Genomic DNA, 72,089 nt, shown 5'->3' with positions numbered 1-72,089 from the left:
GTTGGGCTTAGATCGGTCACCACTTTGGCTTAGCGGCCGCACTCAGTTGCTGGAAACAATTTTAATGAGTGTCGAATGGGCGAAACGAGCGGTGTTTTATGATGTTGTCAGTGCGGAAAACTGCCTAGGGAGGTGACTTGGCCGATCGAAAGTGAAAGAGAACAAGATGCAGATAAGTCTGGCGCTTTGAAGGGGCTTTAGTAAATTGGCTTTGAAAATTAATTAAACGGTTCGCAGTTCCTTTTTATGGTAGCGAGCAGTTGTTGGATCATTTGAAATATGGAACCAATCGTGTTTTAAAGAATTTTGAGATTTTTTATTCTAAATTTCTGTTTAAATAAGATGATCGCATAGACATATTTTCATCAAACCTGAATTAATACAAACTAAGTTTATAAATTTTGTTCATCATTATTTCTATCCCACTGCACCAGATCGATCAATCAATGCAGAAAAAAGTGCCGAGTCTCCCCGCTCAATTATTCAATCACTCAACAGATCATAAATCAACAGAATCTATGTAATAAACTCCCTTTTGGTTAGCGGCAGCAACAACCCCGTAGTACCTTGTACTTACTTCATTGGGCAAAAACCCACAGACCCTTTGAGCAAACAAATTATGTAAGAGAAATTGTCAGTCTCTCCGCGTTTATTTGCATAAGGAAAAATCGATTTGTTCCTTCTTGTCTCTGCCCCCCTCCTCACACAGTCTTCAATTCTGACAGCACTTTGAAAGCAGCCCCCCCCTTCCAATCATCGCGCATAGTTAATCGGGTATGCGCGAGCGCGTGCCTCAGGAAAGCGCAAGTAAGTCTCGCGCGCGCGCGCGCCAACGTTACGTTACGTGACCACCACTTTCCTGACCGGTGAGTGAAAACCCAAACCAGGACGAATTCCGCGACGAGTCTCACTCACATGTTCAGGAGTTGTGAATATTTTAGCACAGGAAATTGAGAGTGCACCAGAGTGATTGGGCGAGAGTGCACTATTCAGGGCGATTCGTGTTCGTAACCGCTTCCCGATTGAACGTTTGACCGTCAAAGGAAAGCTAAGCTGGTTTGCTTGAATTTATTGTTTTTAGCTGAAAAATTCAATTTTAAAAAGTATCACTCGAACAATTTTATTTTAATAGCTTACTAAAAACAAATAAGCTTGTTTTATTTTTAAAAATTTTATCGATTAAACCCAACAACAGCGATTAAAAATATTTCTTTGTTTGATTTTGTTTTTGGGGTTTTGGGAATTTTTTCGTCTTCTATAAAGTTATTGGGCTTGCCAATCCAAGTAACTTTGTCGAAGTCACCAAAATTTTATCTCATAATCTACGCCTTCTATGACCAAATTTATAGAAAACATCTGAGCAAACCTTCAAAAATCAGTTTCTTGAACGTGGTTACTCAGGGTTACGTTTTAGAGAAAGGTGATGATCGGGGTACTTTTAGAGCTCTAAAAACAAACATTTTTATTTTTTGACAAGTCAATTAAGACTTAAGGATTAAAAGTTACAGCCATTTTAAGGTAAAAAAGATGCATTTTTAAAGCATAAACATTTCGAAAAGGCGCCAGGTTGCATTCAAAAGAAGAGATCCAGCACTACAAACGCTTAAAAAATCTCAGAGGTGTTTTTCTTTAAATTCGAGATACCTTCATTTGAAAAAGTCTAATTTTCAAGGAAAACCCATATGGGACCACCCTAACGAAGTTCGAAAATTGTCCAAATACATGTTTTTCCATGTAATTTTGCCAGTTTAATCTGAATCTGCTCTTAGAATTGAGCCAAAGTGTCAAACATCGAATTTTAGTCATATTTTGGGTTTCCATGTAAAAGTATCCTATATACCTAAAATATATCGATAGCGGTGTGCTCTCTTATACTAACTGACATTTTGATAGTTGCGAGAAAATCGATTTTTAAACTTTGAATTACTGTTTCTGGAAAACTATTCGACAAACAATTGTTCTAACAATTTTAAAGTATGCACCTGACATTACTTAAAGACATTGTGAAATATAAAAACTTTTGAAATGCTAGTAAAATTTTGGCAGAGAAAATACGAAAAAAAATCATGCTTGCAATTGGCACAAGTGTGTTTTGGGAGGTAATTTGTATGAGTTAGCACAAACGTGCACAGGGCTTTGATACAAAAACGTGCAAAGTAATTTTATTGTTAAAATAGTTCAAATTAGTTGTTTCAATGTTATTTTTTCACGAGTTGGTTAATTTAAGCGTAAGAAAAACATTTTATATCAAAACTTTTTTCAAACACTTATTTTAGTTTGAATTTGGTAGGAAAATTAACCTTTTGAAAAAAATAGCATTTAAATCAAAATTTTTGTATGAAAAAATTAGTGAAATAATATTTTTTATGAATATAATTGTAAAACCATCCATAATACATCAACTATGACGAATACTAGGTTGATGTATTCCTAAAAACATAAGAAAATGATGTTGTAAAAACTTTTAGCTAGTTTATTTTATTTCAATTATATCATACGACCTTTCAAAAACGAATGGTATCCAAGGCACAAACCGTTATTTAGATTTATGGTGAATTGCAGTTGGAACAAGTGTGTCTCATGCAATGGAATCGATGAATGTATTGAATAGAACAAATGTGCCCTAAATAAATTAAATACGTAATATTTTTAAGTATGGACGACCCATACAGTTGTGCCAAGTGTGCACATCAACTATGGGAGATGTTGTTACGTAGTTTTTTGCATGGACGACCCCTACACTTGAGCTAGGAGTGCACAACGACTTGAAGAATGTTAAAATTTGACTTTTAGGTTGGGCTAAGTGGGTAATGAGTTGGGGAAAAATGTTGTTACGTCGTTTTTTTTTTGCATGGACGACCCCTGCAGTTGAGCTAGGAGTGCACAACGACTTGAATAATATTAAATTGGACTTTTGGGTTGGGCTAAGTGGGTAATGGGTTGGGGAAAAATGTTGTTACGTCGTTTTTTTGCCTGGACGACCCCTACAGTTGAGCTAGGAGTGCACAACGACTTGAAGAATGTTAAAATTTGACTTTTAGGTTGGGCTAAGCGGGTAATGGGTTGGGGAAAAATGTTGTTACGCCATTTTTTTGCATGGACGACCCCTGCAGTTGAGCTAGGAGTGCACAACGACTTGAAGAATGTTAAAATTTGACTTTTAGGTTGGGCTTAGTGGGTAATGAGTTGAGGAAAAATGTTGTTACGTCGTTTTTTTTTTGCATGGACGACCCCTGCAGTTGAGCTAGGAGTGCACAACGACTTGAATAATATTAAATTGGACTTTTGGGTTGGGCTAAGTGGGTAATGGGTTGGGGAAAAATGTTGTTACGTCGTTTTTTTGCCTGGACGACCCCTACAGTTGAGCTAGGAGTGCACAACGACTTGAAGAATGTTAAAATTTGACTTTTAGGTTGGGCTTAGTGGGTAATGGGTTGGGGAAAAATGTTGTTACGCCATTTTTTTGCATGGACGACCCCTGCAGTTGAGCTAGGAGTGCACAACGACTTGAAGAATGTTAAAATTTGACTTTTAGGTTGGGCTTAGTGGGTAATGAGTTGAGGAAAAATGTTGTTACGTCGTTTTTTTTTGCATGGATGACCCCTGCAGTTGAGCTAGGAGTGCACAACGACTTGAATAATATTAAATTGGACTTTTGGGTTGGGCTAAGTGGGTAATGGGTTGGGGAAAAATGTTGTTACGTCGTTTTTTTGCCTGGACGACCCCTACAGTTGAGCTAGGAGTGCACAACGACTTGAAGAATGTTAAAATTTGACTTTTAGGTTGGGCTAAGTGGGTAATGGGTTGGGGAAAAATGTTGTTACGTCATTTTTTTTTGCATGGACGACCCCTGCAGTTGAGCTAGGAGTGCACAACGACTTGAATAATATTAAATTGGACTTTTGGGTTGGGCTAAGTGGGTAATGGGTTGAGGAAAAATGTTGCTACGTCGTTTTTTTGCCTGGACGACCCCTACAGTTGAGCTAGGATAGCACAACGACTTGAAGAATGTTAAAATTTGACTTTTAGTTTGGGCTAAGTGGGTAATGGGTTGAGGAAAAATGTTGTTACGTCGTTTTTTTTTGCATGGACGACCCCTGCAGTTGAGCTAGGAGTGCACAACGACTTGAAGAATGTTAAAATTTGACTTTTAGGTTGGGCTAAGTGGGTAATGGGTTGGGGAAAAATGTTGTTACGTCATTTTTTTTTGCATGGACGACCCCTGCAGTTGAGCTAGGAGTGCACAACGACTTGAATAATATTAAATTGGACTTTTGGGTTGGGCTAAGTGGGTAATGGGTTGAGGAAAAATGTTGTTACGTCGTTTTTTTTTGCATGGACGACCCCTGCAGTTGAGCTAGGAGTGCACAACGACTTGAAGAATGTTAAAATTTGACTTTTAGGTTGGGCTAAGTGGGTAATGGGTTGAGGAAAAATGTTGTTACGTCGTTTTTTTTTGCATGGACGACCCCTGCAGTTGAGCTAGGAGTGCACAACGACTTGAAGAATGTTTCAAACTGGACTTTTGGGTTGGGCCAAGTGGGAAATGGGTTGGGGAAAATTGTTGTTACGTTGTTTTTTTTTGCCTGGACGACCCCTTCTGTTGAACTAAGAGTGCACAACGACTTGAAGAATATTGAATTGGATTTTGGGTTGGGCTCAGTGGGTCGTGAGTTTTTTTAAATCTTTTTAAGTACTTTGTATGGGATTTTGTATGAGCTTTATTGTGCAGGAAACATGTAAGCAAAGTTTCGGCTACGTAACAACATTTTACAAGTGAGTTCCAACCCAAAAGACCAAATTGAAAACATTCTTTAAGTCGTTGTCACTCTTAGCTTAACTGCAGGGTTCGATTATGCAAAAAATACTACGTACCATTAGTGGGGGTGACACTGGGTCTGGGGGTGAGATTGAGTCAAAGTATTTTTTACGGATTTTACCATTTCTCAGGTGCGTCTCTATGACTCTAAATTCTGTTAAAATGGTATAATATGGTATAGTAGCCCAACTCAAAAGTCCAATTTGCACGTGCACGCTTACCTCAACTGTAGGGGTCGTCCATGCAAAAAAAACGACGAAACAACAATTTTCCCCAACTCATTGTCCGCTTAGCCCAACCCAAAAGTCCAATTTGAAACATTCTTCATGTCGTTGTGCACTCCTAGCTCATCTACAGGGGTCATCCATGCAAAAAAAAAACGACGTAACAACATTTTCCTTCAACCCATTACCCTCTTAGCCCAACCCAAAAGCCCAATTTTATATTCTTCAAGTCGTTGTGCACTCTTAGCACAACTGTAGGGGTCGTCCAGGTAAAAAAACGACGTAATAACATTTTTCCCCAACCCATTACTCTCTTAGCCCAACCTAAAAGTCAAATTTTAACATTCTTCAAGTCGTTGTGCACTCCTAGCACAACTGAAGGGGTCGTCCAGGTAAAAAAAACGACGTAACAACATTTTTCCCTAACCCATTACCCACTTAGCCTAACCCAAAAGTCTAATTTGAAACATTTTTCAAATCGTTGTGCACTCCTACCTCACGTACAGGGGTCGTCCATGCAAAAAAAACGACGTAACAATAATTTTCCCCAACCCATTTCCCACTTACCCTAACTCAAAAGTCCAATTTGAAACATTCTTCAAGTCGTTGTGCACTCTTAGCACAACTGTAGGGGTCGTCCAGGTAAAAAAAAACGACGTAACAACATTTTTCCCCAACCCATTTCCCACTTACCCTAGCTCAAAAGTCCAATTTGAAACATTCTTCAAGTCGTTGTGCACTCTTAGCACAACTGTAGGGGTCGTCCAGGTAAAAAACGACGTAATAACATTTTCCCCAACCCATTACTCTCTTAGCCCAACCTAAAAGTCAAATTTTAACATTCTTCAAGTCGTTGTGCACTCCTAGCACAACTGAAGGGGTCGTCCAGGTAAAAAAAAACGACGTAACAACATTTTTCCCTAACCCATTACCCACTTAGCCTAACCCAAAAGTCTAATTTGAAACATTTTTCAAATCGTTGTGCACTCCTACCTCACGTACAGGGGTCGTCCATGCAAAAAAAACGACGTAACAATAATTTTCCCCAACCCATTTCCCACTTAGCCCAACCCAAAAGTCCAGTTTGAAACATTCTTCAAGTCGTTGTGCACTCTTAGCACAACTGTAGGGGTCGTCCATGAAAAAAAACGACGTAACAACATTTTTCCCCAACCCATTTCCAACTTAGCCTAACCCAAAAGTCCAATTTGAAACATTCTTCAAGTCGTTGTGCACTCTTAGCACAACTGTAGGGGTCGTCCAGGTAAAAAAAACGACGTAACAACATTTTTCCCCAACCCATTTCCCACTTACCCTAACTCAAAAGTCCAATTTGAAACATTCTTCAAGTCGTTGTGCACTCTTAGCACAACTGTAGGGGTCGTCCAGGTAAAAAAAAACGACGTAACAACATTTTTCCCCAACCCATTTCCCACTTAGCCTAGCTCAAAAGTCCAATTTGAAACATTCTTCAAGTCGTTGTGCACTCTTAGCACAACTGTAGGGGTCGTCCAGGTAAAAAACGACGTAATAACATTTTCCCCAACCCATTACTCTCTTAGCCCAACCTAAAAGTCAAATTTTAACATTCTTCAAGTCGTTGTGCACTCCTAGCACAACTGAAGGTCGTCCAGGTAAAAAAACGACGTAACAACATTTTTCCCTAACCCATTACCCACTTAGCCTAACCCAAAAGTCTAATTTGAAACATTTTTCAAATCGTTGTGCACTCCTACCTCACGTACAGGGGTCGTCCATGCAAAAAACGACGTAACAATAATTTTCCCCAACCCATTTCCCACTTAGCCCAACCCAAAGGCCAATTTGAAACATTCTTCAAGTCGTTGTGCACTCTTAGTACAACTGCAGGGGTCGTCCATGCAAAGAAAACTACGTAACAACATTTTAAACTAACCTACAGAATCTAAATACACTAATCCTAATCAATGGGTCGTCCAAACAAAAAAAACTACTCCACTAAACCATTTTAACACACTTCACCTAACTGATAATTCCTTCTCGCTTCCAAATGTGCACACTTGTGCTATTTGCCTTCCAAAATAGTGCTCCATAATATTGCTCAAACTAGTAAGGACACCTGGCAATTTACCATAATATTATAGTGTAATCGTATTTTTATGGATTTGCGTGTTTTCAAAAGGTCAAGCCATGATGGAAAATAAGAGAGCACATCCATGATGCGTTCGAAAATGTCAGTTAGTACAAATGGTTGCAAGGCGATATCTCCGCGTAGGAAACGAATTTTTCAGATCTCTTAGAAGCGTTTTGTAGGGAATTTAATTAGCTAAAAGATGGCATCATTAACTCATTTTGGCCCAATTTTCAGTTAGAACATTAGAGCACACCGCTATCGATATATATTTTAAGCGTGCAGTTGCAAAATAAGGAAATTGTTAGCAAATAATAAACTGAATTATTAGGTAATCACAATTTCTATGAATGTTGGCTCTTATTTTGATATGTTTATGCTAATTTTATTGGGATGTGTTTATTTTATTATTTTATAGTTTTTAATTCGAAGTATTTTTAATTGGCTGTACGCGTCTAAAATAATTAGCTGGGTGCTGAAAAGACAGAATGCGTAACGTGATTTCCAAATGATCCCCACTGCTCCTCACTAATACAACTGCACTACAGCTGTAAATATAAACAAAGTAGAAGGCTATGTTCAAACTCAAGCGTGACATATTTTTTGCTGCTGAAGTGACTCGATTTGAAACATTTTGGATCCGATGATATGAAATTTTTCGCTGAAAAATTTAATTCCTCGTGTTTTTTATTGGTAAACTAAACGATGGGCGGCCAAAAGAGTCCTTCTTTGTTTTCAACGTGATGAAAAATTGCTTCAGAAGTGGGGAATTTTGTGAATCAGAGGAGCAACCGGATGGAAGTTACGAGATTATGTATTAGGGTGGGTACGTTTTTCAAAAAGTTCTCGGATCAAGTTTTAGTATGGTTCCCCTTGTAGGGCATGCCCATAGGAACTTTCATGCCAAATATCAGCTCATTTGGTTGTAAACTGGCTGCGCGCATCAGGGTTAAAGTTTACATGGGAATTACTATGGGAAATTGGAACTTTTTGTTCAAACGCTCCTACAGGTCTGGGAAAATCACGCGCCAACTTCTGGTATGGTCAGGCCTATGGGGAATGGTCTGGAGAACACTTTTCCCGAAGAGAGTATATGGATTCGTTGTTCCTAAACCTGGCGCATCGGCAAACAATCCGATGTCTCCGGAATCAACGGTTTTCCCTCAAAAAGCATCAAATTTTCCTTAGCATGCTATGAAAGCTCGATGAACACCGCGACGCCATACGTCAGGCAGCTACCACGTGGATTTTCCCAGACCTGTAGAAGCGTTTGAACAAAAAGTTCCTATTTCCCATAGTAATTCCCATGTAAACTTTAACCCAGATGCGCGCAGCCAGTTTACAACCAAATGAGCTGATATTTGGCATGAAAGTTCCTATGGGCATGCCCTACAAGGGGAACCATACTAAAACTTGATCTGAGAAAAACGTAACCACCCTATTATGTATCTTTGAAGCGCAGTGATAATTGGTCGAATCGGCATTGAATTTTGTAAGCTTTTCTCCAACAACTTACTATTTTTTTTTCAATTCCTTGTAAGATCAATTTGACTATCATTTTCAATTTGACAATTTTGCAGACGGAAAAACAAAACAAATCATTAGTTGCAAACTTGGGTTATTAAAACTTATGTTAAATATGTCTGTTAAAATTATTTTTGATATAAACAATTCAAGATATTTAAGAGTTTCAAAAATTTCGTTTGCTTTTCATATTTCTTTAATTAAGACTAATGTTTTTTTTTAATAGTTGTTTGAGCAACAAGTTGCAAAAACATGATTTTTTCAGCCCGAGTCGTAACGAGGTTTACCGAGTTAGATAAATATGACGAGTACTAAAAAATCAGGTTTTGCAACAAGTTCCATAAATTTTTTTTTGTAATTCCGTGAAACACCCTTTGAATGTAATTTTTAGTCGATTGTTAATTTGTTTAGTCAATTCACTGATAAAATCAAAACAATATTGAAAAGTATACCTTTTTAACACAAGTGCTGATCAGTTCAACTTGATACAGGTGCTGAAATGTAGACCTCAAAAAGTATCACTTTTAGAAACTTTTATTTTGAGTAGAGAAAAGTATGCCTTCTCGTCATGAAAATGTCATCAAAATGACAGGAAAAGTAATTAGTTTCACAACGGAATTTCAAACATATTTTTTTTTTATTAATTGAAAATGATTTTTGCATTGGTCATTTCGTTTTTTTTTGTTTTTTGACGTTTGGCTGCTTTTCAACTGGACTACGGTCCAGTTATCGAGCGCTCAGGTAATCAACGCCCGGTTACCGAACAAGTACTGCATAGAGTTTATTGAAGATTCACTGATCGGCGGTTGGACTCACAATCCAAAAGTTGTCAGTTCGAATTCTGGGATGGAAGGTTTCATTTGAATAAAAAGAGGTTTGGGTGGTTCTTCCCATTCAAGCCTTTGGACTCCTTGTTTCAAGCAGAAACTGGCAACAGAGACTACAAAAGACCTGTGGGTCATTGAAGCAGATGTTTTTTTTTCTTTGTGTGTGAAAAAATCACTGTGCTTAGCTAAAAATTTTATCCAACAATAATCCATCCACAAAAAGCTCAATAATCCATCCACAAAAACATTCATATAAATCAGAATCGAAAACTGAGCAAATATCTATCCATGTCTGTGTCTATGTATGTGACCAACATTTTTAGTAAATTTTCTATATCGTTTCCGATTTTTGTCAAAAAGGTTTCATTCGGCTTGGTTTATTTAAGCTTTTGAAGTTCAAAGAAATGTAATGTATAAAATTGTGTTAGAAATATATTTGTTCCAACAAAAACAAAAATCCTCACATATTTATTTAATTACCGTCTTTCATGAAACGTTAAGTGACAGAACTGTTTTCTTTAATTTGAGATCTTTACAGTTTGATTTAAATTTGACACATTTGGAAATCACCCAGATTTTCATTGAAAATTTTGTGAAAATCGCGGTATCACGGTTGTTTTGAAAAACTTAGTTCAATATTTTGAAACATTAGGTCTCATACGTTCAATTTGTCTGTATAGACCTTGCAAGACGTTTGTTTCATCAGACACTGCAATCTGCTCGGGATCGTTCCCCAAACCATTCAAAGGAGTAAGAGTCTGTCCGCACCTGGGAGGTGCACACGAGCCGCGCGCTCCTTAGAATTAGCCTCAAACATGTGAAATTCAACGTAGGACGGCGTTACGACGCTAGTTGACGAGAATCGACCTAAAGTTGGCACAAACACACACTGTTCGGTATCAGCATACGGTTGAAATCGAAAACGAGCTGACAGCATCATTGGGAGGAAATGTGGGACAAACTCGACGACTGGGTCGGCGAGGTTCGATGCCCCCCTTCGCGAAAGAAACAACACAGCCCGGGATGTGGTGAAGTGGCGAAAGTGCACTCCCCATATTGGAAATTCTCGGATCTCGCTCTCTGCTGTCTCGTAACGGTGCAGTGCATATCGATTAGTGCATTTTGCCGCGTGCAACTGCATTTGTTTGGCGTGTATGCAATTCTACTTTTGTTGTTATTGTGGCCGGCTTCTTTTTGCCCCCGGGGTAATGTATGGGGAAGGTTTTGCGCTCCAGAAGTGTTCAATTGATAGTTATGAATTCAGACCTATTTAAATGGAACACTTCCGTCGGAGAACTAGAGCACCGGGACCAATAAGTGGCATTTGAAATGAATGGCAAAAACTTTTTGACCAGTTTTCATCATAAGGATTCATTTTCGCACATATTCAATAAATTTATTTGTGCCAAATTTATTTTTAATAACTGACCAATAAATAATTTAAAATAACTTGGAATTTTAGTTGATTCATAGATTCGTAGAATTTGAAAATTTTTGTCATAATGTTTCACAAATTATTTTTGATTAACAAATACGTAAAATTTAAATTTTCTAGAAAAAGTTGCAATATGTTTTCTTTGTGGTAAATTGTTTTTCGTCTTAAATTTTTTTCTCAAAATAATTACTGCAGTGCACAGATGTTGTATCTACTTCTTAATAAACCTTGTTAAAATATTTGCTATATATAAATTTGCTGTCATCGGGCTTCCTGAATTCCTATAATAAATGTCCCATATGAGCAATTCTAGCTCATATCAGGATTTTTCTGGTACTCTTTCTGATTTCAATGAAACTTTTTTTTTGAGCCAATTGTACACAAAAAAAGAACTTTTGAAAAGGGCGTTTGTTATTTAAATTTTTTTTATCTTATAATTTTAAAATTACTGTATCTCGAAGCCGTGGTCAAGCCGGTGTCAAAGACAAGCTAGTAGGAAAATGAACGGGCTTTCTAAAAAAAACAATGATAGAAAAATATACGCCATTGAGATTCATTGAGATTTAAATATTTTTTAGTTTGAAAGTTAAATTTTAAGGTTTTTTTGTTCAACATTTTTGAGGAAATAGAATAAGATGTTACAAAAAGAATGACAATAAATGCAGGATGCTTTGCCTCTACTAAAAAAAAAATACAAAAATAATTACCTAACACTGTTTTTTTTTTAAGTGGTCTATATGTCATTATTTTTCAAAACCTAATAGGCTGAATTACATTGCTCATAATTGAAAATGGGTAATTCTCTACCAACTCACACGAAATCGGGAAAAGTTGCCCCGACCCCTCTTCGATTTGCGTGAAACTTTGTCCTAAGGGGTAACTTTTGTCCCTGATCACGAATCCGAGGTCCGTTTTTTGATATCTCGTGACGGAGGGGCGGTACGACCCCTTCCATTTTTGAACATGCGAAAAAGAGGTGTTTTTCAACCATTTGCAGCCTGAAACGGTGATGAGATAGAAATTTGGTGTCAAAGGACTTTTATGTAAAATTAGACAATTTGATGGCGTACTCAGAATTCCGAAAAACGTATTTTCATCGAAAAAACACTAAAAAGTTTTAAAAATTCTCCCATTTTACGTTACTCGACTGTAAAAATTTTGGAACATGTCATTTTATGGGAAATTTAATGTACTTTTCGAATCTACATTGTCCCAGAAGGGTCATTTTTTCATTTAGAACAAAAATTTTCATTTTAAAATTTCGTGTTTTTTCTTACTTTGCAGGGTTGTTTTTTAGAGTGTAACAATGTTCTACAAAGTTGTAGAGCAGACAATTACAAAAATTTTGATATATAGACTTAAGGAGTTTGCTTAGAAACATCACGAGTTATCGCGATTTTACGAAAAAAAGTTTTGAAAAAGTTACTTTTTGCGTTTCTCTTTGTTTCGTCGTCCGTGTCTGTCGCGGGTGACCATGAATGGCCATGATCGATGACGACCAACTTTTTCAAAACTTTTTTTCGTAAAATCGCGATAACTTGTGATGTTTATAAGCAAACCCCTTATGTCTATATATCAAAATTTTTGTAATTGTCTGCTCTACAACTTTGTAGAACATTGTTACACTCTAAAAAATAACCCTGCAAAGTTAGAAAAACACGAAATTTTAAAATGAAAAATTTTGTTCTAAATGAAAATTCTGGCCAATTCGAAAGTACATTAAATTTCCCATAAAATGACATGTTCCAAAATTTTACAGTCGAGTAACGGAAAATGGGAGAATTTTTAAAACAGTGTTTTTTCGATGAAAATACGTTCGGAATGAGTACGCCATCAAATCGGGCGTCTAATTTTACAAAAAGTCCCTTTGACACCAAATTTCTATCTCATCAAAAAGACCTCACATGTTCGTGATCAGGGACAAAAGTTACCCCTTAGGACAAAGTTTCACGCAAATCGAAGAGGGGTCGGGGCAACTGCTGTGTGAGTTGGCGGAGAATTACCCAAATAGTTTATTTTTTCAGTGTGCCTGTATGGTATGGTAAATATGCTTACGTTAATATTAAAACGAGTCAAATTAAAAAAATTGTCAATGGCTAAATTAAAGGAAATTAGACGAGTTTTTTTAAACCTTTTTGATTCTGAAAAATTAAGTCTGACATTCAGAAATTGCCAAAAACTATCAAAAAATCTATTTTCCACATTTTTCTTTTTAAAACCGCTGCATCTTTACAAGGATTGAACATAGGACAATAGAAAATATGGAGACTTTATGTAAAATTGTCTGGGGAATCGATGCCCACTGTCGATCTTCAAAAATTTTGACGTTTACGTCACTAAAAAAACAGTTTTAGTTTATGATTTTTGTATTTTTTAGGAGAGACACACTGCCCATAATTGAAAATTCGGCTATTATGCCAAATCAAGTATTCCGAGAAAAACGCGTTTTAGTGTTTGACACAAAATCTCCGTCAAGGTAATTTCCCATAAGAGTGGCATATTAGCCGTTTGGTTTTTCGCATTGGCAGCCAAGTCTAGACACTATTTCAGTAAAATTCAAGTTCCAGAAGATGCGTTGGAACGTCCTCTACCACCTGGTGCTAATATCTCGTTTTTGCCAAAAGTGGATATTAGCCGTTTTTTCAATTGTGGGCAGCATACCGCCCTGCATTTTTCATCAGGCTTATTGAAACATATCAGACTATTTTCTCAAAAGTTTTTAACGAAATAATCGTCACATCACCTTAAAATTAAACTTTTAAGCTTAAAAAATTAAAATCTCTTAGAAGTGGCGTGTATTTTTTTCAGTGTATTTTATTCAGAAAGCCCGTCCAATTTCCTACATGTTTGTCTGAAACCACTTTTTGATACGATGAAACGGCTTTGAGTAACAGTAATGTTTAAATGACAAAATGCAAACATATTTAAATAACTTACGCCCTTCTCAAATGTCACTTTTGAGTACAATTGGCTCAATAAACACAAAAATGGCATTTTATAATATGAATTTGCTGTCATCAGTTTTTTTTTTAAGTTGAATTCATATAATAAATGTCCCATAAGCAAAATTAGAAAGCTGAGAAAAACCTACTCCAATTTTCTAGAGCAAAGTACTGCTTTTTTTCTAAAAAGTGCACCCGATTTTGAATTAAACTGAATAAATAACTCAATAGTGATGAAAACAGGTAGTCAATCTATTTTTAAGTATGATTTTTAGAATCATTGTTTGTTCAACAAAAAAGTTTTTAATTAAATATTTCAAACCTTTAAGAATATACTATTTGCAACTGAGAATTGGTAGCCTTACTTCCAAAAAAAATAATCCAAGTAAAAAAATTGCAAATTAAAATGTTAGTTTTCGGGGAGAATCACTCTTTTCTGTAATATTTCTTCTTTCTACAATTACAATAAATTACCTTTGAAAAAAATACCATTTTAATCTAAATCTATATTATAAAATCTCTAACATGCTTGTTTTTAGAGTTATAACTTCAACAATTTTCGGCTGTGGAGCATATTCCTAAATAAAACTATTCTATACAATTTAACATGTAAATGCAAAATGAAACATGACAAGCCACTGGAATGCAAATCAATAACTCAGGTTGCTACTATTCATGTAAAGAACTGCTAGGTACCAACAGCTTAGAACACTGACTTGTCTTTTGTTTCAGGTTCACTACCCTCCGTTTAACTGACCAGCCCTATAGCTGACTTACCGCTTGTGGTTTATGACCTTTAATTATTTCCAGCTCCTGATACGAGTTGCGAACGACTTTAGTTTAGTTTTCAGAGCTACTTCGCGAGAGAGGTGCGAGCTAATGGTGCCAATAAACTACGGTATCACTTTGACAACGAGCGCCCGGCCAACGACCAGCACAAATAGTTCAAATGATTGCGAAAACGCGAGCTTTTTCGTGTCTTGTTTGGTCGTAATTTTTTTTTCTCTCTCTACTTCAACTGTTTGTTAGCACAAGACCTCTAAATTGGCTGTTAACAACAACGCCGGGACCGCCACGCCACGCCACCGGTAGCTGGCCTGGGTTGACGCCAAGGGAGCCTAAAAAATGGCCCAATAAAAAGTTGTCCCTTTGATCGAAAGACTTCGTCGCGGTGGTTGCCTAACGCCAAATTGGGCCTTTGTACGGAACAATCAGAACGCGGGCTTTAAAAGGACTATAAATTAGGGTTTTTTTTGGGTTCAAGTACTGTGCTGTTGATGGTGCAGTAAGTACTGTATTCGGTGCCAGCTTCAAATGGTGCCAATTTGGGATAATTGAGTGGTAATGAAGTGGTGTGGCCAACTCGTTGACATAATTCTTCTAGGGCTTAAAGTTCAAAACTTTGAAGATTTTTTCCGAAAAAAAGCAATTGATCAAATTCAACAATTTATCACATTCGCCAAACTTCATGCAGAACCTAAATGTGAACTATTTCCCTCCAGGTGCTACCTTAAACGACGTAGCAATTGTCCACCTCCCTCCTATTCGAACTGATACTGGAACCTGGGAGGGGGGGGGGAGGGGGTGAGAAAATGGACACCATCGTGGTATCGATCTTTCTGGTTTTGTGCCTGGAGCGGTTCGCAAAAGCCACACTCATGGTTAGTGGTCGTTCAATGGGTTTTAAATGTTGATAAAAAAAACAACCAAATCCCGGTGTCGCACACACTAAAGTCCGCAAAGGGACTTGCTGATCGTTTTGCGCCGATTTGGCGCATAATATGCGTATTTGTTGCGGTTGAGGAATAAATTAAGGTTTTTTTTTCTAGCGGTGAAGTCAAGTGGATTGACGTTGGGAATGAATAGATATGAAATAGTATTTTAAAATGTTTTTAATGGTTAAATTTTAAAGTTATTTTTTACTAACGGAACAGCATCCAATTCCATCGTGTCTCTAATGTTACCATATCAGCACTTTGACGTTCATTTATAGTAATACAATTATTATACAATCATGGATAACTGTTACGATAAGAGCTTAACGCGATCTGCTTAGAGTGTTATTTGAAAAGGTCCTATTCACATAGGAAATCTCATAGTTAAATGACCTTTTAAATTAAGTCATGTAATGGAATTGATTTGCTTATTGGATCGAAAGGCATGGTTTTCGCTTTATTAATTTAAACAGATACCCGATAAGCTGTATAAAAAACCATATTAAATATTAAAAATAGAACCAATCCCCAGATTAAATAATAAAGCTTTCAAAATGTCACAAACTCTAAATCAAACTAGAATTGAATCAGTAAAAACGATAAAGAGAAGTTCTTTACAATTTCGCAAATTCATGTGTGATTTTCAATTTTGTTTTTTTTTTATTTGGTTGAAACTTTTTTTTTATGTCACAGAAGCAATTTTTCATCATTGGTTAGTCCATATATATTATATAAAAATGGTATGTGAAAATTAGAAAATCTTTACCTTAATTAGGAATTTTCTGATCGATTTGATGTCATTAGCAAAGTTTTGGGTTATAATTTGGACTTATCAGAAAAAAATAGATTTTTATCTTTTCTTTTTATTGTGAAAGTGGAATTCCCAAAATATTTAATTTTGAATTTTCGATTTTTATATATGTTTCAGGAGACCCAAAAGTATTTTTAAAATTTGAGCTAAAGATAATAATAATAACATTTAACAAACACAAGTTTAAAAATCATTTTTAAATGCACAATGGGTAATTCTCTACCAACTCACACGAAATCGGGAAAAGGTGCCCCGACCCCTCTTCGATTTGCGTGAAACTTTGTCCTTAGGGGTAACTTTTGTCCCTGATCACGAATCCGAGGTCCGTTTTTTGATATCTCGTGACGGAGGGGCGGTACGACCCCTTCCATTTTTAAACATGCAAAAAAGAGGTGTTTTTCAATAATTAGCAGCCTGAAACGGTGCTGAGATAGAAATTTGGTGTCAAAGGGACTTTTATGTAAAGTTGTAGAACAGACAATTAAAAATTTTTTGATATATAGACATAAGGGGTTTGCTCATAAACATCACGAGTTATCGCGATTTTACGAAAAAAAGTTTTGATAAAGTTACTTTTTGTAATTGTCTGCTCTACAACTTTGTAGAACATTGTTTTACTCTAAAAAATAACCCTGCAAAGTTAGAAAAAACACGAAATTTTAAAATGAAAAATTTTGTTCTAAATGAAAAAATGACCCCTCTGAGTCAATGTAGATTCGGAAAGTACATTAAATTTCCCATTAAATGACATGTTCCAAAAATTTTTACAGTCGAGTAACGGAAAATGGGAGAATTTTTAAAACTTTTTTAGTGTTTTTTTCGATGAAAAATACGTTTTTCGGAATTCTGAGTACGCCATTAAATCGGGCGTATAATTTTGCATAAAAGTCCCTTTAACACCAAATTTCTATCTCATCACCGTTTCAGGCTGCAAATTATTGAAAAACACCTCGAAGGGGTCGTACCGCCCCTCCGTCACGAGAAATCAAAAAATGGACCTCAGATTCGTGATCAGGGACAAAAGTTACCCCTTTGGACAAAGTTTCACGCAAATCGAAGAGGGGTCGGGGCAACTGCTGTGTGAGTTGGCGGAGAATTACCCCAATTAAATTTCAATTTCAATTTATTGAAAACGAATAGGTTTCGTTAATTATGACAATTTTGCAAGCAACGTAAAATTCGTGAAGTTCAGCAATTTCCCCGGTATTCCGTGAAATTTAAGAATTTTAAAGAATCAGTGTAGTAAAGCTTACCAAAACTATGTCGACGAAGCTCTTTTATGGAAATTTAATAAGTTTTCATTTTTTCAAATGCTTTTGGAATCCTTGCATGTATTTACATCATTTCAATTGAATTAATTGTTAAAACATTGAGTAGAAAATGATTGTGAGCCAATGGCCAGTGGGAAGTGCTTTTGTTCAAATGTTTATTTTGTTTCGTGTAATAATGATTTAAAAATTTGACTGTATTCAAGGTCTAAAAAATGATAATTAAAATAAAATGAATCTCAAAATAAAAAACTATTTCAGTAATATTTAAGATTTCCATTGAAATCCTCCAAATATTTGAAAAAAAATTATACAACGGTTTTCAGCTTGAAAAATTATTATGCCCTATAATAACTAATTGCCGATTGATGATTTATTTGAAATTTGGTGTTTAAAATAAAATTTGAAAATTGCACTTTTTAGCATAGAAAAAATCACTAAGCCTTTTTTGTTGTATTTTATGTGCAACGTTTGCAAATTATACAGTCCAGACTCGATTATTTGAAGCCTCGATTATCTGAAGTTTCCATTATACGAAGTATGGGACTTTGGATAATCGAATCATGAACAAAATAATTATTTTTTATTTTCTTGCAAAATAATTATTTTGTGCTTTTCTGCACATCCAATTCGAGTTCTGCGACCCCAATTGAAATTCAAAAATCAAATTGAAAAATGCATTTTTTTCAAGATTTCATCACCGCCATTTTAACTACCATTTTGGATTTAAAAATTATACAGTACTTTATACTTGTTTAGGGGCACACCTAAGCTAAGCAATCAAAAATAAGACAACGAAAAAAAAAATATTTTCGTGATTCGATTATCCAAAGTGAAATTTTGCCAGGGCCTTCGGATAATCGAGTCTGGACTGTATAAATTTTAAGGTTAACAATTCTCAACATATGATCAGTTTTGTTTCATTCAATTCAAATATTAACACTGGAACGCCCAACGCATGTCCAACTTACACGGACGCTCAAGCCTCCCAAAAAAGGTGGAACGGTAACTTCAACTCGCTGGTTCTCGGGCATAACTCAACCAATCGGGACGATTCTTGTTTCCAGTGATTTGTAAGAATGTCTAGTTGATTCTAAAATTTTGCAGAACTTGATTTGAACAAATCTGTAATTTCTGCGACCGAAAACATCGTTCCACCTTTTTTTTTAAAACGACTGCCTCCGCGGAATTTTCGGCGATTTTTTTTACACGCGAAAAAAAAAGTTGGAACGATGTTTTTGATCGCAAAAATTACACATTTGATCAAATTAAGTTCTGCAAAGTTTAGGATCATCTAAACATCCTAACAAATTACTGAAAAAAAGAATTATCTTGATTGGTTGAGTTATGCCCGAAAACCATTGAGTTGAAGTTGCCGTTCCAACTTTTTTTGGAGCCTTGGGCGTTGGAATGTTAATGGGGCAAAACCACCTTTGCAATATATTTTCGAAAAGCTAAAAAAAATCCAACTGAATTTTCAAAGACTTAGTTAATCTGACTGCTGTTTGCTGAGATTTTACCTTTCAATGTTGCTCTCATTTTTCATTTGAGGCATCGGAAAATCTTGTTAAATAGTGAAATGGTTGTCAAAATTTCTGCAATTAAACATCTTTTTATTTCAATCAAGCCTAACATTTGGGAAATACTCCAAACATGTTTTTGAGACATTTTCAAATGTTATTCTTATTTCTAAATGTTAAATTGATGATGCAAAATGGATGAATTTAAAATATGGAATTCTTTATGGGTAATTCTCTACCAACTCACACGAAATCGGGAAAAGTTGCCCCGACCCCTCTTCGATTTGCGTGAAACTTTGTCCTAAGGGGTAACTTTTGTCCCTGATCACGAATCCGAGGTCCGTTTTTTGATATCTCGTGACGGAGGGGCGGTACGACCCTTCCATTTTTGCACATGCGAAAAAGAGGTGTTTTCAATAATTTGCAGCCTGAAACGGTGATGAGATAGAAATTTGGTGTCAAAGGGACTTTTATGTAAAATTAGACGCCCGATTTGATGGCGTACTCAGAATTCGAAAAACGTATTTTCATCGAAAAACACTAAAAGTTTTAAAATTCTCCCATTTTCCGTTACTCGACTGTAACAAATTTTGGAACATGTAATTTTATGGGAAATTTAATGTACTTTTCGAATCTACATTGTCCCAGAAGGGTCATTTTTTCATTTAGAACAAAATTTTCATTTTAAAATTTCGTGTTTTTTCTAACTTTGCAGGGTTATTTTTTAGAGTGTAACAATGTTCTACAAAGTTGTAGAACAGACAATTACAAAAATTTTGATATATAGACATTAGGGGTTTGCTTATAAACATCACAAGTTATCGCGATTTTACGAAAAAAAGTTTTGAAAAAGTTACTTTTTGCGTTTCTCTTTGTTTCGTCGTCCGTGTCTGTCGCGGGTGACCATGAACGGCCATGATCGATGACGACCAACTTTTTTAAAACTTTTTTTCGTAAAATCGTGATAACTTGTGATGTTTATAAGCAAACCCCTTATGTCTATATATCAAAATTTTGTAATTGTCTGCTCTACAACTTTGTAGAACATTGTTACACTAAAAAATAACCCTGCAAAAGAAAAACACGAAATTTTAAAATGAAAAATTTTGTTCTAAATGAAAAATGACCCTTCTGGGACAATGTAGATTCGAAAAGTACATTAAATTTCCCATAACATGTTCCAAAATTTTTAGTCGAGTAACGAAAATGGGAGAATTTAAAACTTTTTAGTGTTTTTCGATGAAAACGTTTTTCGAATTCTGAGTACGCCATCAAATCGGGCGTCTTTTTCATAAAAATTTCTATCTCATCACCGTTTCAGGCTGCAAATTATTGAAAAACATGTTCAAAGGAAGTCGCCCTCACGAGATATCAAAAAACGGACCTCGGATTCGTGATCAGGGACAAAAGTTACCCCTTAGGACAAAGTTTCACGCAAATCGAATAGGGGTCGGGGCAACTGCTGTGTGAGTTGGCGGAGAATTACCCTTATTACATAATTTATCAAGAGTCGAAAATAAATTAATTCAATTTGATTTTCAATATCATCATCGTTTTACCTTTTCCCGAACTTTGAATGTTGGATTGCAAAATAAAAAAAAAAGTCTTGAAACTTGTATTTATTTCCTTTTGAAACAGTGTGATTGTAGGCTTTCCATTTATTTTTTTATTTTTTATTATTCAAGTTTCATTTGCTATTTAGATCCAATTTTATTCTAAAAATTGAGAAAGTGATCTTGCTCTATAAAATAGCAACAAGAAAAGCAGAAATGAGAAAACAATCTGTATGCTCCATGTAATGTTGATACAAGTTGAGAACAACTGATAAAATAAACACTTTGAGGCTTTATAAACTCCAGCTCAGCTTAATCTGTTGCTCAACGATGAAGCTGGTACTACTTGTTGTAATTAGTTTTGCTTGTGCAGTTACAGTAAGAGTCGCTTTGTAAAAAGAACACTAACTTCTTAGTAATCTTTGTATAAAGTCCACAGCATGGGAACCACTATCTCCCGAAGAAACGCTTTTCATCATCACACGCTGCCAGGAGGACCACTTTCGTCATAATTTGACCAAATTGAAGCTGTGGGATAACTTTGTCCTGCCGAGCGATGACGTCGATACTGCCTGCTACGTGAAGTGCATCATTTCGATGGCGGAACAGTTTGACAATGATACCAATTCCTTTAAGGTGGATGAATCTTTTTGGTTGGGAGTTAGCAGCGTGGTTTAACGTTTAAATTACAGGCTGATAACGTCATGAAACAATACGAGGCGTTCAAAAGTTACACTAAATTGAAAAAAGGGGACGTTCTTGCGTATGAGAAAGATCTTCGAGGTCTTGGTACTCTTAAGGATACGGGTTGTACGAGTTTCTTCAACAAATATCTTCCAATTTACGAAAAGCATAAACTTGTCGTCAATAAGTTGCTTCTGTTAGATGCAAGCATTGCTGCTGCAATTTATAAAGACAATCCAGTGAGTGAAGTATTTATTTATTTTTAAAATGATTTATTTTTTCAAATTGTTTTCAGGATATCAAAAGACATAACGAATCAATTTTCAGACACTGTGAGAAGAAGTTTTTCAAACCGGAAGATGTTAAAAAGTTGTGCAACTTGAGAAAAACCGCCGTTACGGATCATCCCAGACTTGCCGAGCACGAAGCTTGCCTTCTCCGGGGGTTGCGATACACCAGACGGGATGGAAGCTTGAATGCTCAGGAGATTCTGCGTGATTTTCATCTGGTAAACATAACCTATGAAGACGAATATTTGAAGGAAGTGGTGAGGAATTGCTCTATCGAGGAAAGCACGAAAGACCCCGCCTATTTGACGTGTCTCTACGCCCATCATGAGTTGCAGGGGCCGATGTGGAAGGGCACAGATTACCGGGAAATCAGATCGATGAACTACTTCTACTTGCTGCGAGATCCTCCGGAGTATGATCCTAAGGAAATTCGAATGCAAGTGTGTGCGATTGACGCCGAGGTTGGTTGCGTTAATGGGAGAGAATGTGCTGAAGATTGATTTGAAAAAGGGACTTTTGCTTTATGAAAATATATAATTTCTGCGACATCAACTCTGCCACTTCTTGTCAAAATCAATTTCTGTTTCAGCTCTGTTGATAAGACTGTCCACAACCTAGACTACTGTCCGGTCTCTTGACCGGTGCTCGATGACTCATTCCGTGGCGCTTGCGGCTGTGCACGTGATGCATGCCGGCACAAAATTTGCTCTCGTCCAAGGCTGGAAAGCACCGCGCTCGTGGAAAAACTTGAAAGCGTAAGCAGACCAATAAATCAATAAATTAAAAACACCCTCGAGTACGTGTTTAGGGTTTAAGTAAAGTGGCCACTGGCCACCTCACTCCCGAGAGAGTGGTGTCCCCGTGGACCATGGAGTACATTGTTGGGCCAGAAAGGTGCCAATTACACACTCACAAAAAGCGTCCTAATAAAAATAAATAGTTGCGCCCGCGTGAGGGCGCGCGTGCTGGTTCGCGGAGTCCGGTTGGTCCAAATCCACGTGCCCACTAGTCTGTGATTAGAGAGGGAGAGGGAAGGAGCTCACGATAACTAGAATGCTATTAACGCGATATGAGTTGGCGTTGCTGCGTTCGATTTGGGTGGAGGTGAGTTCCATTGGAAAGTGCCAAAACAAAGAAACTGAGTTGATTGGATCGACCTTGTCAGTTTAAACATTTGGAAAACTTGTCAATTTCACTGAAAAATGAAGGGGGAAAGTTTCATAAAAAGTAATGTTTTACTTCACAATCATCAAATCCTTCCCCTATCAGTACGCAAATCGCCATGGATTCGGCCAACCACAACTGCAACACCAGCCCAACAGATTAAGCATATCCCTTTCGCTTGAAATAGTTACTTTCGCAGGTCCACACCAGGCCAGCTCCAACTTGGTCATTGCCGCCGCCGACAATCGGATATATTTTACGCTGCTTAAGTATTTAGGGACAGGTTTCGCGGTCTGTCTATTTTATTAGCTTATTATGTTATCTGCGCCGGACCTCTCCCAGTTCCACCCCCACCGGGCGGGAACCCTAAACTGCATCATCATGCCCCACCAGAAAGTGTGGCCAAACCCGGCCCAACCCAGGTCCCCGGTGCGGGAAGTGTTCCCCGGTGTGATTTGGCCACTCTTGCCCGCGCGAGGTATCTATTAGAGGACTGTGGTCGCAGCCGCGGACTAGGGCTAGGGCAGAGTATAGAGTTGAACTAGATTGTGATTAGCTCGCGGTGAAGGTGCACCCGGACCAGGTTGCCGATGGTTGGACAAACAAGCCGTTAACACGAGCCGCTAGGACAGAGGGAGAGAGCGAGACTTCGAGGAGAGGTCCCCGGTAATTGGAAGCATATCGAACAAATTAGGCACCGAAAGTGGCAGTGATACATCTATTGGGCTGGACAGGGCCTTGGTTAAGACAGTGTTTCTCAACCGGTGGCCATTCTAGGGGGGAATGAGGGTTAGTTATTATAGTTTCAATTTCTGTGAATTTTTACATTTCTTAAAACAATAAAATGATTTTTTTTTTTAATATTTCTGAGGTATTTGTATTTTTTTGGACTCACGCAGATTTTTTCGTGACAGATTTGTTGGTTTCTGTGAGATTTTTGTACACTTTTTAACAAGAATGTTTTATTAAATAATTGGCAGTTGACAAAAAGTTTTTCAAATATTATTTAAGTTTGTTTGAATTCTTCACGTTTTTTAGAGTAATCTGTCTTTTGCCACAGATAATTATTAATTTTATTTAATATTTATGCATATTTTATAATTGTATTTTTTTATTGTAATTTAAACGAAAAGAAGTTCAGAATAGTGGCTTTTCATTTTTTTTATTAAAATAAAACGTTTTCAAATACCTTCTATAGTTTTTTTTGTTATGAAAACTGCAATCTTTTTGCAAACCTAAAAAATTAATTATGTTTGTGCAATGATACCAGTAAATTAAATATAAGGTGAGGGGGGGGAGGGGGGGGGGGGTAGTGAAGTTCTTGCAAATCAGGGGGGAATGGATCGCAAAAGGTTGAAAAACACTGGGTTAAGAAGACGGGGGTTGCTTTCAGAAGCGGATTTTTGTTGGTGCGAAAGTTGGTGCACTCAAGGGAATTGAATTGCATTCTGCATGGGGCTTAAGTGAAAATTGTTTAATTGAATCGATAACCCAATTAAAAAAAAAAACTAAAAGTCAATTATAAAAACATAAAAACATAAAAACATAAAAACATAAAAACATAAAAACATAAAAACATAAAAACATAAAAACATAAAAACATAAAAACATAAAAACATAAAAACATAAAAACATAAAAACATAAAAACATAAAAACATAAAACATAAAACATAAAAACATAAAACATAAAAACATAAAACATAAAAACATAAAAACATAAAACATAAAAACATAAAAACATAAAAACAAAAAACATAAAAACATAAAAACATAAAACATAAAAACATAAAAACATAAAAATAAAAACATAAAAACATAAAACATAAAAACATAAAACATAAAAACATAAAAACATAAAAACATAAAAACATAAAACATAAAAACATAAAAACATAAAAACATAAAAACATAAAACATAAAAACATAAAAACATAAAAACATAAAAACATAAAACATAAAAACATAAACATAAAAACATAAAACATAAAAACATAAAACATAAAACATAAAAACATAAAAACATAAAAACATAAAAACATAAAACATAAAAACATAAAAACATAAAAACATAAAACATAAAAACATAAAAACATAAAAACATAAAAACATAAAACATAAAAACATAAAAACATAAAACATAAAACATAAAAACATAAAAACATAAAAACATAAAAACATAAAAACATAAAAACATAAAAACATAAAAACATAAAAACATAAAAACATAAAAAACATAAAAACATAAAAACATAAAAACATAAAAACATAAAAACATAAAAACATAAAACATAAAAACATAAAAAACATAAAAACATAAAAACATAAAAACATAAAAACATAAAAACATAAAAACATGACCCATACAAAGTTCCGTACAATTTTTGAGAGGATTATTCTGTAAAAATAGGTACACGGAAAAAACATTTTGTCGATTTTTTTTTCATATTTTTTTTCACAAATGCTAAACTTTCCAAAATCCGTAATTTTGAAATTTAGATTTTCTTTTTTCAAAAATCACAATTTTTTTCAAAAATCACTATTTTTTTTTCAAAAATCACTATATTTTTTTCAAAAATCACTATTTTTTCCAAGAATCACTATTTTTTTCAAAAACTCATAACTTAGCGGCTGAATTTTTAACAATTCCTCTCTATGGCTTAAGAGCTGCGAATTTTGTCCCCTAAAAAATATCAAATAATCTCGAAAATCAAAAAAAATACGGATTTTGGGAAATTGAAGCATTGTCCAAAAAGTTAATAAAAAAAAAAAAAAAAAAATGGCAAAATGTTTTTTTCGAGTACCTATTTTTTCTGAATATTCCTCAACAAAACCTACAATTTTGCCGAAGACACCTGATTGACCAGAAAATTCATTCAAAATTTAAATATTTTCGAATATGTACGTAAGTTTGAGCCAAACCAAAAAATATAAAATTTAAAAATGGTCAAGATTGACAGATTTTAAAAAGAATTGTTCAAGATTTAGAAATTTACTTTTTTATGTAAAATTAAATTTGCAATCAAAAGTACGACTTTTTGAAATTTTTAGTACAGAAAAAGTTTAATTTTAATTGATTTTTTAAGTGTTCTTTTCAAATAGTGACTATAATGGTCCATTGAGAAGTAAAAATATTCAAATCACAAGCCAAGGTTTCAATATTTTTATTAATTTTTTTTCTGAAAAGCATTATAAAACAGTTCAGTTGATGATTTATGATAACATCATTTGTTCCTAAATTATCAAAGTAGTGACGATTTTGTTTTTGCAATTTTTTTTGCATATATCATATAACGCAAAAAAAATTGCAAAAACAAAACTTTACTATTTAACAAGCCAATACTTACCAAATATTTATGAATGTTAAATTATTATCATCGTCGAAAAAAATATTTTTATTTTCTTAAGTTGTCAGACCGTCATTCTCATTAAAATATTTAAACTTTTTGGAAAAAAGAATTGTTTCCCTTCCTTATTTTTTGAACCATTTTTTCGTTGATACACACGGAGAGACCGTGCCCAGAAATTTTAACAATTAAAATTGTTGATTTTACTTTCGTAAATTTTAACAAAAACGTACTTGTTACTGCCAATATTCCGCTAAAATAACTAAAATTTAGTATTAATTTAATAACCTGTTTGTTGAAAATGCTAGAGGCAAAAAGCTAACAGATTTCCCGAACTCGAATGAACGTGCTCGACTGTTAGCTTTGGTTTTAGGAAAATCAAAATTTTGTTGGTTGAATATAATTAACATTTGGTTGAATATTTAAAAGATGAACTTGGGTTTGTTCACGTCTGTCATTTGAAGTGAGGATTCGAACGAGAGTGGTCGATTTGTTGAGTTTGTGTTGTTAATTATGAAGTGAGAGGATGTGAATGGTGAAAATTACACTATTTGGCTAATGTTGAAGTGGCAAATCAAAGTGTCGCAACTGGGGAGGTGGAATTGGTGAGTAGGTTTGTTGATGATTTCTTTGCAGGTGATAAACTATGAAGAGCAAGAGGACAACCTTCGCCATGAGGACCTCCAATGCGAGTGAGTTGAACACGTTAGAAGAATGTTTGATGGAACGAGAGGGCAAAAGAAGGAAAATGTGGGCCGACTCTTCACGGATAGAGCAGCCCGAGCAAATTTAACAAAATGTTGGTTAATCCAAGTAAGTATGGGTTTATTTTTGCACAATAATCTATCTAATGTGATTCTTATTAAAAAACTGAATAATTAAAAAGCTTCGTGCTTACGACGGATAAAATCTTAATGAATCATTATTTTTTTCAGAATCATCAATTATAAAATACATAGAAATGCCATGTGTACGCAACATAAACAACATAAAAAATAGAGATGAAGTAAAATATAAAAAAAAATATCTAAAATATATAAAAGTAGATAATTATTATCTTGAAAGTTTTGTTGCAATATGACTGCTCAATAAACTGGTAAGTAAAATTCAAAATATTTTTTTCAGGAATCGGAGTACGTTGTATAAATTGAATCAAATGCAATGAAAGTTTGTTGCCAAAAGTAATTGTTAAATAATGCAACCTTGGTAAGTAGCATTATTGATATTTCTTCTTTCCTCAATATAATTTCATTTATTTACGTTCCTTTTTTCAGTTTATAGCCGAAATTAAGAATTTTGTATTAAATTACTAATACATGTCACATGTCTATTTGCAGCAAAATTATGTGTCCAACCACAAGAAAAATAACTAAACCTGAGACCATTGTAGATGATGATGACTTATCGGATGATTTCACAGTGATGGTAAGTGGATACAACACTTAATTTTATACAACATAATAAAAATATAAGCTTAAAACTTGGTGAAAATTTTGCTCGATTTCTATTTTTCAGAAATTCATGTTAAATTAAACATCTTTTTTTAATATGTTTAACAAAATTTGTAATATGCTTTTTCATTATTTTTAGTTTAATGCATCGTATTTTTTAAAAACATTAATCAAACTTTACATGTTTTATAACAACAGTTAAAAAAAAAAGTTTTGTTTTGATGCTTTTTAACAGTAACTTAACAACTTCATGCAAAAAAAAAAAAAACAAATTAGTACAAAACTTTGAATTTTTAGGCAGAATAATTGCGAAAATAAAAACACTCAGCATTAATTTGTGAGGCATTATTACAAAATTTACTGCAAATTCAATAAAAATATTGCTAACAACAGCTAATTATTGACTACATGTACGAATATTTTTCTGTATTCAAGTAAGACAATAGTTAAAATATAGCTAGAAATTCGGCCCAGCCTATATTGTTAGATAATTAAAGAAAATATATTTCAACACTTACATAAATTATGTCTAATTAAGAAATGTTTTGTTATAAAATACTAATAATTTGCTGCATGCAAAAATATTTCGGTTAATACAACGAAAAAAAATGGTTGAAAAATAGTTGAAAAACATTTCCCAGCCAGTTTTTAACAGATTATTCCACAATATTTCAGCTGAAAACATGAATTTTTTAGTTAATTTTCTGAAAAAAATATTCTAGCAGTCGACTGCTAGAATTTTTTTCGGCCATTTAACCAACAAAAATGGCAATTCCAAGTATTTTTTTAGTTAATTTTAATGACCGGTGGTCAGCAATTTCGGGTTAACAAAATCAACAATCGATTGTTGAAAAAAAGCTGTGTAAAAAATTAACCCATACTTTTAGTTAAATTAACCAAGATTTTCTTAGATTTGCCCCGGCCAGTCTCTCCGTGCATGATCATTTTCAAAACATTTAGGAATGGAGGAAGGAATAAAAAATCGTTACCAAACTGAGTTATTCAATTTTAAAGTTCTTGCAGAAGGAATTATGTAAAAGTATTATCGGGGAACCAAAATTAATAACTCAAAAAGAAAACCCATGGCAATTATGGAAGTCGTTATTTAAAAGTAAAAAAAAACGCTTGAAAGATCCCTAACATTTTGATTATTTATTCATTTTATTTTAATTGAATCAATTTAAAAAACCATACTAAATTTCCTAAGTGAGCACTCAACTAGCAAAATCTGAAAGGCTTATGAAATTATCTCAGCTGAAAGGTTCTCCCAATCTCTGAATTGTAAATATAGCATCCTGAAGAAGAACTGTTAGGTTTGAAACACGAACTGAATCAAAAAGCCGTTCTCAACAGAAAATTTCAGGAACAGCAAAAGATGAAAAAAAAAATCGTTTGAGGCCGTTGCAAAGATTTTGCAAAGTTTATGTTACTTTTCTCTGGTCATAGTTTCAAATGTTTGTAAGGACAGTGATTTGGTTCTATTTCCACCCAATTTGCCAATTTCGAATTCTTAACAAATTTATTTAAAAAGATGCTGTAAGTTTACGTTAAAGAGCTGATAGCTGGACAGCTCCTATTTATTGTCAACAGATGACATACAAAAAAAAAAGTGTGGAAAAAATGTCTAAAGTACCCGGCGCACATAACAAAACTTATTTGGTATTGCCGAAATATTGAGTACAGTCATCCCACATATTCGGAACACCCACAAATTTGGAACACTTTTGTGGTAATTTGTCAATAGGATGCAAAATGCAACTTTTCTGTCGTCCCTGCTATTTTTAGGACCTTTATTTGGGCATTCTCTTGCTATTTCACTAGTGAAAATAGTACCATTAAAAAAAAACATATTTCAATACTATTTTATCCACAGCAGCAAAACACTGCCTCTAAATCGCCTGTTCCATAATTGTGGGATGTTATTGTGCCTCCAACAATTGTGGAACACCTGAAGTTACCTGATATTTTCACAAAAAAAGTTATCAGACTATGTTTAAAACACCACTAAGCTTGAGCTTTATTGGTTTCCGAGTGTAAAGTCATTTTTTTGTAAAAAATATGTGCTCCTGGTGAGAAAAAAAAGTTTGTTTACATCGTAATGTTAATGTCAATGTTTTTCTTCATAAACTTGATATAAAACATAAAAATGTGCAGCCGGTCTATACATCAATCGAAAGATCGCAAAAAAAGCTTTCACATGAAGTTAAAAGCAAATCATTATGTTCAATTATCAATTTTCTATGATTTGTTGAACATTGGCAGATCTCTAAACTGTTCCGAATATGAGGGATGACTGTACATCAATGTTCTTTGTTCCAGTTTTTAAACCTGCTTCCTAACTAAACGGTGGCCACAACATTCCAAAAAGTGCGTGGAATTTTTTAAACATACCCTCTTCGAATGTCAAACGCTGCTGACTTCTGTGCTACCTCTCCAACCCGTCGATAACTATCAACATTTCACATTCCAATCGACGGTACTAATCAAAATGCCACACTTTTTGATCGTTCAATTTTCAGGTTAACCAGCAAGTCAGAACCAGCTGCTGGTGGTGGTGAACTATTAGCAAACTTCGAAACCTCCTGACTGACGCAAAACAAGCATGCTCGAGTGGCCCGTCTACGAACGTATGGACGACCCCCGCGGAGATCTGATCGATCGGCTACCTTTCCCCCGACACACTCCAGTGAAGGACCTTCGAAATTTTCGGCTGCTGCGGAAGACTCGGGGCCAGGTGGTGGCGGTCGCGGTGTTTAATTTCAGCAGCAAATATTTTGACTGATTGAGCCGTTAGTGGCGGGCGGGCGTCACCCTGCACTCGAAAGCGTCAACATAATAAATTAGGTGAATTTGTTCGGTCGATTTAGCGCGAATTTGGGGCCACCCGATCGAACTGGTGGAGTTTGGGATTTGGGATAAAGATATACAAGCGAATTGTGGTGATTTAACCAGTTGGTTCGCGGTGGTCCCACAGATCAACGGGCCCGGAGCTCCCGGATGATTGATGATCTTCGCGGGTCACAATCGGTGGCAGGGCAGTTATATGGGCTGAAGCACTTTCTTCGAACTGTGACAAGCTTTTGAAAGTGGAACCAGGTGTTTTACCAAATATGACCTGCGTCATTTGGTTATGGTAGACTGATTTTAGCGATCTCCGACACATCAAAGTGCAATCCCTTCAAGCCTATCACATTAGCGTAATGAACTTCAGGGAAATCGGCTCAACTGCAAAGTGCACCATCCCCCCGTTACGGAACAGAAGAGATGTATTAAGGCCACCCCGCGCAAAGTGCAAAACCCTCCCGGGAATCACAACTTGGCCCAGAAGTGCGAACTCCACGTGTTCGATTGCGTCAGGGTTTTCAAGCCGGTTGGCGCGAAAAAAAAACTCAATGAAGTCTGCCAATAAGTCCCAAAGAAGGGAGTTGTGGGTGGTGAGAGGAGGAAGGTAGAGATCTTACCGGGTGTAGGTCCTAAAAGGGAAAAAGGAAAAGTTCAAACGCGCCAAAACGGTAGCGCTTTGATCTTGTGGCCTTTTGAGCAAAGTTTTTCGAATCGCACACGCGCGCGTGGTGGCACTTTGCAACGACGGGAAGGGAGCATATAAATATTAGGATGTAACAAAATGACACTTTTTTGCGGGCATTTCAGGGGATGATCCCCTAGGTGTACTGAGTCAGAATCCCAAATATGAGCCCGATTGGTTGCGACAGGACCTGGCGCTCCGGCTTTAAAGTTTAAATGGGATTTAACCCGTAAAATCGGTGCGTTTTGGTTTTTGCCATTTTTAAGTCCTTCAACGATTTTTGGATTTTTCAAAAACATCATGAGCTTATAGTTTGTGTTCCAGGGTACAACTTTGCCGAAGACTGCGAAGAGATTTGACCGCTCTGAAAAATGGTACAGAATTTACCAAATCTTTACTCTTGTTTTTCTGATAACTTAAAACATGTTCTGGCAACACTCGCTTTTGAGGCGCGCTTTCGGCAAACTATGCAACGCATGCTACGGGCGTCGCGACAGGTCGGCATGTATTTGTCCAAGCGTCGTGTTGTTGTTTTTGTTGTTGTGATTGTTGAGAACTAAAGTTCTTATGGAACTGGAAGAAGCTCTCCGGTTGACTCTCAGGGTTCAGTTGGATGCCCAGGCAGAACCGATTCTAAACCTTGCTCGAGTGCCAACTAACGCGGCTGTCTGGAAAGCGCTTTATCACGCACGGATGTTGTGTGCATTTTGAATATTCCGTATTCCGGAAGATATTTCGAGAGACGCGCATTTTAGTGAGAGTTTTCACTCGCTTTGTAATCAATCAAAGAGTTATGGCAATTTGGCAATAAAATCGGTCATAAACAAATTAATGTATTGCATTGACAACATAAGTAAATACTATTTTCATACAGCAGAGTTCTCTGGCTAGATATTTTGCGAATTCATTAGACACCAATTGCACTATGTTCGAGCATAGGTTCGCTAACATGTCCCCCAGCACCACAACTGGTCGAGACGAAAAAGATCCACACGGGAACGCTCCCTTAATGACAGGACCAGGTGGGTTTAGAACTAAATCCTGCGAGTCACTGCCAAATAGAATACAGGAATCTACGACAGATTAAAAGAGCAGCACCGGTGATTGAATCCACCGGCACCATCGAAAACATAAGCACAACATCCAAATTTTCTTTCCATGTGTCAAACTTTGACCGTTGTACGCTGGATGTTTTCTCGTTGCTATAGTTACGACGCCTGGCTCTGGAGGCGCGTGTTCAAAGAAAGTGTTGCCAATACAAATCAAAGAAATTAATGGCAAAAAGTTTTTTTATTTTCAAATCAATGTACAAGCAGTAATAATTATCAAATCTCTTCACAGTCTTCGGCAAAGTTGTGCTCTGAAACACAAACTATAAGCTCATGATGTTTTTGAAAAATCCAAAAATCGTTGAAAGACTTAAAAATGGCAAAAACCAAAACGCACCGATTTTACGGGTTAAATCCCATTTAAACTTTGAAGCCGGAGCGCCAGGTCCTGTCGCAACCAATCGGGCTCATATTTGGGATTCTGACTCAGTACACCTAGGGGATCATGCCCTGAAATGCCCGCAAAAAAGTGACATTTTGTTACATCCTAATAAATATGTTTCTATAATGCTATCCCGAAGTGGGTATGAGAAATCGACATTTATGACGGTTCCTCGGATTTCATACGTGTGTGTGCCGCCAGAGCCAGAGCTGCTGTGGAGTTTCTATAATGCTATCCCGAAGTGGGTATGAGAAATCGACATTTATGACGGTTCCTCGGATTTCATACGTGTGTGTGCCGCCAGAGCCAGAGCTGCTGTGGAGCAATCGTGCCAAGAAACGAACTGGTGCGATTTTATGCGCAGCTGATTAAAAATTAAATCAGATAATTTTGTCTATAATTCGCTCGCAGTGACAAGCCACTAATAAGGGACACCCTCCGTGGTAGAGATCGACACGGTGCACAGACAGTTGTACGGCACACCAGCAGCTAAACCTGCTGCAGGGCACATGCGTGACTCATGAAGTGCGATTTACGGATTGGAAAATTTTAGAAAAATCATTTACCGTGTATCTTACTAAAATTTAGTGTAAAAACAAGTAGTTTTTTCAACCATGATTTTTTTTGCAGTTAGAAATCCTTAAAAAAATCCTTGATTTTACAGCTTTAACCTGGTCTTAAAAAAATGGTATATCTAACAATATTATTAGTGAATTTTACTTATTTGCAAGCTGGAAAAAAGCTGTCAGTCTCAAAAGCTGTATGTTTACAAAAAGTCTATAAGAGATTTTAGCAAAATTTAATGGTATTCTGGGTGGTTTTGTGGTTAGCCCAGCAAGTTTTTAAACTATTCACCCAGACTTTTGAATGATTTAACTCTTTTTTGTTCTTGCTACGTTTTTCGGTAAGTTCTACCAAATAACAAAAATACAAAAAAAAAAATCTTAACTACTAACTACTTACTTAATTAAACTAAGGCCGTTGCAAATATTTTTTTATAATATAAATTTCAAGCCTAAGTTTCAACATTTGGATAAAAAAAGTGTTTTAAAATGCATTTTACAGGCGTACAGTTGCTTTCCAACCATTAGTTTTGAAAATATTGACGGATTTATTTTTCGCAAAAATAAAAAAAAACTTTTCGTGGGACTGTACATTGCTATTTCATGAAAATTTAAAATGTTTTCAAAGGAGTTCAAACATGCTTAATATGATTAAATACGCGGGAAAATGCATTTGAACTGGTTTTCAGTTGATTAAATTTTATTTTTCATTGAAATTTTGAAGTTTTTCGAAGAAAACATATTTTTTTGCTCCTTAATTATTTAGAGCAACTTTGAAGGGGGGGGGGAGAGGGGGGGGGGTTACATAAACTTTGAAAAATATTTGCAACGGCCTAAACTTAATTAAACAAAGTTTTGATAAAACAAACTAAACGTTTCACTAACTTGAACAAAACTTCACTTTTTTACAGTTTATTTTATTCAAAATTTTTGAAAATCCTATAAATTTTTAATTCATTTTAAAAATTTACTCTATCAAACCTTAAATCCAAATACATTGAATTTTACCAAAATTTTAATAAATTCAACTAAATTTGACTAAATTCACCAAAATTGAAATGATATTTACTAAATTTAACTTTGTTTACAAAAATTTAATTAAATTGAGCTAAATTTACCTCGTTTTTATATATAACCAAATTCAGCTTGCTTATTTCAAATGTTTGCTAATTTGGCTGGTTTTTACTGTAATTGAATAATTATATCTAAATTTTACTAAACATACAAAATCAAATTATACTCAATTTTAAAAAAATGTTCCTAATTTAACAAAATTGAATTAAATTTAACCTAATCTAGCTTTATTCATCTTGAATTTACTTTATCTAACTTGATTTAGCTTTATTATACTCAATTTATTTTAATTTTCTTCAATTATTCTAATATAACGTAATTTACTAAATTTTACCTATATTTAACCAACCCTTTCTATATATGAGTTAAATAATAAAATTTATTATGAAATAATTAAACTTATTTTTACTTAATTTAACTCATTTTTTTGATTTAACCTCATTAAACTAAACTATTCTCAATTAAACTTGATTTAACTCAATTAAACATTTAATTTGTTTTAGTTTTGTGGATCCCTCAAAAGGAAAAACTTTTTTCCATTGAGATTTATCCTTAGTATAAACAGTAGTTAATCTTCATTACACACCAATATTAGCATTTCTTTCGAAAACACTGTTCTCCGCATAAATTTAGTTCGCCTTCGTCTTTCACACTAACTTTTGTTAGCTAAGCATTCAAGTAGACCACTACCAGGGGCCCAATTATGAGCTTTTTGTTGTGGGGGTGTCATGGAGGTTCCTTTAAATAAAAAAAACACATATTTTAACTGAATTTAACTTAATTTTGTAAATTTTATTAAGCCTAAATTTATGAAAAAAAAAAACACTTTATTTCACTTGATTTTACTAAGTTTTAATTTATTCTTCATAACTTTAATTAATTTTACTGAATTTTAATAAATTTTATTTATTTTTTTTTAATTTAACTTAATTTTTCTTAATTTTACTAAATTTAACTTAATTTCACTTAGGGTTCTTTACCAACTCACACGAAATCGGGAAAAGTTGCCCCGACCCCTCTTCAATTTGCGTGAAACTTTGTCCTTAGGGGTAACTTTTGTCCCTGATCACGAATCCGAGGTCCGTTTTTTGATATCTCGTGACGGAGGGGCGGTACGACCCCTTCCATTTTGGAACATGCGAAAAAAGAGGTGTTTTTCAATCATTTGCAGCCTGAAACCGTGATGTGATAGAAATTTGGTGTCAAAGGACCTTTTATGTTTAATTAGACGCCCGATTTGATGGCGCACTCAGAATTCCGAAAAAACGCATTTTTTATCGAAAAAACACCTAAAAAGTTTGAAAAATTCTCCCATTTTCCGTTACTCGACTGTAAAAATTTTTGAAACATGTCATTTTATGCGAAATTTAATTTACTTTTCGAATCTACATTGACCCAGAAGGGTCATTTTTTCATTTAGAAAAAAAATCATTTTAAAATTTCGTATTTTTTTTTTCTAACTTTGCAGGGTTATTTTTTAGAGTGTAACAATGTTCTACAAAGTTATAGATCAGAGCAATTACAAAAATTTTAATCTATAGACATAAGGGGTTTGCTAATAAACATCACGAGTTATTGCGATTTTACGAAAAAAAAGTTTTGAATAAGTTGGTCGTCGTTGATCATGGCCGTTCATGGTCAAACGCGACAGACACGGATGACGAAACAAAGAGAATCACAAAAAGTTTCAGATCAAAGAGGGGTCGGGGCAACTGCTGTGTGAGTTGGCGGAGAATTACCCCTTAATTTTACTTTGCTTTACCTAATTTTACTGTACTTTATTTAGCTTAATTTAACTAAATTTAACTAAATTTTACAGAATTTTACAAAATTTTACAAAATTTTACTAAATTTTACTAAATTTTACTAAATTTTACTAAATTTTACTAAATTTTACTAAATTTTACTAAATTTTACTAAATTTTACTAATTTTTACTAAATTTTACTAAATTTTACTAAATTTTACTAAATTTGACTATATTCAACTTAATTTTACTTTATTTTACTTAATTTTACTTAATTTTACTTATTTTACTTATTTTACTTATTTTACTTATTTTACTTATTTTACTTATTTTACTTATTTTACTAAATTTTACCTAAGGCTGGTACAAATTGACCGAGCCACGTCGCCCAGTGGTAACGCTTCCGCCTCGTAAGCGGTAGATCGGGGTTCAAATCCCGGCTCGGACCAACACAACTGGTGATCTTTTCCCTTCTGGAATCGATTGCTTAGTAAAGGGAATGTAGTGTATCGTCACAAACTGGACCTTATCAGGACACCTTAGGGAGGCGACCTATGGAATGTTAACATTAACCTTAACATGTTAACATTAAGTTGAGAATGAAACTGCCACTGAACCCCGCTTTGTAAATGCCGGTCCCGATACTCTTCAAGGGTGTTCCCCTCAGGAACAGGGAAAGATGTACTTTACTGGTACAAATATTTTTAAAAGTTTTTGTCCCCCTTCAAAATTGGCCCGAAAAATCAGGGGGCAAAAAAATATTTTTACAATAAACTTCAAAATTTCAATGAAAATTCATGTGCAACCAACTGAAATCAAATTAAAATACATTCTTCTGCGTTTAAAATCATTTTAGCATGTTTGGGTTTTTTTGAAAATTTTCGATGCAAAATCTTTTTTTTCGATACAATTTTTGTTTTTGTCAGATCTTAGATTTTTTGAAAACTAATGATTGCAAAACAACTGAACTAGTGTAAAATGCATTTTAAAACACTTTTTTCATTTTTATGTGAAGACTCTGGTTTGCTATTTAAATTTTTCGGCCGAAGGACAAAAACTTTTTTAAATATTTGCATCGGCCTAATTTTATCTAATTTTACTTAGTTTTACTTTATTTTACTTAGTTTAAATAAATTTTACTTAATTTTACTTAATTTTACTTAATTTTACCTAATTTTGCTTAATTTTGCTTAATTTTACTTAATTTTTCTTAATTTTACTTAATTCTACTTAATTTTACTTAATTTTACTAAATTTTAATTAATTTTACTTAATTTTACTTAATTTTACTTAATTTTACTTTATATTACTTAATTTTAATAAATTTTTCTTAATTTCATTTAATTAACATAATTTTAAGAAATTTTATTTAATTTTAAGAAAAATTTTATAAAACAATTTAATTTAAAAAAAATGGGCAAAATCATCTAAATTGAACAAATTGGAACTAAATTTGACTAAATTCAATTCTACTTAATTCAACTAAATTTTATCAAATTTATCCAAATGTTATCAAATTTAAGCTTATTTTTAATGTATTTTATTAAAATTTAACTAAATTTAACACATTTTTACTAAATTTAGTTAAATTTAACAAATTTTTAACTAAATTTAATCAACTCAACTGAATTTAACTAATTTCCACATTTTTTTTCTTATTTTAATCAAATTTAACTGAGCTCAAATTTACATATTAAATTTAAATTTAATTTTATTTACTTAGTAAAACTTGATTTGATTTACTTTGACTAAGCATAACTTGATTTGACTTAATTTAACATAATTTAAATGCATTTATCATTATTTACCGCTATTTTTTTATGTGCTTAAAAGGCGTACCCGGGCAGACGGTAGTAACTAAATTCATGTCATTTCAATAACAAATACTGTTGAAATAACAGAAAGTGTTATTTAATGTTCTAGAAAAATCCATTTTTGCATGAGGGTTTAATAAAAGTTAATGTTATCATAAAAAAATGCTATCGGTCTGATACTAGTTAAAGCCAAACCAACTTTGGAGTAACATTTTTTGTAATGGAAAAATAGCTTCAACTGATATTGGGATCGGATTTGTTGTTAAAATAACAAAAAATAAAAGTGCAGTGTGGACAACCGCCATACTCCCCCTCCCCTGCCAAAGTGATCACGTGGTTTAGGGATGCCCCCACTTTATGTTAAGTACATGTTTTTGCCTACACGGAAAGAAATCATGTAAACTAATCCGGTAATTCTGTGTTGTTGAATTCGTTCCAGTGTTGCTCTTAAATTAAACATAAAACACTATTATTTATGATCTGAGTTACAAATAAAAATGCTTCAAATTTTAACTCTTTCCAAAACAACTTTGTACCGCTAATCCATTACATATTGAATTACAACTTCAACATAATAGCAACAAGCTCAAAGCTTCCACCCCCACGCTCCTCACCCAAAGAGTCGTCAACTCTTAGCCAGAAACTGCGTCTACGCACCATTACCCTAAACCTAACCTAACCCAACGCTTTCGAATCCAAAAAAGTCACAACTGCGTAAATAATCCAATCGAAACGAAGGGGGAAAACATTTTGATTGATACAACTGGAAAGATTTCTGCGCACCGATTAAACGACCCCCGTCGGTGGCGGCCACTGGACATCGACGTTCGGCGGGACGCCATCAAAAGCCCGCAACGCAACGTTCACTGAACCGGAGGTAATCATAAGCTACCACACCGACTTCAACGACTCTAACGGCGCGCGGTGGCAAAGGCCAAGAAAGTTACGCCACTTTGAGTTTTTTTTTTGTTAGGACTCGTACGCAACTCCACGTTGAGGGAACACATTTGAAAATGTCCTAATCAGTCGTTGTGATCAATTGCGTTCAAGTTCTGAACCTTATCCAAAAGTGAATCGAGAGTCTGCAGAATCGGGTCAATATTTGGCTGAGCGCCCGGTGCGGACTACTATGATTAAGCTGGTGGTCGACTGACTGACTGACCAACTCGCTTAACTACCGGTCAACTGTGTACTAGCTAGACTAGACTGACTGACCGGGACAAGAGTTGGCTTAGCGCGTGCGGCTTTTGACCAATATTTGACCAGCTGCTGGCCCAGCTAAGCCATGCTACGCGTTCGGTCGTGTGCGCTATGGACTTTTCGATACTGGTTTCGGTTTCGATTACCCACTTATGATATCATTCCGGTCGAATCATGCAAACATTAAGTCGACATGTACCGGCTAATGATACACGCGGGGTTGCGCCAGGGACGTGTCCTGGCGCGGGGTTCATGGCGCCCTCATGACAGTGAGACTTGGATGTTTTCTTCGGATGACTCTTGGATATGTTTGAAAATCTATATTAATTATTTAAAAAAAAAAAGATTGATTCGTGATGTTCATAATGTAAAAACTGCAAAAAATCACAAAAAATGAAATAAATAAATACTTAAGAAGTTATTTACATCAACAAAACATTTTCAAGTTGATTAAAAAACTAGACTCAATTTGTTTTTCACTTTTCGCTTTTCATTCTAATTATTTTTAAGGATTTAATTTAGTTTAGTTTTTTTTAAATCAAATATGAGTTAGTCAAACCTTAGTTCAGTTAAGTCAATTACAATGTCCATGTTCCGAAACAAGAGCGAGTTTTTCACCAGTGTGTAACAAGTCGTATCGAGATGCTATACATATGGTACGTTCGTTTGATGACTAGTTCCACACTGAGTGCCGCACTCAGAGCTGTCAAAGCGTTTCTTTGAAGAAACTCGCGCTAGTTCCGCACGAGGTTTGCCGCCATGTTGGAACTGAAACTCTAGTACCGCACTCGATATTTTTTCAGTTTCATGCGCACTGACAAATGACGTTCGATTGAACCAAAACTGGCTCTTCAAACGAACGTACCAATAAGATGAACTCATGCCAAATATGAGCCCTCTACGACAAAGGGAAGTGGGGTAAAACGGGCATTGAAGCAATTGTGTCAAAAAAACATGAAAAATCATAAAAAAAACTAGATCAATTCCAACTCTCTTAGATGCATTCGAATGGTCTTTTGAAGCACTTCAAAATGTGCTATATACATCCAGGATTGGTTTGAATTTTTCTCATAGCTTTTGCAAATTACTGCTAAAAATGTTTTTTTAAACCTTAATATATTTTAGCAACAGCCTCCAATAATGGCGGTAGGCAATAATTTTTGTAGTGTTCCAGACTATGCCTCTGTGCATTTGTTTACAATTCAAATATCATAAAGTTATTCTAAAGAAAAAAAGTGAAAAAAAAAATAAAAACTTTCTGTGAAAACATAAAAAATATTAGAAAGACAAAATTTAATGAAGCAGGTGGTAGAATCGGCAAGTTAAATGCAAATAAAAACACTAAATTTAGACAAGAAAAGTAAAGTTTTTCGTAGAACAAAAGGTGCTCAAAATGACCTCCTGAACATGGGAAAAATAAAAATTTGAGCGGTAGAGGATTAAAAAGACTTTGATAATGTAAAATGCACAAATGAACGTTATTAAATGCATTCCAACTTAATTAAAATCAATTTTGCCAAATTTTTCGATGAAGGTTTAAATTCTGGTTGATACTTGATAATATTGCATTATTTGTTCCCCTAATTTTTTGGGGAATTTATAGCCTGAAAAAATCGACTTTTTTCACTGTTTTCGAAAATTTTAAGGAGCTTGTAGCTAAAAAGATGGATTTGTTGGCATCTAAATCCGCCAAAAAAAAAAAAATAAAATAAAAATGATTACTGGGTAATTCTCCGCCAACTCACACAGCAGTTGCCCCGACCCCTCTTCGATTTGCGTGAAACTTTGTCCTAAGGGGTAACTTTTGTCCCTGATCACGAATCCAAGGTTCGTTTTTTGATATCTCGTGACGGCCGTACGACCCCTTCCATTTTTGAACATGCGAAAAAAGAGGTGTTTTTTCAATAATTTGCAGCCTGAAACGGTGATGAGATAGAAATTTGGTGTCAAAGGGACTTTTATGTAAAATTAGACGCCCGATTTGATGGCGTACTCAGAATTCCGAATAAACGTATTTTTCATCGAAAAAAACACTAAAAAAGTTTTCAAAATTCTCCCATTTTCCGTTACTCGACTGTAAAAAATTTTGGAACATGGGAAATTTAATGTTTTTTCGAATCTACATTGGGATCATTTTCTCATTTTGAACAAAATTTTTCATTTTGGAATTTCGTGTTTTTTTCTAACTTTGCAGGGTTATTTTTTAGAGTGTAACAATGTTCTACAAAGTTGTAGAGCAGACAATTACAAAAATTTTGATATGTATACATAAGGGGTTTGCTTATAAACATCACGAGTTATCGTGATTTTACGAAAAAAAAATTGCTCTAAATGAAAAAAAGACCCTTTTGGGTCAATGTAGATGTACTTTTCCATTAATTTTCCCATAAAGTGACATGTTCCAAAAAATTTTACAGTCGGGTAACGGAAAATGGGAGAATTTTTAAATCTTTTTTAGAGTTTTTTCTATGAAAAACACGTTTTTCGGAATTCTGAGTACACCATCAAATCGGGCGTCTAATTTTACATAAAAATCCCTTTAACACCAAATGTCTATCTCATCACCGTTTCAGGCTGCAAATTATTGAAAAACACCTCTTTTTTCGCATGTTAAAAAATGGAAGAGGTCGTACCGCTCCTCCGTCACGAGATATCAAAAAACGGACCTCGGATTCGTGATCAGAGACAAAAGTTACATCTTAGGAAAAAGTTTCACGCAAATCGAAGAGGGGTCGGGGCAACTGCTGTGTGTGTTGGCGTAGAATTACCGATTATTGATTTTTTAATATTTTATTGCTTTTTTTTCAAGAGGAACAAAATGCACATTCCAGTTTTAATACTTTTTGTTTAAAGTTTCCAGAGGCTGGTTCTTAAAATTAAATTCATAAAATTGTTTAGCTTATTCGTTTTGAAAGACGCATTTTGGATTACAAGATTTTTTTTTATAAAATCCGAAAAAAATAATTGAAAATATATCTTCATGATTCATATCAGGGAGTGCGAAAATATTTTTTTTGCAATTCCGTCATGAAACTACTTACTTTTCCTGTCATTCTTGAAAGACGAATCAGCCTACTTTTCTGTACCAAAAATAACAGAATCGAATAGTAACCCTTCTCAAAACAAATGCTGAAAAGTTCTACTTTTCAGCACTGAAATGGATGCTGAAAAGTTGAACTTTTCAGCACTTGTTAGGAAAAGTTATACTTTTCAACAGTTATACTTTTTGGACATTTGTCCTATAATTCTGTCCAAAGGGTGTTTTTCGGAATTGTAAAAAACGTTGTATGGAACTCGTTGCAAAACTTGTTTTTTCATCACTCGTCGTATTTATCTAACTCGGTAAACCTCGTTAGTAAATGTGCGACTCGTGCTGAAAAAATCCTCTTTTTGCAACTTGTTGCATAAACTACTATTTCTGCCATTCCGTCTACATACTTCTGTCATTCTCAAACGACGAAACGGCCTACTTTTCTCTACTAAAAATAACAGAATGGAAAATCATTACCTTTCAATACCAGTGCTGAAAAGTTCAACATTTCCGCCCTGAAATGGGTGTTGAAAAGTTGAACTTTTCAGCACTGGTATCGAAAAGTAACTTTCTTCAAAAAAATTTGTTGTTTAGAATGGTTAATTTACATGTTAGTTTGACAAAAAATTACATTCAAAAAGTTTTTTTCGAAATTGTAAAAAAATGTTGTTAGCAACTCGTTGCAAAACTAGATTTTTTCAGCACTTGTCGTATTTATACAACTCGGTAAACCTTGTTGGATAAATGCTCGACTTGTGCAGAAAAAAATTTCGTTTTGCAACTTGTTGCATAAACTACTATTATTTCAAGTCAACTCTAGTCTATCAGGCAGGTGCCCCCCAAAAACTCCACTGATCTTGGCGTGGTTCTGAGCCACCACCTTCAAGACATTCGCAAAACTCAACACCTTTAATGCGACTCAACATGGCCTCGGTGGCGCAAATTTGATTGGAAAACAAGTTGCTAATCAACTTTCGATTTGAAACAAAATTTGGCGCCCCAACCCGTTTGGCACGAGACATTTGGAAAATTTATCGTCGCAGCCGTTTTTCAAGCAGCAATCTCCCTTAATAACTTAATAAAGAGTTGGTGATATATGCGCGGCGATCGCGTCGTCCCCCCATCGGTCGCCATGTTTATTCCCACCGGGACCCCATAAATCGGTTCCTTATGATTTCTGACAGCACCTTCTGACTTAACCTAAAGGCACCACCAATCTGAAAAAAAAACCTAGACCGCGAGAGAAAGAGCAAGATATTAAGGGACCAACCGCGACGACGTGTCGATTCCGGGGGGAGACCCCGGGTTTGGTTCGGTTCGGGGCCTGATTTATGGGTCTATGAATTTTTAATGGGTCTGGAGTAGTTAACAACTTGAGTTTACAATCAATAGTCGTCGGAGAACACCTACAATGCTCGTGAGCAGGCGCCCGCGATAGGTTTTTATTGGTTTCTAGTGGCTTTGTTTTTTCGCGGAAATTTGTGGAACACACATTCGGCGTTTTGCTGGAAAACCAGGAAGGGATTACGGTTTTGATTGATGGCATCCGCAACAACACTTTAACAGCTGTTTGTTTATGCATTGGTTTTTGGGGTGAACCCTGGCTCAAGAAGTGAGTCATAACCTTTTTCGTGAGGGAAATAGAAATACATAGTAAATTGAATTAATATCATTTTTTAATATCTTTTAAAGAACTCTTTTTGTACTTAAAAATACTTTGCAATTACTTCTGTAATTCACAAGAGCCCACCAATCAAATCCGTCACTCATAATCACAAAACCGGTGAATAAACACCCAATAAACCAATCAAGAACAGGTTCATAAAGTCGTCCGGTTAGGCCTCCAAAGCAGCACGGAGGGAAGCCTTTTGAGACAAGCGAATCAGATTTACGATCCTCGACCAAGTCGACCGAGTCTGGCCAAGTCTGGAACTCCCAGCCCGCTCTCACTAACCTGCAGAATAATCACCATTATCACTAAATCCAATATTTACGGCCCCTTCCTCCAACATCCAACATAGATGCTGCTGCTGCTGCTGGACCAGATTTGCGTCGCGATCCAAATCAACATAAATTACTCCACCTCGTCGGCGGTGGCGGTTCAAACTCTGAAGTAGTCAGCGAACAAGTTTGCAAAGATTTTTATATTTTTTATTTCATTTTCATTGCACTTGCACTGTGGCTACCAAGTTGTGCTGCGCAGGCGCTTTAAATAGTACATAATTTTACACTTAACACGATAAGTGTTTATAAATATGACTAATTCATTAAGTCGAGGTGTCGGAACGCGCATGAATTAAAAATCAAGTCAGAGCGCAAGTGAGCATTGCCCATGCGTGCGTGAGTTTGATAGCCAAAGCAAACCAACAACCCGCGGGCTCAAGCCCAACAAAGCTCCCCAAGTGTGAAAGGGGATAAAATTATTAAAACTCGCGCGAGTGAGCGAGCGGTGAAAATTCGACCGACGTGAGACAACTTCATCGAGTGGGGTTAGAATCAAGCGGGGCCGGCCACCGGTAGGTGATAATTCATAGATTTGTGTAATAAATTGAAAATTACATAAAATCAAAAGCCAATCGGGCGATAAATCATTGCAATCGATGCTAAACTGGATCGAGAGCAGTAGCAAGTGGTGTTTTATGGTGGGTCAGTTGGGGACAAGGTAATGCATTACATTTGAGCAATTTTCTGAGATTTTGGTCATTCGATTTTTGTTTGTATTTTTTAATACACCTGAAATTTTTTGGTGCCTTCCGTATGCCCAAAGAAGCCATTTTGCATCATGAGTTTGTCCATATAATTTTCCATACAAATTTGGCAGCTATCCTTGAAAAAATGATTTATGAAAATTTACATATCCTCGGAAGGAATTTTTTTGATAGATTTGGTGGCTTCGGCAAAGTTGTAGGTATGGATTAGGACTACACTGAAAAAAAAAATGATAATATCACTTTAAGTCACTAAAACTTGAAACACTTTTTTATTTATTTTTTGTTATCTGGTATCTGTTACACGTAAAAAAGGCATAATGTTGAATGTTTGGCCCGTTTGAATGTTAGATCTGTTTAATTTTTTAGAAAATATTTTTTGGAAGAGATCGGGAAATTTGGTGAATGTTTCATATTTAAGCATTGAACATTGCACCATTAGTTGCTGAGATATTGACATTAGAAAATGGTGGATTGTTTGGGTGAGACTTAGAAAAAATCAATAATCTTGTTTTTAAACCATTGCATGGCAATATCTCATCAACTCAGGGTCTTATCAACAAAGTTCAAAAAAACAAAGTATAGAGAATTTTCTCAGCTTTGCCAAAATATTTTTTTTTAGTGTTTGGGCAATAGTTTCAAGTGATGAATAACTGCTCTTATTATCAAAAATGTAACCTAAAAGTGACTTTCACTAGAAAACGATGCACTTTAGGCCGTTGCAAATACTGTTTGAAGTTTATATCCTTCGACTCTGACTAAATTCATGGGTGGGGGGGGGGAGGGGTGGTCGGAAATAAAAATAAACAAAAATTAAATAAACGAGCCACGATTTTTACATTTGAATGAAAAAAAGTGTTAAAAAATTCATAATACACTTGTCCACACAGTAAAAAATAATGTAAATTTGGAAGCTGTAATTTATGAAGGTTGAATATTACCTCTTTTATGAAGTTATTTTACCTCCATTTAAGCTGAAAAAGTGACATTACACCAGAAAAGTGGAAAAATCCCTTCCCAGATGTAATATTACCATGATTTTTTTTTCTGTGCAGTTGTTTTGCTATCATTAGTTTCCAAAATACCTAAGTATTGACGATTTTTTTTTTGCCAAGTCAAAATATTTTAAATCCAGCACAAACATGCTAAATATGATTATCAATGCAGGAAAATGTGTATAAGATTGTTTTAAGTTTATTTGAATTTTACTTTCATTAAAATTTTTAAGTTTTTTGAAACAATATATTTTTTGCCCCCTGATTTTTTGGACCAATTTTGAAAGGGGGAGGGGGGATGACATAAACTTGGAAAAATATTTGCAATAGCCTTATCAAAATTTTGCTAAAGTACTTTTTGATTGCGAATTCAATTTACATCCACAAGTGAAGCTTTAATTTTTTTGAGAGAAATATTTCGATTTTTTGAAATAAATTGTTTTGATAAAAAAATACGAAACTCGGTCAAAGATGTTTTGCCCGTTCTAGAAATTTCTTAAAAATTGGTATTTCCCCTAAAATATATCAAAAAATGGAGAAAATTAAAAAGTGCGTTTTTGCAAATCAAGTTTTAGTGACAAAAAGTGAAATTAAAAATCACCAAACAAATGTTTACCTTGTATATTTTTTTCAGTTTAGTCCTTATCCATACCTACAGCTTTGCCGAAGACACCAAATCGATCAAAAATTTCTTTCCAAAGATACAGATTTTTGAATTTTCATGTTTCATTTTTTCATGGACAGCTTCCAAATTTGTAAGGAAAATTATATGGACAAACTCATGATGCAAAATGGCTTCTTTGGCCGGGGAGGCAAAAAAATAAAAAATAACAATTAAAATAACAATACATAAAAGCAATATTTGAATGATTTTTTTTTAAAATGTATTTAACACTATACAGTAAAAAAAATTGGAAGATGTAATATTGGAAGGTTGAATCTTACTTCTTCAATGCTGTAATTTTACATCAATTTAAACTAAAAAGTGACATAACACCAGAAAAGAAGCAAAATAACATATTTTCAGAGGTAAAATTACATTTTCTGACATTAAAGATTTACCCCTTCTCAGATGTAATACAGTCGACTCTCTGGCTGTCGATCTTCTCGATATCAATATTGCTCCATCTATCGATGAATTCTTCAGTCCCTTCAATCTGCATACTTCAATTATCTTCATTCCTCGATATTTTCCCTTGCTTGAAGGATCTCTTCCTCGACGGTCCCTTGGATTCTGTTTGCTTTAAAAATCTCTTCCGGTTGTCAATAATTTCACTTTCTCATGGCTTGCATAGACATTTTTCTTGGCGAAACGAAGCTTTGAAGGGTGTTTGACATTAGTTTGTTTTTGTTTGATGGACGTTGCCATGATTCTCCCATAGTTGGGTATCAAGAAAAAAATATTTTCAATCGAGTCTTCATTTTGCATCGTTCTGTAAACTGATGATTCTCTTCCTCGACGGTCCCTTGGATATTGACAACCAGAGAGTCGACTGTATAAGCATATTATGGTGAATTTAAAAAAAAATGATTTCTCAATTTAGAAACATAAACATTACGAAGAAGAAAATATTTTAAAAATGCTGTCTAAAATTACCTACATTTTTTACAGCCTCTTAAGGTTTAAATTCTGTAAACTTTTTGCCTTCCTCACCTTACTGAGGAAAGGCTATAAAAACACTTGGAAATTAAACTTCCTTATTTGACGTCCTAGGCCCACCTTCATGTATACCTATCGACTCAGAATCGAATTCTGAGCAAATGTCTGTGTGTGTGGTGGGATGTTGATCAAAAAATTTGTCACTCGATTATCTCGACATTGGCTGAACCGATTTTGTCCGTTTTGGCGTCATTCGATCCGTCTTGGGGTCCCATAAGTCGCTATTAAAAATTATGCAGTTTAGTTAAGTACTTCAAAAGTTATGCTAAAAAAACCATTTTAACAAAAGTCCGGAAGATTGTAAAAAGGGTGGTTTTTGTAAGAAAACCCAACATGCTATACATTTTTAGAAAGGTATTTAAAAGATCTTTCCAACGCGTCCAAGACAATGAAGATCTGACAAATCTATCAAAAGTTATAAGCACTTAAGTGTTATTTATACGCTTTTTGGAGGCCGGATCTCAGATATGTTGATGAAAACGTTGTCCGGATCTCTCATGCGACCTATCGTTGGATAGGTATTCAAAAGAGCTTTCCAACGCTTCCAAAACATTAAAGATCTGACAACCCTATCAAAAGTTATAAGCAGGCCTGCAAAATGTTTCCAACCCAGCGTACACATGAAGCAAACCAAAATGTCAGTTTACTGTTAGCATCTGACTGTAAGCCTACTGTGTCCGTTCAACCACTGCCGCCTGACTCGTGCCGGTCAGCTGCTGGAGAATGAGAGACGTGAAAAAATGAGCTACACTCACTCAATTCGTGTCGTATGACTGACTCGTAAAATCCTCTCTAAACATTATTTTGACTATTTTTAAACAATTGAATGGTTGTATACTGTGCAAAACACTTAAAACAACCATAACTTATATTCAAAATACCAACTTTTTGTATAAAAACTTGTTTCTTTATATGTGTGTGCGTGCAACGTCGAATGAGCGTTGGTCGACTACTGCCTCGCATTGCAGCTGCTCAGTGAGCTAGGGCAGTCACGACTGATTCGGGTTTGTTTATGTCACGGTTTTGCGGTTCAGTGAATGGATCTGAAAAAATCGTGTATGCGTCACCGATTTTCGCGTCAGGACCCCTGACATTTTCAGCTCTGGTTATAAGTACTACTTACTTTACTTTATCAGCAACAGGTCTATCGACCCAACGCTGAACTAATCGAAGATTTCCAGGATGCTCGATCTTGGGCCGCTCGTCTCCAGTCGCCCACAATGTTGGCCGCTCTTGCATCTTCGTCGACTGCACACAGCCAACGCGTACGAGGCCTTCCACGAAGCCGACGACCCCGTCTAGGTTCGCTGCTGAATATCGTTTTAGCCGCCCGCTCGTCCGACATTCTGGCTACGTGTCCAGCCCACTTTAGCCTGTCGTGCTTGATGACTTTTACGATATCAGCATGTTTGTAGTCTTGGTACAGCTCGAAGTTCATGCGCCTGCGCCACCGGTCTCCTACTTGCTTGCCGCCGAAGATAGAACGCAGGATTCTCCGCTCGAAGACCCCAAGTGCTCTCTGGTCAGCCTCCTTTAGCGTCCACGACTCGTGACCGTAAAGAGCTACAGGGAGTATCAAGGTCCTGTACAGCGTGATTTTCGTAGGCGTCCTTAGGCTGCGGGACCTTAGCTGGCTACGAAGACCGTAGAAGGCCCTGTTTGCAGCACTAATCCGCCGTTTCACTTCGCAGCTCACATCGTTGTCGCACGTCACGAGTGTACCAAGATATACAAATTCATCCACCACCTCATATCTTTCTCCATCTATTTCCACCTCCGAAACACCATCACCTGCACTGCCACGCGCTCTGCCAGCGACCAGATACTTGGTCTTGGCAGTGTTGATGGTCAGTCCGATCTTCGCAGCTTCCCGCTTGAAAGGGACGAACGCCTCCTCCACTGAACGACGGTCGATACCAATGATGTCGATGTCGTCAGCGTATCCAAGCAGCATGTGCGATTTAGTGATGAGTGTTCCGTTTCTTTGCACGCCTGCCCTTCGCGCAGCACCCTCCAACGCTATGATGAACAGTAAGTTCGAGAGAGCATCGCCCTGCTTCAATCCATCCAACGAAACGAAAGCTTCAGATGTCTCGTTGGCTATTCGCACGCTTGATTTTGCTCCGTCGAGCGTTGCACGAATCAGTCTTATAAGCTTCGCCGGAAAGCCGTGTTCTACCATAATCTTCCAAAGTTCGTTTCTTTTGACCGAATCGTACGCCGCCTTGAAGTCGATGAACAAATGGTGTGTTTGCAGGTTGTACTCCCGGAACTTGTCGAGGATTTGTCGCAGTGTGAACATCTGATCCGTCGTTGACCGACCCGCTCGAAAACCGCACTGGTATTCGCCGACAAAGGTCTCGGTCATCGGTCTCAGCTTGCTCCACAGGATGCGGGAGAGTACTTTGTACGCTGCGTTGAGGATTGTGATGCCTCGATAGTTGGCACAATCGAGTCTTTGCCCTTTCTTGTAGATTGGGGTGACGAGCCCGTCTAACCAGTCGGTCGGAAGCTGTTCTTCGCACCAAATGCGTAGGATTTGGTGCAGAATCTACTGGTTATAAGTATTAAGTGTTATTTACGCACTTTTCGCATTTTGGATAGCACCCTTTAAATGTGAGGAAGGCGTCAACAACCTAAGGGTGGATTAAGTAACGTTTTTTTTAACATAATGTAACTTTTGTGATTATTTCATTCTCTTCTTATTAAAAATAATCTTAAAGTTTTATATCGAGCCAAACATTTGAAAATGTCCACAAATTGTCTGCCTTCAAAAGATTTCTCTGGATTCTAAAAAAATCGAGATTATTTTAATTGAAAAATGCAAAAAAAAAAAAATACAAAATATAACACTTTGTAAAAATGAGAACCGAACCAAAATTTTTCGAAATACAGTGAGTTTTTAACACAGGGGGAATTAAATTGTAAAAATAAGTGAAAATAGAAGTAAAAAAAACTTAAATGTTAAAAAAAATCAGCATTTTGATGATATTTTTGCTAGGGTGCTTATACTTCATAAAGTTATTTTTAAATGTTTTTTTTTCTAAAAAGTTTGCCCAAAAATCTTCCTAATAAGAAAATGGTGAGTTCTATCCAAAATGGGTTGGGTAATTTTCGATTCCAAATTTGTTTTTGTATCCAAAAATGATAATTTTGTTGTTCAATTTTTAAGGTTTTTTTTTTCAAAAATCACATTTTTTCAAAAAATCATGGCTCCGGTACCAGATTTTGCACCCTCCTACACTGTAGCGCAAAAGATGCATATTTTAGTTCTCTAAAACATACTTGAGTTTTTTTTAAATGGTTTAGATATGTTAGGAATTCTACTTCAAGTAATAAAAAATCCTATAAAAAATGGGATTTATTCTGTGTACCAATTTTTTGCTGAAAGTTTGTTTAGGGACCATCCATAAACCACGTGGACACATTGGGGGAGGGGGGGGGGTATGGTGATTGTCCACGATCCATTCTTACAAAGGGGGGGGGGGGGTAACAGATTCCCAAAAAAGTGTCCACGTGGTTTATGGATGGTCCCTTAATCAAATCGGTCAGGTCTTTTGTGTTGCATTAACCACAGAGACAGATTCTGTGAACGGGCCACATTTACAAATACCGTACCAAACGCTCTTAATAAGTTATATGTGTTGTGTAAGTGTAAATTCGGCAAATAATTATAGTTTTAGAGGAAAGTGGAATTGGAAAGGGGACGGAGAATTATTAAAATTTTTAATAAATATAATAATGTTGTGAAATCTGGAGCAACATTTGAAGAGGGCGCATTAGCATTTTGACAGCCAGAACAATTTCGCAAATTCCTACCATCAAGTAATTATTTAACAGAACCCGCAGTGTTAAAAGGTACGTGGGAAGGCGAGCTACTGATTGACATTTCGAGTTTTGTGAAAAAGTTTCTTCTTGGCTTGGAATTTGCGAAATAGTTCCAGCTGTCAAAATGCTTATCCGCCCTTTTCGGGTGTTGCTCCAAAAATATAATCATTAAGCAAATAATAATGAAAAGCTCTCACCAAACCTTTAACCAGTAAGTGTCCCGATCGTCAGCCTTGTATGATGACTAAACTTTTAAGGACAAATCCTTTTTTATTCCAAACGCAGTCTAGTCCCACTCATTCTAATTTTTTCCTTTTTTTATTTTCATGATTTTAAGAATTTAAACACGAGTTGATTTTGATGCAACAATTTATTGAAAACATCACACTTATGACAAATTTATTTAATTTTGTAAATTTATGTCGTTTAAGCAAAAATCAACACCAAGCATTGATAATGAGATATGATGCCGTGTCACCCACTTCCAACAACTCCAAGTCCTTAACTAAAGTTTCGATTAAAAGCTGCTACATAGTATGGGAATCGCTCGACCAAATGAGTGCAAGTGGCGTTTAAAAGCTTCAAGCGTGCAGTGCATTGCATGTTGCATGCGCCAATAATTGGCACATATTTGGACATGCACAATCAGCAAAGTGTGGGTGCAAAAAAACAGGTCGAACGTCAAATTTGGGTGCACGCGATGGCAACGACCCTTTCATCAGGTTGACTGAATTTACGATTTGGGAATTTCGTCCTCCAACCGGGACAGGTGGATGTTCCGATCGGTTTGCGTCGATTTCCCCCCAAACTCGCCGGTGTTGAGCCGAGCACGCAGATCCAGCGAGCGGATGTCCGTCATCAGCGAGTGCTCCTTGTTCTCCAGGTCCTGGTCGACCTTTTTCGCAAGCTCGTGCAAATTGTTGTACATCGTTTTGGCCGCGTTGATCTTCTCGCGCAGCACCTTGATGGTGTCGCGCAGCTTCTGCACCTCGTCGCACAGCCCGTGGTACGATTCGTCGATGCAGAGCTCCATTCCGGAACGCTGGGCACGGTTCTCGAGGCGGGTTTCGACCACCTTGAGGGCTTCCATTTTGTCGTTGCTGGCTTGCTCGAGGGTTTCGATCTCGGCGGCGCACTTTTGCATCTCTTCCTTCATCTGAAAGTGGGAGTTGGAGTGACTTACATGTAGATTGATGAGAGATTTTCGATTACCTTTCCCTGCTGGTACTCCAGCTCATTGCGAGCACGTTGAGTCTCGAAGATTCTCTTCCTCAGCGTGTGTGAGGTGCGGTCCTGTTGAGCCTTCAGGATGTTCCGGGCCTTCTCGCGAGTCGCGAACAGAGACTCTCGGACGGCCGCCGAATCCGCCATGGTTTTCTCGCTCAGTTGTACAAGCTCTTCGCAGTACTCCAGCCAGTTGGCGTAGGTGCACGAACTAGAAAGGGAAAGAAACTTCAGATTTCCATATTACCTCAACACAGATTTTACTCACTTCTTTGGAACTCGAGTCGGTTCCGTCTTGAACGTGACATTTGCGCAGTGCTTGTCGACATCCAGCTGATGCTGGTCGATGTCCTGTGCCTCGTCCTTGTCCGTCAGGTCCAGCTCCAGCTTGAACTTCACCTCCTGCAGCCGGTTCAGCTGCTCCCAAGCTCCCTGGTTCTGATCCCTCAGCAGTCGTTGGTTGTTCTCCACGATGCACAGCTCGTTCTTCAACTCCGTGTCCCCTTCGTCGTACGTCAACTCCGATCCCAGCCGGCAATCCCTCATGCTGATACTATCCGTAACGACCGTCAACGGCGTTATCAACGCGTCCAGGTCCCGCTCCGTGCAGGCCTTCTCCTCCTTCAAATCACCAATCTCGGTGTTGACCCGCTTCAGCAGAATTCGCATCGTCTCCCGCCAGCGGTCCAACTCCGCCACCCGATCCGACAGTTTATCATTGTTATGGTACGTGTCCCAGTACGACTGGATCCGGGTTTCGTTCCGCAGATTCCGCGCGTCGTGGCGCAGCTCGAACGCGTCCGACCGCTTGGTGTAGGCCACATTCTTCAACGTGGTCAGCCGGGAGTGCCAATCCGGGAGGCTCAGATGTTGCAGGGGCTTCTCGAAGGTTGCTACCGCGCGGTTCGACATGGTCACGGAAACTCGGCTGGAACTCGACTGTGGCCACCCGGGTGGGCACGAAGGACTTTTGTTTGCCTTTTGTGACGCGGCGGTTGTTTGGTTGATAGTGGCTTTGGAAACCACGCTGACGTTGCCAGGGAGTGGTCCTGGAAACGGTTTGCTTTTTTTGTGGAATTTGTTTTGTTGAGGGTTGATGAAAAACTATGAAATTTGCAAGGTTTTTAATCAATTGCTTATCGAAAAAAATATCGTCGATAATATTATCGTCTGACGATAACGATAATGGTTAATGCTATCGTTATTGTTATTTCGATAATTCTATCGGCGATAATTTTATCGTCGATAATGGTCGATAACTAACTGCCGGGACCGTGGTGTAGGGGTAAGCGTGATTGCCTCTCACCCAGTCGGCCTGGGTTCGATCCCAGACGGTCCCGGTGGCATTTTTCGAGACGAGATTTGTCTGATCACGCCTTCCGTCGGAAGGGAAGTAAATGTTGGTCCCGGACTAACCTAAAAAAAAAGGTTAGGTCGTTAGCTCAGTCCAGGTGTAGGAGTCGTCTCCCTGAGTCCTGCATCGGTGGAGTCGCTGGTAGGCAGTTGGACTAACAATCCAAAGGTCGTCAGTTCGAATCCCGGGGTGGATGGAAGCTAAGGTGTAAAAACAGGTTTGCAATTGCCTCAACAATCAAGCCTTCGAACACCTAGTTTCGAGTAGGAATCTCGCAATCGAGAACGCCAAGGCAATGCTGTAGAGCGAATAATTTGATTTTTTTTTTTGAATGGTCGATAACTATTTTTTTAAATCTTTCTAAAATCAATTAATTCAACCAAAGCATGTAAAAATGTTCAATCACGTTTTCAATGCTTTCACGAAGATAATATTTTTTGATAATGTAGTAAGTTTTAAAGTATAATTATGTACTCAAAAATGTTCACTAGATACCGTATATTTTTCGAAAGTTCACAAATTCAGGGTGGATAAGAAGCGGATTATTATGCAACTTGCATGCACCTCAGAAATTCCTTCTGGAGGTTGTTGGAAGAACCATTCTGAATCTGAAAATTTTTTTCCCAAAATATTCCATCAGTGAAAACTGATTTGAAGTTAAAAACCGTAATAATGTTAATTTTCACCAAGACATCAATATGTAGTGCCCAGAATATATTCCTAACATAACACATCTTGAATCGATTCAAAAGTTGCGTTTTTCAATTACAAAAATGTTTTTACCTTATTATGTCTGGGTCATCGCTTAATTTTAAAGATATCACAGTTCTAGTAAAAAAAGTTATTTTTTTCACGTTTTCGTCATTCTTCCCTTTTTGCGCGTGGCGCGTAAAAACACAGTTTTTATTTTCAAAAAATCGTATCATGGAATATTGAAAACATAACTTTACCATTTTTTTATTTGTTGTATAAAATTTTCATAGGAATCCGCTGAAAATACATTTCAAAAATTTGAGTATTTTCGAAAAAATATAGTTATTTGTAAAAATTATAGTATTTTCGTTAAAAAAAAATCCAAACAATTGAAAAATCATACAAAATTTAAATTCGTTTGAAACTCATATTGCGAATTTTGAAAATTTTAGTATTTTCATAAAAAATACGGTATTTTGTGTTTTTTTTTTTGTATTTTCTCGAGCCAAAATACCTTCAAAACAGAATTTTATGTTTTCATTCGGCCTTTTGATATGTTATGCTAGATTTTTGAAACTTCTAACTATTTTCTTTGAAAGGCCAACTGATCACCTTTTATTCAAGTATAAGCAGCTAACATTAATTAAAATGGCGGAGAGTTGTGATTTTTTAAAAAATGTGATTTTTGCGAAAATTGACGAAAATTGTCATTTTTCGGACCACCCTAACACGGCGTAGGTCACCCTAATGGCCAAACAAAAAAATACGGGTCTAATTATTTTGGTCTAAGAACCCCAAGAAAAATTAAGAGCCCGATCGGAAAACTTGTTTTCGAATCATGTTGTTTTCGTGGGAATAGCTGAAATACCGTATTTTTTTTTTAAACTCAGATTTTCATAATTTGCAATATGGGTATCAAACCAAGCGAAATGCTTTATATGCTTTTTTCCCTTTATTAGAGTTTTAAACAAAAATAACATACTCAAATTTTCAAAATTTGCACTATGGGTATCAAACGAATTTAAATTTGGTATGCTTTTTCAATTTATTAGAGTTTTTTTTAAATACTATAATTTTCACAAATTACCATATTTTTTCAAAAGTACTAAAATTTTCATAATTTGCAATATGGGTATCAAACGAATCGGAATTTTGTATGCTTTTTTACTTTATCACAGTTTATTTTTTGAAACGACAAAAAAATTCTCAAAATTTTCAAATTTTAAAAATTTGCAATTTGTGTATCAAACGAAGCGACATTTTGTATGCTATTTACTTTAATACAGTTTTTTGAAAATACAAAAAAAAACACAAAAAAAAGTATTTTTTATGAAAATACTAAAATTTTCAAACTTGCAATATGGGTTTCAAACGAATTTAAATTTTGTATGATTTTTCAATTTTTTGAGTTTTTTTTTAAAGAAAATACTATAATTTTTAGAAATAACTATATTTTTTCGAAAATACTCAAATTTTCAAAATTATCAAACGAAGTATCAAACGAATCAATGTTTTGTTTACGTTTACCTTAGGCCGATGCAAATATTTTTAAAAGTTTTTGTCCCTTGGCTCTAGCCAGAGTCGAGGGGAAATAAAAATATAAATATTAAAATAACATGCCATAGTTTCAACATTTGAATGGAAAAGGTGTTTTAAAATGTATTTTACACTAGTTCAGTTGTTTTGCAATAAAAGTTTTAAAAAAAATGTAAAATTTAACGAAAACAAAAATTTTAACGAAAAAAAAACTTTAGCGATAGTAGACATCGAAAATTTTCAACAATTCAAAAGATTTTTAAATCAACCCAAACATGCTTAAAATGATTATTAACGCAGGGTAATTCATTTTAAATTGATTTTAACTAATTGCACTTAAATTTTCATAAAAATATTGAAGTTTTTTGAAAAAAAAAAATGTTTTTGCCCCCTGATTTTTCGGGCCAATTTTGAAGGGGGGGGGGGACAAAAACTTTAAATAAAATTTGTACCAGCCTTATTACAGTTTGCAATAAAATTTGCAATATGGGTATCAAACGAAGCGAAATTTTGTTTACTTTATCACTCTAGGACAACGATAGATTTTCGTTACCGTTATCGAGCCTCGATATTTTTATCGTTAACAACCTTGGAAAGTTGATCAAATGACCATGTGGAGACGCATGGTGACTTAAACTGTTGGTTCAATTTTCAGCTGGTAGTGAATATATTCTGATGAATGCTGAATTTAGAGAATCAACTTACTTCTGGAAATCCTGCTAGTTCATCTTAATCGTATCGATTCCTTGGAAAAAGATATAATTTGAGCTACCAAACCAAATTTGATAACCAAATACAATCGATATAATATATAACCCCTTTCACGATAGCTTAGCATAATCTTGATATCTACAAGAATCAATTTCCGTGAACGCGACCCTATACCTTGAATTCAATTTACACCTCTCAGTCTTCCTCTTGGCCGTCCCAACACCTCCGGCAAACGCCCCGTATGCCATAACTAAAGCCAGAGGAGGGCACCTTTTCCATATCTTACACATCCTTCCGGCCAGCTGTGCTTGCACAACACTTAGCAGCACGTACGGTCCCCTTTTTTCATTCGAGTCCATCATCAATCCATCCATCCTCCGTGGATGTCAGTCTGGGATGGCCACGAATAAGGTAAAAAAAACACTTTTTATAAACATCTTAAATCATTCCCGAAAGGGAAGTCCCTTTTTTCCTACAAGAAATAGTTTGATCGATTTCTCCGAGATCCACCCTAGCCTTCATCATTACCAAACTGTCAAACATCACTTCATCAATATCAGTTCGGTTTGCTCCCCCTTTTTCGAGCTGAATTCCAACAAACCGGGCTAATGAAATGTATTCCAACGAATCTCTCGAATCTCTTCCTAGAACAGCTCGCGCGCTACGTGGCTTAGACCCGAGGTTGACCCCTTGCTTCCCCCTTTTTTCACAGCAACTAAAAAAAATCCTACGATTAATAGATAAACTAAAACTGTATTTTTCTTCCCTTTCAACCGAAAAATTACCCATTCTCGGCAACCGAAGAAGGTACCAGCAGTGATAATAAATCGAGCACACTTGCGCATAAGAAAAGAATTCATTGTGTCGCGGAACTCGACGACCCCTTTTGTCAGCGCTTCTTCCCGCCAACAGCCCGCGGGAGTTGTTAGTCGACGGACGTTCCCAGTCCCAGCCGGGAACGGATTTCCCCCCATTCTAATGCTAAATAGTAGTCGCCCCTTTCAGCACTTTGCACACAGGAAAGGGCGCGAATGCGTAGTTTGTGGCAGTTTCGCCCTTTAGGCTCCGTCGTATCGGAAAGGTAAATGAGTTCTGAACTTTTCTGTTTGAATTTGATTCGAAAAAAAAACTAAATCTTAGAATCTTACAGGGATAACAACAAACTGTGGCAAGTCAAATGCCGCCGTACATCCGTTGTTGTCGTTGTTGTTGTCGGTGCACAAATCGTGCGACCATGTGTCTGCTGGAAAAAGGAGCCAGCTGGTTCGTGATGGGACAAGTTTTGTGTGACATCTCAGTCGGATTGCGAAGACACGTGCACCTTTGCTGATTGCGCGTTTGAGGTTATCAAAAGGGCTTATAAAATTGGCGTGGTAAAGTATTGGACCATACCAGAAATCCAGGAATTACCGTCGTCAGGGGTGACATTGGGTCTGGTGGGTGAGATTGGGTCATACAAAAATGCTGAAATTGCTACGACTCAATCTCACCCCTAATGACGGTACGTAGATTTATTGTGTCAACTGTATTTTTCATTTTAATGTTTAGCGCGTTTATTCTTTTTAGACGAAAAACAAACAGTTAGTTTAGTATATTTACCATTAACAACTCAATCTTTCCTCAATATAGGGTTTAACCAAAAAATCAAAAAGGATTTTTGACAAATTTTACTCGTTTAGTCGAAACAAGCAAAAAACGAAACTATTGGCACTACGCCCCCCGGGGCATGGCCTTCCTCTAACGTGGGATTTCTGCTCCAGCGCCTCTGACGAGACAGGAGAAACCGGGACCGACGTTTTACTTCACCATCCGATAGAAGCTCAGTGGATAAGGCGGGAATCGAACCCGCGTCTCATAGCATCATCGGGATCGGCAGCCGAAGCCGCTACCCCTGCGCCACGAGACCCACTGTCGAAACAAGCAAGTATGTTTTGAATATTTTTGTTTCGACTAAACGAATAAAATTGGTCAATAATCCTTTTTAATGTACCGCAAAAACTAAACAATAAGCATTAAAAATATTTAAAATAAAAATAAAAAAAACTAAAAAAAATGACTTAACTAAACTTGACTTAAATTGTTATAAGGACACAAAATTGTTTGAAAACTTTATAAACTAGTAAAATAAAAAAAAATCACTGTCGATGAAAAAACAATTAATCAGAATAGAGCAAAAAAAAAATTTATTTAGGCTATTTTATCATAAACAAAAAAAACATTTAGCTTTGTTTCATTATGAAATTCACTTTATAAATACTGAAACTCTAAAATACTTTATTCTATTTTGCTATATAAACAAGACTTGAATTCCAAAGTTTTAACCTATTCATTTTGACGTTATTCCTATATTTTAATCGCTAGTTTGTTGCTTTTTACCAGTTCTTGATTTTTAACTGATTTAAAAAAATATATTCAACAAATAATTTGCTGTATTGATAAAAAACAACAATAATTCTTCAATTGAATGTAAATACCGTAAACCGGATTTCGGTAGGATTTCAAACTGGTAGTTTTTTTTATTTTATTCTTAATTTTATTTATTTATATTCTTTTTCCACGGTGAATTGATAGTCATTAAATTCAGATTTTGATATTGAATTCAGATAGTCTGAACGTAGATAAAAATTCTTTAAAGCAAATTTTGTTTATTAAATTATCGAATAATATTGCTTCTTAAATTAAATTTTAAGTAAATTAATTAAAAATTAATTCAAAATTAAATTAAAAGTTGTTCTATTTTGTGTGAAATTTGTTTAACTGAAAACGCCTAAGGACCGAACATTTTTTAAATATAGTTAGCTAACTTTTTAAATTTTTCTCAATTTTATTAAAACTTCTACTAGAAGTACTTAGAACACATGTCTACCACGGTCAATATGATTCCATACCATTCCGTAAAAAATGTATTCCTTATTTTACGGAAAAATCTCATCCCTATCAAAGTCACTACGGCTATCAATGTCCCCCCGGATTACGGTATTTTGCTTCAAAACCCATCCATCTCATCACTGTTGAATCTTTTTGGTATTGCATGAGTTTTCTTGGTGCTTTTGAAAATTGTGAATAGTTTAAATAAATATAGTTTTGCCTTGTTTCGGTTTAAAACGACAAAATAAGCAGTCTGGAATCATTTTCTTAAAGAACTTGTTCAGAGATACGCCACGTTAAAATATTTGTCTAGAACAGTTGAAGTGAGCATGCCGTGAAAGCCGGCACGAAAAAAAGTTTCCCATGCAAATTTTGAGTTGCGTATTCAATGGGCGGACTCTGACGAGGCCCACTGGCCATCTGTCGGTGAATACGCGCAACTCACGAAAACTGTCATCTGAGGTAGGGCGTCCAATTTTCCCGGGTTTTGAATTTCCCGGGAAACGGGAAAAATATTTTTGGAATCCCGGGAAATTTTTGCAGCAGTCATAAAATCTATGTTTTCATTATATTTGTTACGCTTTTCTAGCTTAAATCATAGAATCAGCTCAAAACTGTTAATGGTGATGAGCTACTCTTCAATCTGAACAAGGACAGCAGTCTTTAGATAGTTTAAAACACATTAAAAAATGTGTTCTTGGATGTGCTTTGGAATTTAATTGAACCAGAGTTCTGAATATATTTATTTTATTTTTTTATTTATATACGTAACATTTATATACACTCAAACCCCGATGGTTTGACACCAACTGTTGTCAAACGAACGGGGTCACTTTTTCGTTTGACACCCCTTTTACACGGAGTTCACACACACTACCAAAAGTTTGTTTTGATAGTGTGCGTGAGCGCCGTGTAAAAAGTGACAGTTCGTCACTTTTTAGTTTGACTTTGACCAACCAACGGGGTACAAACTAAAAAAGTGTCAAACGAAAAAGTGACCAACCACCGGGGTTTGAGTGTAATACAAAAGCTTATACAATTTCATTGAAACTGTTTTAAAAAAACAAGATATAAAATTATACCAGACAACGTAACACTTTGGATAAGTTTAGAATTTTATGTTTTATATTTGAAAACATATTTAAAAAAACTATCTTTAAGTCACTACCAACCAACTACACACTGGGGATAATCGGGACTGCAGTCTATTCAAATTATTCGCTCAGGAGATTTTAGAGCAATAAATTTGGAAATCGTTGTACTAATTGTTTTGATCTGTTCCTGTTGTAATCGAAATCAATCAAAACAATCAGAACATTATTCAAAAACAAATTAGCTGTTTAACTGTCTTAATTCGTTACTTTTGTCCTGATTTGCTCCAGATGCCGGTTTATGATGAAAAGTTAAATAATTTAAAAAATATATATTTTTTCATGTTTAAAGTCATAAATATACGTGAATACAATTATGAGTCTTTTTTAATTAACATTCCAACGCCCAAGGCTCCAAAAAAGTTGGAACGGTAACTTCAACACGCCCGTTCTCGGGCATAACTCAACCAATCAAGATGATTCTTCTTTCCAGTGATTTGTTAGGATGTCTAGATGATTTTAGACCTTTGCAGAACTTAATTTGATCAAATCTGCAATTTTCGCGATCAAAAACATCGTTCCAACTTTTTTTTCACGTGTAAAAAAAATTAGCTGAAAATTCCGCGGAGGCAGTCGTTTAAAAAAAGTTGGAACGATGTTTTCGGTCGCAAAAATTACAGATTTGTTTAAATCAAGTTCTGCAAAATTTTAGGATCATCTAGACATTCTTACAAATCACTGGGAACAAGAATCGTCCCGATTGGTTGAGTTATGCCCGAGAACGGGCGTGTTGAAGTTACCGTTCCAACTTTTTTGGGAGGCTTGGGCGTCCGTGTAAGTTGAACATGCGTTGGGCGTTCCAGTGTTAATAAAATTTAGTAGAAAATATCTAAGGCGCAAAGCATTTTGAGGATCTGTAAACAAAAATTTGAACAATTTTATCTGCCAAATTAATGCTGTTATATGCCGAATACAAATATTAATGCTTTAAAACGCTGATTGATTATTAATATCCACAACCAAATCTGAGTTTCTAAACCAAAATTTGATATGTTTTTAATTTCGGGAATTCCCGGGACAAAATATGAAAAATCCCGGGAATCGGGAATCCCCGGTTTTGGAAAGTGTTGTATTTTTTCTGACACAAATGTGTTTCACATACGTTTAAAAGGATATATGAGAATTATTTATGAGATGTGACTCTACAAACAAAGAGACAATCGTCACTAAGAAGAGACCTTATACTATAATTAAAAAAATTAAATGCTCGGTAGAAGGGTTCAGAAAATACAATTTTCTTATAATGTTTCATTGCATACTCCTAATACAGGAAAAAGTTAAAAGAAAAAAAAAATGTTCAATTACTTTTCATTAAAAATATATTTTTTTCATAATTTTGTCATTGTAAAGAGTTTTTATATTTTCTGTACTTCAATATTTTTTAGTATATTGCTGCATTGAAAAAAAATCAAGCAAAAAAAAATAGACAAATGCTGGATGAAAACGTTGTAAAATAAAATGAAAAAAATCTTATTGGTCAAAAGATTACGAACCAAAGTGCAATTCAATAATTTTGTCTCACACTGTTGCCCTTTTCTGCTCCAGTTTCCGTTCACAGAATGTATTACTATGCACACTTGGGGTGGCATAGTGATGATCAACATTTCATCCATATTTTCCTACGGACGATGTACACAGTTAATAGAAATAATTTGTAATGTTTAGTAGATGATGAATCAATCAAAAACATGAAAAATGTAATGTATTTTTTAAAATGACATTATTTTTTCTCAAAAATAAATCAAAAGATTGTTAGAAGAACTGTCACCAAATTTTTCACAGTACAAAATCAGCTTTGCGCTGTGCTTCCTGCGAAAAACTATACAGCTAGTTGCTGTTACATTGGAACTATTTGTTTACTCGCTGGGGAGCACCTCCTCACGATGATCCCAAAGCGACCCGATTGAATGAATTCGTTCGTTTTGCGTCGTAAGTAAGACCCTTTTTTCCCCTGCGCTGAAAGAGATTCTTTGAATTTCAAAGAAGCGTTTCCAACACAGCACAACAAAAGTTTATGTAAATTTGCACCTCAGAGTGCGGTGTTTTGCGCTCACTTGTACAATCTCACCTGAAATCACGCGCTCGAGACGTACGGTGTGGGGAAGTCCAACATCCGGTCGACTTTTTACAAGGTCGACTCGTCTTGGCATAGCGAGGAACCGGTGTCGAGTTTCTCGCAGCCATCACCCGGAGCTATTTTGATGGCCTTTCGAGGCCTATATCGATCGTTGATGAAGTTGTTGTTGATGGCCCGATGTTGGTGGGAACTTGGTTTCGTTTATCGGCTCCGTGCGTGGGATGTGCGACCTGTGGTTCTGTGTGCAAGAATCTCCCAACATTCACCCTGGACGACATTCCTTCGTCGTCGCGCGAGGCGTTGCTCACCGACCACGATAAATCTGATTTAATGTGTTATTTATGGTGAATTATTAGCGTTTAATATCTTAAATTACATTGTCGTTAAATTCGATGAGATTCGGTCATATTCGGGTTTCCAAGCCTGGCAGGTTTTTAAGATCCTCGAGAGACTCCAAGTGACTCCCACGGGCAGTGTTCTGGCAGGGCTTGGTGTGAGATTTCGCTCAGTAACAGTCCCGTAGCCGCAGTCCCCGCAGCTCGGGTCATAAAATTTAATACTATTTTGTTTGCTTAGCTGCTTTTTATCGATTTTTAAATATAGCACTCAACGTTAATATAGTGTATAAAAGTCGCGCGGGCGCACAGTCGGTGTGTGCGGTTTCTGGTCGGGCTCAGTTTTATTGTCATCGTGACGATAGCCAATTTGTCGTCCCGTTTGACGAGACGAGACAAACGAGATCCGTTTGGATTGGCCGGTGCATTCAGGAGTGGCCACTGCCAGCTTTGGAATGGAATCGAATCTGGGACAAGTGACATTCTACGGTTTGGAGATGGAATGTTAAGCCGATATCGACGTCGTCGTGCTATCTTGTCGCAAACGCCATTTCGACGTTCGGAGAAAAACACGTTTTAATGTTTGACCTTGAATAAACAAAAACTAGAGCACGCAATGTAAACAATAACAAACACGTTTTGTTTGGCTGACAATTCTGTGCATTGTCCAAAAGTTTGATTAAGTTGGTTTCTGGAGTCCCCAGTTATAATTACAAATGTTTACACTTGTACGTGTGTCAAACGCGTTCTAACCTGAAATCCCTTTGGCCAATCGCCACACTTACATCAATTTTCAAGGAGTGACAAGATAGCACGACAAGATTGAAACTACTTTCATATGTCAAGTGACAAAAAGTGCACGGAGTTTCGTTGAATATCTCAGGATTGAAATCGAATTTTGAGGATCTGTGAAGGTCAAAAGGTGATGCATTGTGAGCTGCACAAAATGGCGTTCTTTTTTTCTGTTATAGTTTTGAAAATGACTTGTCTCTTACCACTTTTGAGCTTATGATTCAGTTTGCTTCTAAAATCTTTTAGCCTACGATAGCAATCTTCTACGACTGTTGTATCGCAAGGTGTTCTGGTTGGCCAAACATTCTAATCAACACTAATCCACTCCTAATAACCAGAGTCTTGTTTTGGGACCTCCGTCCAATCCATTAGCACGTTTTCGAGCACGAGATTAAGCTACAAAACTTCGTGCTGCTACTTTTCTCCAAGAGATAATTAATGAGTTGTCGCTGCACCTCGCCGTCTTTCGCCAAGGATATCGACTTTCATTTCGAGAGCCCGTTGAGTTTCCAAACAGATCGTTATCCCGGTGAAGATGTTGTCCGTAGATTTTGCATACCCTAATAACACAGCAAGCAGTAGACCTGCAAGACGATCCTAATCCTTACTTCTCATTTTCTGCTCCGAAGCTCATCATCCACTTCTTGGGTGGTTCGCCCGGTGTTATCCCCTGGGTGTCTACACTTGCCACGATTCCTCTAGGTTTGGTCCGATGTTTTGTTTGGTTTTCTGTGTCTTCTTCGTCCTCCTTCTTGTTTACAAGACCTGCCAACATGGCCACACCACGGTACCAGCCATTGGGCACGGTTTGTTACGGGTCTTGCTAGCTGGCGAGTATTCTAGGCCATGTCACGGAGACGTCCTGCTGCGAAATGGGTGAACTACTAGAGAGTGCCATTGTCCACACGCCGGGTGAGCTTCTTGCCCCCGGGACTCAGCGGTCTAATCCCGGTACAGAAAACCAAGACGCAATTCTCGCAACCTTATGAATTTTAATGACCGAGTGCTGCTGCTGCTCGTAACGAGGCGAAAGATAATTACATGCAGAATTGAGCAAATTCGCTACGCATCCTTCCGGCAGTTTTGGCTGAGAGTCGTGGCCAAGACTCTTGAGTTTGAATACGAAGTTGCTCTGAGTCAGCCTCACCTGTTCGATCTGCGGGGTGGATCGTGTATGCGCCAAACTTGGGCGGGGAACGGACCTTGGTGTGAACCCGGTCACCCACGCACCGGAATTTCGCGGGACCTGGCACACGTGGTCCAACGCCGCCAGGCAAGGTGTGACCCCGTTCAACCCAACTTCGAGCGCGCGTCACGTCAATCAAATGAAGCTCACCCCGGGCTGAATTAGACGAATCTCTTCTGATTTGATCATCATCTCGACTCGACGCCCGAGGCAGGTAGAACAGCGCCAAAATGTTCGTTTGATCATTATATAATCATAAGGCGCTGCGACGCCCACGCGACTCTTCAGTGCGGTGGTCGGGTCCTTCAAAGCAACGCTCAATGGAGAATCCTTGAAAGCAATGAGAAGGGTGAGTTGGGGGTGGAGCAAGAGGTGTAATTAATTGCTCTATCGCCCGGTATTGATCGGCCGGGCTGTGAGTTTAGAGCTCAACACTATGTGATGGTTTTGGAGCTCCATAGTTGCAGTCAATAGATCACAATAGTCATAACTATAGATGTCGACTTGACTGTCCTAGAGACGACGACGTCGTCATGGGGTTAGTGAAGTCGTCTTTGGCGAGAATGATTTCCGGACTGCGTGGGACGAGTTGACGAGTGATTGTATTTTAATGTGCTGATTTTATTAGATTTATGCTAATTGCCCAAGCCGGTATTGGTTTTGTTTTGTTTACGATTAGTAAAAATCTGAATAGCAATTTGTATATCTAGAGTTTTTTTTTAAAAAAAGGTCCAATAAGCTATTGTTTTTTATATGTTTACAGGACCCATTCAAAAAAAAAAAAAAACAAAACTCTAGATATAAAGATAAAATCCCCACCCCCTACAATGTTTTTTAGACCTGCTTAAAAAATAATTCTAACCTGATTAAAGAAATATTTTTAAAGTCATAGCTCGGCTGCAAAATATTTGGCTGCATTCTCTATGGCTCAAAATTGGTAGATTTTCAAAAACTTAAACATTTCAAATTTCTAAAAGTGAAAAAAAACATGTATTTCAAGAAATCGAAATTTTAAGAAAAAAGTTATTTTAAAATTCGTAAAGAAAATCCCTGTACCCTATTTTTTCTGATTACATACAGCTTTGCTAAAGACACTGAATGGATCAGAAAATTCTTTTAAAAGATACAATTTTAGAATATTTAGGGGAGTTTGGTTTTATTTGGACACCCTAATAAATTTGTTCGGCCACAGGCTAAATACATACTGGTCAAAAGTATATGACATTGGACGATTTGACAAACCTGACTCCAAATTTAAATTGTTGGTGTTCGCTCGTGTTTCGACCAAACCTCATGAAATTTCGGAATGTTTACTTTCGGATGCTTTTTGAAAAACTTCGCTGTCTATTATCATTTCAAAGTTATTGACATTTTCGTAAAAAATGCGATTTTGACAGACACTCTCTATTTTGACGACAAATTCATTCACAACAAAAAAAGTTTCTGCGGTTTGAATTTTGGAGGGGTCGTGTCAAAAGCGCGATGACATATACTTTTGGCAAGAATAAAAAACGAGCGTTTTGGCCAAAAGTACATGACATTCAAGACATTGCTCGTAAATTTGTCATTTTTGTCATTTTGGTCATTTTGGTCATTTTGATCATTTTGGTCATTTTTGTCATTTTTGTCATTTTTGTCATTTTTGTCATTTTTGTCATTTTGGTCATTTTGGTCATTTTGATCATTTTGGTCATTTTTGTCATTTTTGTCATTTTTGTCATTTTTGTCATTTTTTTCATTTTTGTCATTTTTGTCATTTTTGTCATTTTTGTCATTTTTGTCATTTTTGTCATTTTTGTCATTTTTGTCATTTTTGTCATTTTTGTCATTTTTGTCATTTTTGTCATTTTTGTCATTTTTGTCATTTTTGTCATTTTTGTCATTTTTGTCATTTTTGTCATTTTTGTCATTTTTGTCATTTTTGTCATTTTTGTCATTTTTGTCATTTTTGTCATTTTTGCCATTTTTGTCATTTTTGTCATTTTTGCCATCTATGTCATTTTTGTCATTTTTGTCATTTTTGTCATTTTTGTCATTTTTGTCATTTTTGTCATTTTTGTCATTTTTGTCATTTTTGTCATTTTTGTCATTTTTGTCATTTTTGTCATTTTTGTCATTTTTGTCATTTTTGTCATTTTGTCATTTTTGTCATTTTTGTCATTTTTGTCATTTTTGTCATTTTTGTCATTTTTGTCATTTTTGTCATTTTTGACATTTTTGTCATTTTTGTCATTTTTGTCATTTTTGTCATTTTTGTCATTTTTGTCATTTTTGTCATTTTTGTCATTTTTGTCATTTTTGACATTTTTGTCATTTTTGTCATTTTTGTCATTTTTGTCATTTTTGTCATTTTTGTCATTTTTGTCATTTTTGTCATTTTTGTCATTTTTGTCATTTTTGTCATTTTTGTCATTTTTGTCATTTTTGTCATTTTTGTCATTTTTGTCATTTTTGTCATTTTTAACATTCGAATTTATTCTCGTTTTTGAGATTTTTGCTTAAGAGGAATTATTGCTGAAAAAGTGTTCTCAGCAGGCATCAACTCTGAAATAACTGGAAATGTTTTTTTCTTCATTGAATTTCTACAGAAAATTATATGATTTGATTTTCTACGGATATTATTGATTTGATCTACCACAACCCAAAAAGTGATTCTCATCTGTCCCTCGAACACCACCTTCGACCACTGCTGATCGCAATCATCAATGCCTCGGGGCAGCTGATCCCGGAATCGATTCCCGAAAGTCCAAAAAATGCTGGCTCTGCTGTTTTGCCAAAAAGGTGGACGGCGCACTCAAAATTATTTATGTGACTTACCCGAGCGTCGCCCGTGTCCAAAATGCACTCTGCGCTGAAAGTCGTACAAAACTCTGAAAAAGGATCATAAAACTTGCGACCGTCCTTTGGTGTTCGATTCTTCTCGGTACTCGGCAGATCTCCTAGCGATGACCACCGAGCGACCGATTGATGATGAAAAGAGTCGAAACAAAACACCCACCCACACACGAGACGTGTTTGGACGTGACACCCGGTCCGGTCGTTCCGGCTTGAAACCACCTGCTCTTTCAGCCAACGGTGTCCGCAGAAAGGTGTGGTTTATTGCTTGGTAAGAAGCCTGAGTTAAGAAAGGGGGTTTGCTTGGTTTAAATGTTGAAGACTTCACTTCCTTCTTACCAAGTTCCTAAACTAAGAACCGGTCCAAGTTCTGTAAGGCCGTACCGCTATAAAACCGCTCCGTGTGACCTATGGCCGAGCCAGGGTCGTCAACGTCCCGTGATTGATCGAAATCGATATCCTCGACACACAACACAACAAAGACCCGTTGTTGACTTCGAAATGAAACAGCTGGAGTTCGGTCGGCTGTCACTTGTCGCATTAGGCCGGTCCGGCATCTCTGTGCCCTAGTTTGGAGCGGAAAACACTCACGCACCTAATCCATAATCATAGCCACCGCCGTCGGTCACGTTTGCAGATGGGTCCGAGTTTCAAACCCCGGTCCCGTGACTTGGATCCGGCTGATCCAGCGCGCGGCACGAGCCATTCCAGGTGAAGTCGCGGCAAATAACCGGGCTTGAACTTACAACCACTTTCCGCACCGGTTGAGTGGAGTTGTTTTCGACGGCGGATCAACCCACTACTCATCCTCCGCCCTTACAACAATGATGGGTTTGATCTGCGTATTGATGAGCCCAGGGCTTCTGGAAGATCGTGTGTCCAGATGACCCGTGTGCACGTGTCCCAAACCTGGGGGGAGCACAACACGGTAGCGGACGCGGCAGCTTTTAAGAAGATGTGAATGAGTTTTGAGTTGTTGAGAAGGCAGTGGAACTGTGAAGTGACCAGGCTTTGGAGGCGTTGAAAATGGAGATGATCGTCTAGCGGGTAGCGGAGCAAAGGGTCAATATGTAGATCAGCTATGGACAGTTGAGTGATGGTTGTTGATGTTGATCTACGGGAGCTTTAGTGCAAAAGAGGACTCTTCTTGGGTGACGAAAGAGGACGAATCAGATCGAACTAAAATTTGAGAAAATTTTAAAAATTTAAAAGCGTCTTGTAACCGCTGAAGATCACCCCAAAACAGAATCGTTAAAAGAAGAATGCCACAAGCAACGCACCTTAACATTCGATTCTAGTATCGATTTTATAGGTCCTTGAACAACAGCCACAAACGCACATAATTCCTCTCCTTTTCTGGTCGGGTACAGTGCAAGTGCAGACCATAACCTTCACGACCTGTACGACAACACAACAACACCACAACAGTTGAACACATTCCTGCGGGATCTTGTAGCGATTCCACTCCACGACAACGCGCAGAACTCTGGCCGCCGGGGGCCACCACTCGTGTTCGTGGTCGCCCGTTTCTTCCCGGCAGCAAACGTGGCGGCAGCATCTCGCCATGAATCATATTTTATTGTGTGACAAGTTTAATACAAAAATTCCTTAATTTCATTGCTTTCGTTCCTTCGGGGGGATCGTCGCCGTTCTTCAGGGACAGATCTTGGGTTGGCGACAGCCGCGGTATGGTAGCGATTCCCGAAGTACCACTCTGCCCGCGCGCTGGTAGAACAATCGTTTTGGCGGGAGGCCAAGGTGATCTAGATCTTGCGGGCTTGTCGTCGGGAATCCGCGGGACCTGATCGGGGAATTTTCGTCCAGAGGTGTTAAAGGAAACCAATAAAGCATGCCATTTTGAGTATTTTTCAGGAAACTCGTGGTGGTGGAACATGGTCGTGTGTTTCCAAGAATTTTATGCTTTTCTCCGCTCGGGTGTGGGAGCAGCAGCAGCAGCCGTTCAATATTTACGATCATGAATTACGATGGTAATGAACTTGCGAGCGCGCGCGGCGGTATATATTTATGGATGGCTTATCGCCAGGTGGAAAAACTTTGGCCGGCTTTATCGCGAGAATGCTCGGTGTGGACCTTAGGAAGCTACCGCGGTGAGCGAGTACGGCACCGAAATCTTGTTTCGCTTCTTTTAAGAACAGTGACGTAGAAAATTTACGACCGTCACTTAGTTTGACATTCAGGCGATATGGTGGCATATAGTCGCTCAAAATTGTTGTTCTGAGCAGATATTTGAAATACCATGTGGCTCCACCTGGACAAAATACTGTGAAATTGGATCAAGATTATAAAATATTGCAAATTTCTTATAAATTGCTGATTAATGCATTCTATATTTTGCATATTTTCTTCGACCGTGCGCCACCACTACACTAATTAAACCCACAAAAATGATCAAAACATGACCAAAATGACCAAATGATCCAACTGATCAAAATCACCAAAATCATGAAAATAAAAATGTCTTCTGAAAGACCCTTCGAATTATTGAAACTCCGTTTTAGGGGCCATCCATAAACCACGACGGCACTTTAGGGGTTGGGGTGTGGTTTGAGGTTGGTGATTGTCAATAATGATCAATTATGGTATGGTCAATTGTTCGGGTGCGGGACATTTCGCCGAATGTTGTTTCGCCGACGGTCGTTTCGCCGAATTACCAAAATATCGTACAAAACTATATAAAATGGACACAAATATTATTGAAGGAAATCCACATAGAAAATACCTTTAAAAAATGTAATGTTACTCTACCGCTAACATCAAGGAATTCATACAATTTGTGCATACTGCAAAATGAGAAATACTTAGAGTATTTGTGGAAGCTTTATTGTTTGATGCACATAATGAATTGTAGCCATTTATCTTTTAATTCTCATATAAAGTCTCCAGAGGAAACTTTTTTGGTGCCTTCGGTATGCCCAAAGAAGCCATTTTGCATCATTAGTTCGTTCTTATAATTTCCCATACAAATTTGGCAGCTGTCCATACAAAAATGATATGTGAAAATTAAAAAATCTGTATCTTTTGAAGGAATTTTTTGATCGATTTGGTGTCTTCGGCAAAGTAGCAGGTATGAATATGGACTACACTGAAAAAAATGATACACGGTAAAAAAAATTGGTGATTTTAAATTTCACTTTTTGACACTAAAACATGATTTGCAAAAAAAAACTATTTTCAGTTTTGCCAGTACTCACTGAGGTAAGGCTATAATCCTGCTCAAAAAATGAACTTTTGAAAAACAGCTCGTAGATCTATATTCATGTTTACCTATCGGCACAGAATCAAAAACTGAACAAAAATGTGTGTGTGTGTGTGTGTATGTATGTATGTACCCAAAATTCTTGCCAAGTTTTCTCAGCACTGGCTGGACCGATTTTGATCAAACCGGTTGCATTCGACTTGGTATAGGGTCCCATACATCGCTATTGATAAGTAGTTCAAAAGTTATATATAAAAATGTGTTTTCACATATATCCGGATCTCACTTATATGCATGAAAACTATTTCCGGATCCACCATCCGACCCATCGTTGATTAGGTTATCAAAAGACTTTTCCAATAAGTCCAAAACATTGAAGATTTGGCAACCCTGTCTCGAGATATGGCCACTTTAGAGTTATTTATGTACTATTTGGAGGCCGGATCTCACTCAAATGTATGTAAACTATGTCCGGATCCATCATCCGGCCCAAAATTGGTTAGGTAATCAAAAGAACTTTCCAACGAGTACAACATATTGAATATCTGGCAACCCTGTCTCCAGATATGGCCACTTAAGAGTTATTTATGTAATTTGTGGAAGCCGGATCTCACTGAAATATGTAAACTATGTCCGGATCCACCATCCGACCTATTGTTGGTTAGGTTATCAAAAGACCTTTCCAACGAGTGCAAAACATTGAAGATCTGGCAACCCTGTCTCGATATATGGCCACTTAAGTGATATTTATGTACATTTTTATTCCAGATCTAAAACATAGATGAAATTTGT

At 36.4% G+C, this 72,089-nt stretch overlaps 3 protein-coding genes across 3 annotated transcripts; 1 reads left to right on the top strand and 2 right to left on the bottom strand.

Moving 5' to 3' along the window:
• Nucleotides 1–21,078: 21,078 nt before the first annotated feature.
• Nucleotides 21,079–22,274, top strand: LOC6048505 (37 kDa salivary gland allergen Aed a 2). Its single transcript, XM_038251030.1, has 4 exons — nt 21,079–21,126; nt 21,181–21,384; nt 21,441–21,671; nt 21,728–22,274. The coding sequence occupies exons 1-4, from the start codon at nt 21,079–21,081 to the stop codon at nt 22,220–22,222; spliced, it is 978 nt and encodes a 325-aa protein (XP_038106958.1). The 3' UTR covers nt 22,223–22,274.
• A 33-nt stretch (nt 22,275–22,307) lies between these two features.
• Nucleotides 22,308–50,753, bottom strand: LOC119766471. Its single transcript, XM_038251029.1, has 3 exons — nt 50,733–50,753; nt 48,781–50,002; nt 22,308–22,441 (listed from the first exon to the last, which is right to left on the bottom strand). The coding sequence occupies exons 1-3, from the start codon at nt 50,751–50,753 to the stop codon at nt 22,308–22,310; spliced, it is 1,377 nt and encodes a 458-aa protein (XP_038106957.1).
• Nucleotides 50,754–51,745: 992 nt separating this feature from the next.
• On the bottom strand, nt 51,746–53,531 carry LOC6048506 (tektin-B1). The gene is made up of 3 exons (XM_001865381.2): nt 52,811–53,531; nt 52,531–52,753; nt 51,746–52,474 (listed from the first exon to the last, which is right to left on the bottom strand). Exons 1-3 carry the CDS (start codon nt 53,452–53,454, stop codon nt 52,052–52,054), a joined length of 1,290 nt encoding a protein of 429 aa, XP_001865416.1. The 5' UTR covers nt 53,455–53,531; the 3' UTR covers nt 51,746–52,051.
• Between the last annotated feature and the right edge of the window lie 18,558 nt (nt 53,532–72,089).

The sequence above is a fragment of the Culex quinquefasciatus genome, chromosome 2, assembly GCF_015732765.1.
Source record: "Culex quinquefasciatus strain JHB chromosome 2, VPISU_Cqui_1.0_pri_paternal, whole genome shotgun sequence".
In the NCBI taxonomy this organism is placed as follows: Eukaryota; Metazoa; Arthropoda; class Insecta; order Diptera; family Culicidae; genus Culex; species Culex quinquefasciatus.
The sequence above is the reverse complement of the archived record's forward strand: the minus strand, read 5'-3'. Positions and strand labels throughout refer to the sequence as shown.

Bases quoted from the DNA above. Each gene is read 5' to 3' on its own strand.
- LOC119766471 (XM_038251029.1), bottom strand. From the start codon at position 50,753: ATGCATCTTTTGCGCTACAGT. The intron at 50,003-50,732 runs GTAGGAGGGTGC...TGCGAAGAACAG, and splicing joins TGCATCTTTTGCGCTACAGT to CTTCCGACCGACTGGTTAGA. The intron at 22,442-48,780 runs GTCGGCTTCGTG...GGTGCTTTCCAG, and splicing joins CAGCGAACCTAGACGGGGTC to CCTTGGACGAGAGCAAATTT.
- LOC6048505 (XM_038251030.1), top strand. From the start codon at position 21,079: ATGAAGCTGGTACTACTTGTTGTAATTAGTTTTGCTTGTGCAGTTACA. The intron at 21,127-21,180 runs GTAAGAGTCGCT...CTTTGTATAAAG, and splicing joins GTTTTGCTTGTGCAGTTACA to TCCACAGCATGGGAACCACT. The intron at 21,672-21,727 runs GTGAGTGAAGTA...AATTGTTTTCAG, and splicing joins CAATTTATAAAGACAATCCA to GATATCAAAAGACATAACGA.
- LOC6048506 (XM_001865381.2), bottom strand. From the start codon at position 53,454: ATGTCGAACCGCGCGGTAGCAACCTTCGAGAAGCCCCTGCAACATCTG. The intron at 52,754-52,810 runs GTGAGTAAAATC...TTCCCTTTCTAG, and splicing joins CCGACTCGAGTTCCAAAGAA to TTCGTGCACCTACGCCAACT. The intron at 52,475-52,530 runs GTAATCGAAAAT...TCCCACTTTCAG, and splicing joins TGGAGTACCAGCAGGGAAAG to ATGAAGGAAGAGATGCAAAA.